Below are 72089 nucleotides of genomic sequence, written 5' to 3'. Positions count from 1 at the left end.
AAGCACTACATTCATGTGAATGTCCAAAATGTCTGTAAATCAGCATGGTATTTGAGTGGTTCACAATAATCATGAACTCAAATGCATTTAAATACTGTGTGTGTATGTACTGTACATACTCACAGACTTACCTGTTTTAGCTCTTCATATGTGATCATCTTCACATTGGAATCATCATAGCGCTTTTCCCAAGTAGCAGCATGGTTTAAGTAGGATCCATAAATCACTGTTTAAGAATGGCAAATTATTAAAACAAAAAACACAGCCAAATATGTTATGTGTTGCACATCTTATCATAGCTTACAATGCCTCTACATGGGTCCAATAAAGATTACAAGCCTACATTTAAAACAAATGTGAATGAGAAATGTGCTACAATGTGAAACATTGGCTATATTTAGGAAATGGTGTATGCCTTATTTAACATTGTGAGCCCATAGGCTGAGGACGGTTTCAGGCCTTCACATCTCTTATTGCAAAATCCTTAGAGAAGCTGATTAAAGCTGAGCTCCTAATCAAGGTGGAACCTCTCTTGAATCCTTCCCAGTTTGCCTATAGGGCCAAGAGGGGGGTGCAGGATGCTACCATCACTCTACTAAATCTTCTTTATAAACACCTGGAGGAAAGCGGGAATCATGCAAGGTTGCTCTTTGTAGATTTCTCCTCAGCATCTAACACTATCCAACCCCACCTACTAATTGACAAATTACTGAGCAACTTTAGCCTTGATCCAAGCCTGACTCGTTGGCTACTTGATTTCCTCACGCAGAGAGTTCAGAGAGTGAGGGTAAATAAAGTGCTGTCCAGTGGCCTAACATCATCCACAAGCTCACCTCAGGGGTGTGTCCTCTCCCCCGTGTTGTACATACTGTACACCAATCACTGCCGTCGCCACCATGACAACAGGCACATTCTAAAATTTGCAGATGATTCTGTAATTGTCAGTCTCTTGAATTCCCACGAGAATGAGCATGGCCCTGTTATCAATGAATTTGTGTCTTGGTGTGAAGATGCTTTTTTGCATCTGAACATCAGCAAAACCAAGGACATGTCCATAGATTTCAGACACCTTCCCCCTGCTCCAAAGCACAGTGTCATTAATGTTAACTTAATAAGCAGGTGTTCAACAAACCTATACAAAGGTATCAAGACACAGGCCATCCCCTGTATTCTGAATATGTGCTGCTGCCATCTGGCTTGCGTTTTAAAACTCCCATTGCTTTTAAACAGAGGTACAAACATTCCTTCACCCCCGTATCCACTTCCTCCTCTTATATCTAACTTATTTACTGAAAATGTATCTTCTCATCTTTTTAGGCATTGCCAGACCTATTTATCGCAACTAAATTATTATTATGACCGCCGCGCAGCGAAGCGTTCATGGGGGACCACACAATAAATTAATTTATGTTACTATACACCAACTGGCCTGTAGGTGGCCGGAGACAGTTTTCTGTGAATATCTCGAGAACCGTAGGGCCTAGGAGGTCCACCTTTTTTTTGTATGTTGGTCTTAAGGGGGCATGTCAACCCATCCCATTACCACTTATTTCATGTATAGCGCCACCTAGTTAAAAATTAAAAAGCAAAAAATTAGGTGTTTTCATCTCAATATCTCTGGCTGACAAGGTCAAAACTGCACGAAATTAAAAGTGTAGGATCATTATGACACCCTCTGAATGCATGCCAAGTTTTGTGTACTTTCGTTCATGGGGGGCCTTACAATAAAATAATTTATATGTACATTTAGTGACGTACACCAACAAGGATTCCCGGGACACTGAAAGACCGGGGTACACAAAACTTGGTGGGCATGTACCCCCACATGGATAGCATGGAACCGTCATTCTTCGTTTTGATCTGTAGCCCCCCCCCCCCCCCCCCCCCCCCCCGCTGGACTGGACCCCCCGAAAGGAGGGTAGGGCAGACACAGTTCTCTGTGAATCTTTTATGGTATGTTGGTCTCAAGGGCCCACATCAACCTGGCTCATAATCACTCATTTGTGATTTGCCCCCCCCCCCCCGGTAAAAAATGAAAATCAGTAGGATTAAAAGAAAGCCAAAATAAATATTCATCATCATCATCATGGCTGCATTTTCAGTATTGGCGATAAGTAGTCGTTTGTCCACTAGATGGCGCATCGTTGCAGTGAGACGTAATTTTGTTGGAAGTTAAAAGTGGGTTGGAAAAAACAATGGACGCTTCCTACAAGGACTGTAATTTACCGCAGCGAACATCTAATAAGGATAGGACGATGTTCACATGAAGTGTAATTCCCATTTCTTCTTGAAGCCGAAATAAATCTGAGGATGTTTATCGGACATGCTTGGTTTTTACTGCAGGTACGTTAATCTTGTAATATCAATAAGGACCTAGGTAATGTTACCGTTAGCGTTGGTTGAGTGATGGAGGCATTTGATTGATTGCATTTGTAGAAAACTATAAATGCGGTTATACCAAGCAAATTGATAGCAGCACTGTTTGTATCTTTCGACTGTCATTTATTGCACGTGCTACAAAATCATTCTGTGCAATGGAAGATTTACCAACGTTACACCGGTCTGATACAGTTTTGCCTATACATGCGTGAGACTGAGACGCCTGTTTATTTTGTTGCGTGTGCGTGCAGGGTGTGAGAGGGGAATCGATGTGCTTTGATTACAGCTTGGTAGTTGTAGTCTGTGAAATTAAAAAGTGTGTGTGAAGTATCCAAACAATGACACCTTCATTTCATTACGGCTGCTTTAGCAACACACCTTAAGCTACTGTGTAGTGGGTCCCATTTAGAAGTGGCTACTTCATTCGCGCTTTCCTTGACTCATGGAGCTGCGTGAATGTTATTACAACTTTTCGCCACGATATGACAGTTTAAGTCCGCTTGATACTGTAAGGCGTAAGCCATTGGTTTCCAAAGGAGATTTTATTTGTGTCGCCAGCATAGCCTATTGACAATTTATGTTGTAAATAGGCCTACCTTATAATCCTACCTGTAGCTTAGGGAAGCTAACAGCTTTCTATTAGGATCTAGTTTGTTAGTTACCGTTTTGTCATAACTCCCTGATGCATTTTTGCATTTAGAATAGCCAGAGCGTGTATATCTCAATCGGAAAATGAAACAATATCGGGTGCCTATGGACTAGGCTGGGTGAACCCAGCCTGATCTGCCCGCTATTTATTTTTTGATTTCTTAAAAGATTGAGCTTGGTCTGGTGAAAGCCAGACTAGCCATGGACCTCAGTTACACAATGCAAGGGAACATGAATCAGCCTATATTTGCACGAACAATAACGGACAAAAGCTCTTCAACTTTGGCCCGTTAAAATGTGTATGAACAGTCTAGCGACGCATTTCATCAAGGCCCATTTGGACATGTCAGTTATTTGCACCACTGGTTAGATGTAAAACAGCATTTCGTTCCAGACTACTGTTACTTAATTTGTGCATTAACAATAACGTTTCAGACTACTGTTACTTAATTTGTGCATTGACAATAAAGTATTACATGAACTAAAGATGACTAAAATCTTATGTAGAAGAAGAAACATTCACAAAAAATCCATCCATCCAAAAATGACCTTTGTTTTTGATAGCTGTTGAAAACGGCATGGAACTGACAGAGATGTTTTTGTTTATAAATACATAATAAATAAATAAATAAATAACGTTATGCTGATACCTTTTGCTTTTCCCAAATACAATGTAGCCTACAGGTGTAAGTGACCTTTCATCAATCCAGTTGCAATGGATGAACTGTGATGAACTGCCCTACTTGTGATTGTTTAGAGATGTTAAAGGTTTTATAACAATGCTACATCTTCTTTGGCTATTCTACAATCTATTCACCTTTTCAGCACCAGTAGGCTACTTTCTGTGCAGCCGCACACACACACTCAGGCATGCCAAACAAGCATACACAAAAGTTTCAAGAGTGGGGGATGGGGTAAAATATGGAGACAAATTGAAGTGTGATTTATTTTCGCGTAACGGATGTACAGGACTGAGCGGCGGTCATATTTTGTACCGCTATGCGGTACATCTAGTTTATAAAAAGCTAGGAATACAATCAACGTCACTCAAAACTCAATGTGTTCTAAACATTTGAAAGTGGATTACATACTTAGAACAAGCCTGTGGAGAATAAACACATACACACACACAAACTCATACCCGAACACACACACTTACAGAGGAGGATAAGGAAAGGTGGGGTGGGGAACCTGAAGGTTGAACACAGAAGAGCTATGACTCATTACTAAACGCATCCCCTTGAATGCCAAATCTGACAGCAATTTGTTTATCAATAAAACAAATTCGCCTACCGTTACACTCCAGGGCCATGCAAGCTACTTTAGTTTTATTATGGACGTTTTTTTATAACAAGCTCCTGCTGTACAGGAATATGTACTTGATGGAAAGATGATGAGTAGCCTAGTAGTTGGAGCAGCTGAAGGTGATGTTGAAATTTCAATGGAAATGCCTGCCAGCTGTTGTGATAGATTTCCTCCGAAGTCTTTCTGGCTGTAGCTAACAACCCTAGGTTCAACACCAGATTCTGCATTGCATTGTCAAACTTGAAATAACAAGAAGCTACTGAAAACGGCAATGCCAATTGAGAAAAAGTGCGTTCTGGTATTCTGTGTTTTTTGGAGTACACAATATGTATTTATCATTTGGTCAACGTCCCCTGATCCCTGCCAAGACTTGGTTCACCAGTAGCAATGGATATTAGGGAGGGAAGTGAACCCCATGTAAATGATCAATCCCAGAAACCTGTGAAACTCTTCTGGGGTCTTTGTCCCATGCCCCTGCACTATTTGCATATGACGACCTAAGCACAAGCTCCCATTCCTTCCGGTTGGTAAAACCACATATGCCTGGTACAACAATGTGAGTAAAGAAGAACATAACAAGTCTATTTCACACAGTGTTTTAGTGGAAGTCTGCACCATCCTACGCATGGCACATAAATCTATACTTTCTTCCAACATCCCCTCATGGTCTTTAGCATTGTGAAAGCAAGCTTATGAGCAGTCAGCTACCTCTTCAGGCTTGCGAGAATGTCTGTGTAGGTCTTGTCATCCTCCATCTGAAACAACAGCGAAATCATACAAATACCTTTATTAATGTAAAAAATTAAATCACAAAACTACAGATTTGTGCATGTATTCACACAAAAGAAGAGGTAGCCTAAACTATTGAAGCATCCTCAGAATATAGCCTAGGCCTACTCAAAATATGTCTAGCTACCCTAAATCTGATTGCCTGGCATCAAGATAAAGACAGATTACATTTCACCTAGTAAAAAACTGCTAAAATGCAATAATGACATTTCTGACAGAATATGTGATTTCACATCATGTTTTCTATATTGAGAGGAGTTGTGCTTCATCTATTTCAAGTCAAGCCATCTTAGAAAATGTTGAGACAAGCACACCTGATGTTTGTCATTTAGAAGTTAGCAATCTAAAATAGTTCACTACAGACTGCACTACAGGTAACAACCTGATGAAAGGCAATACGCTAATTACATTTCTGACAGAATATGGGATTTCACATCTTATTTTCTACAACTACATATTGAGAGGAGTAAAAAATATCGCTCAACTTATTTCATGTCATAATGTAGCAGCTAACGCAACTTGAAACGGGGCGCCCATTTATTTATTCAGCTTTGGTTTGCTATAGCCTACTGTCTTGCCAATATAATGCTTACCTAACAAGCAAATTGGTACTAGAAAACAAACTTACCTACAGGTCATGTACTAAACTCAACCCCTTAACCAATCATATCAAATTGAAGCTTATGTTGTCAGAATTACGGGGAAGATTTCAAAAATAAAATCAGTCATTGGACAGCTGAGATATTAGACGATTTGTCATAGTTACTTTTGTAACGAAATTAGAACGGTCGGGCTCCTAAGGGTTGACATAAAGAATAGGAAAAACAGAGCAGTAAGAACAGTATGAGAGTAGGATATGGCTATGTATAAGTATTGTTACAGTATGTACATTTGTAATTTGCTTGTGTAAATTGTGAGGCAAAACCCACTCTGAGAATGATTACATCTAGATGAATGGACAATGACATTATTTGCCCGGGTGGCCAAAAAGGCAAGTCACACCACAGCTTCCCAACTTGAGCTGTTTGCATCCATGTACTGATTATATCAGGCACCCAAGGCCTGATCGCAATTCTGCTAATTGCATCTTCTGTGTCCTTTGATCATTTGATATTGATCCAGCCCTTCAGCAGTGTCAGAGAGACTCAAGATGAGTGGTATTTCAAGTTTGTGTAAATTTAATGTGTATTAATGTAAAATATTGAATTGATCATTGTTATATGGGTAGCAGTCTGATCATAGTTTCATTATAATCTGAAACATGTGCCATAGTTTTATAGCTCAACTATACGTATATAAGTATACTCTTTTGATCCCGTGAGGGAAATTGTGATCTCTGCTGGGCCTTTATTAATATGGGTATAGTGTTATCTTAGGGCCTCAAAGGGATTGGTCACTGGCAAATGCATAGGAATAAGTTTTAGTGTATAAAACCCATGAGAGTGTTCAGGAGCTTGGCTTCTCTTCTCTGCCCTGCTCATCTACTCTTTCACACTCTTTGTCTCTGTCTTTGTCTCTGAGTTTCAATTGAGAATCTAAAATCAAAAAATAAAAAAAGACTTGTTATTTCATTATGCTTATAAATGCAATACAAACAAACAAATTACACTTTGTTTTTCAAAAATATAAAAAAAAATATACGATTGATCCACACTAACAAAGCATTAGCTGTTTCCTTGTAGAATCCCCTTCTACATTCCACAGTGGGGAGAAGTTGACCTTGTCTAAATAAGAATTCTACTTCCTCATTATAGTCAGGGGGCCTATATGGTTTCTGTGGGTTTGAAATGTTAATTTTTGGAGAGTGGTTGGACTGTCTTTAGAGGTCATTGAACATGGAGAAAAGTGATGTCTCCATTTTTTTTACCTGTTTCAACCCTATTTTTTTTTTAATTGTATTTCACTGTAATTAACACCATAAATTTCGCCTAAATCACTGGCTATGTTGAATAAAGTTCACAAAACAGTTATTTTCAACAGTATGATTGTATGTCAGTATTATGATTGTATGTCAAACAATTAGAGATAAGATCAATTGGTTATTGATCTTATCTCTAATTGTGTCTGAATGTGTATTCAGTTTCACCAAATACACATACTCCATTGCTGAAAAATAGCAAAAACATAACAATCACAGATGAGACCTCAAAAAAAACATTTAATTCATTTACATATACACAACATATTAGATCTCACCTCCACAATTTCCTCATCAAAATCTACTAGTCTACTAGACCCTATTCCTACACACCTTCTTAAGACTGCTCTCCCCTTCCTGGATAATGTTTTGCTCTTTATTATAAATAATTCAATGCTATCAGGGCATGTACCGCAGAAGACATCTGTTATTAAGCCCTCCCTCAAAAAACCTAGCCTTGTATCAATACTGGTCCTCCTGGACCTCAGCGCTGCCTTTGACACCATAGACCATGACATACTACTTAGGCTTGAAAATTTGATAGGCATCAGACTCAGCACTCACTTGGTTTAGATCATACGCGTAGATTACGGGGGGGGGGGGGGGGGGGGGGGATATGTCCCCACCACTATTTATCATTTGAATTTTGTCCCCACCACTTCTAAAAATGTGCAAACCAATTGCGACCGAAAAAATCCCCACATACTGAAATCATCGAGTCTAAACCATGCGATAGGCGCGCACAATGACATCCTCACAGCATGCACACCTGCCTAGATATGTGTGGATCGAGTGTTGCGCGGTTAAGGTTTTTTAACATCCGCACCCACCCGACCCTCCAGTCATGTAATGCCTGCTAGAGTTGACTGTAGCTCGGAATGCAATCGGTTGCCATAGTAGGCTATCCCAAAATTCAGCGATAAAACAAAGCATGAACTCATGAGCGTCGGTCTGCCCTATATGTATATCCTCTGATTGTAATGTTTACAGATAGGCTATCTAGGCGATATTTGTAACATTTATTTTGTATTTGGCCTGTTATAAAATCATGTAGGCCTATTGAACAATTTAAACACATTGTGAACCCCAAAGTTGGAGACATGCATATAGACATTGCTGCAAATTTAAAACCGGATTACTCTGGAATGGCTAACTGTACAGGGGAGTGCTTTAAACTTTAATTAAGTGTGCTTGCAAAGCAGCACACTTATTGTTCTTCTTAAGTTTTATTATTATTAAGTGTGCTTGCAAAGCAGCACACTTATTGTTCTTCTTAAGTTTTATTATTATTATTTTTCCCGTCTCCCTAATTTTTTGTCAGCCCTAGCGCCTAGGCCCTTTGAGACAGAGACACCGTTCCAACTTTAAAACGTCCGGTCAGTACAGGTGTAAGTTGGTCGCGAAGATGACGTCAGGTGGGCGTGCCGTTCGTCCGCCATATTGGATTGAACAGAAAGCGAAACTAAATTTTCACAGGTCACAAATTTGGTCCGAACGCCACGAAACTTGACGTACATTATCCTTGGACCAAGCCTCACAAATGTTAGCGGAAGGATTTTTGATTTTCGAAAGCGTTTGCCCGTCACAGCCAAACAAAATCGGCGGCGAAGCTCCGAAACAGGAAGTCGTCCATATCTCAGGAACACTGTCACATATCGATACCAAATTTTGTATATGAACTGGGGACTCCAGTGTGAGGGTGCATAGGCAAAAAAAAAAAAAGAAATATTCCAAAAGTTTCCATAATTTGGCAAACCACCCACGGGTATTTGGTAACTCACACCATTTACCCTTTCACCATTTACCTTCTATCACAATGCCTTCCATGTATGCACAATGTCTCAGAGCAGACACAATGTTTCCAGGCAACCTTGCCCAATCATGAAATCCTTGCTCTGCCATGGGATAGTATGGACTTACGAACTGAAATAGCAAGGAGAACAGTAGCTATATATAGCTTACATAATAGAGTTGTTTTCACATTGACGGTATTCAAATGAAATTTTTCATTATTGTTACATATCATGATGGGAGAGTATTATTAAAAATGTTACAAGTATGCAAATGCATATGTTTACGGGCATTTAGGTTTTACTGTGTTGTTTTGTTGTAAAGACATGCAAGGCATTCTGGGCCATGTAATGAACAGTGGTCGGCAGCACTCCATAGGCTACGTATTAATATGAATAGGTGTTTCTGTAAACCTAGGGACAATAAACAGCTATCTCTGTTACAAAAACGAGCTGGTAATCGCTCATTGAAGAGGGAACTATGATAAAAAGATTGTTTTCCTAAAAGCATGGAGTTGACGAAAGAATAAACGAGCAATGTCACGTTAATGTTAAATAGCCTACCTATCTGAACGCTAGGTGGCAACGTTGTATTACATTTCACTAGTGTAGCCTACTTGAAATACGGTGTGAGATTCACAAGTAATGAAGGTGCAAATATTATGTAATTTATCATGGGAAATTATTGGAAATGTTATTTCTTGTTTATTCTAATTGCAAACCACACACATCCATTCGGAAGCACACGTACACATTTAATACTGAAAGACTATCATTTCATTCAGAGCCATATAAAGGTAACCTTTATATGGCTCTGATTTCGTTTATTTGATGTTGCCTAGCAACACAGCATTCAGAGCAAAGATTCTAGAACAGGGCTTCAGAGAGACACGTTTTGAGTTTGTGGCCAAGAACCTAAAATATCGGTTTCCATGTGTATGTGCTGTATGGTGTGCGTCCTTTATGAAAGTAAGTGTTTTATACTGTTAACGTTACAGACATAATGAGTCGTTGTAGTGGTCAACATAAATGTGCCCCTTCTGTTATTAGAATGCTAAGCGGAGAAGCATGCTAAGCAGAGATTTAGTATCATTCATTTCTTGTGTGGCTAGCTATAGGGAGGAGATGTATGTTGCTAATTGGGATTTATGTTGTTTAGCGTAATGCCATGGTCATTTGATATGAGATGCTTGCACTCGTAACTTCGTCACGTGTAACTTTAGGACTGCTATTTTTCTTACTAACAGTAATTCACGAAGCACTTTAGCCCTAAAAGTACAGTAGCACCTACGTCTGTGACAGCTTAAGGGAACTTGCTTTGTAGGCATACCTAAGGGATGCAATAACACCACCAACAACCAAAACTAGCCTACTCATTGTCAACATGTACATGAAATGTAACGTTTCATGTGAATCAAATTAAAATGTTTTCTTTGCAAACGTAGGCATAGGCGTATGGTGACAGATTAATTTAATAATGCTGCTGTGTGAATCACGGTAAGCGTGCAGGAAGTGACCACTTCTTAATGGGACCCACTGTATGGAAGTGGGCTAAGTAAAATAGAGATGTTTTAAATAAGATAAGGTTAATCAGAATTCTACGATATGCCCGCTTGACAACGGCAGAGATAGAACTGGCCTTTGGCCATAGCAACCATCCATTTAGAACGACTGGCCTTCATAGCAACCAAAGATCTGAGCTGTGTTGCAATGTGAGGCAAAGTATAGAACGGTGATGAAACATACAGAGACAGGTCAAGAAATATAGTGTAGACAGTAGTATACAGTTGATTTACAGACGGTGGTTTAGAGTAATATGAAGTATTCCTTTATTCTGAGATAGGCTACATCAATAGGCTCTCAAAACAACCCCAGGCTCACAAAACAATCCCAAACAGACATAAGGTCTTTATAGAGCAAATCCATATAGATTATTTGTCAAATAAACCAGTAAAACATAATTTGTGGGATGGAATATATAACATTCAAACTCATAGCTCATATTTTTTTTTTAAATAAATCAGTGAAAAAGTATCCTGACAAACAAGCAGCTTTTTAATGCCTTGGTCATATTTCATAATTTCAATTCCTCTGTAGGTTACCTGATAGCCCAGTTTGAGAGGCGCAAGACGCTTGACATTATTTATTTTTTGCAGCCAATCACTGCTGTCATTTTATTTTATTGATTTGATCTCAGTCATAGAAGCTAAATTCGAAGACAGGCCAAAGGTAAAATCCAACGAATCGCATTCAACCCGCAAGGCAATAGTTTAATAGAGCTTTTGAGGTATTGCCACTGCTCCAACACTGAAAGGCACTGTTAGAATGCTTGGATCAAGCCAGGTTCAGCATAGCGTATGTCACTGTCTGCTCACGTTGGTGACCGGACCAGGGCAAGCACACTTTCGCAGTTCCTGCCGGAAATGCAGTCTAGTTAAAATTACACCTTTGTGTTCGGTAAGGTCTGCTGTTTATTCTGATATATGGTTTGTCATGTGTTGAGGGAAAGTTTGCGAAGCCAAGATGAATGGGTAGGGAGACGGGTGCAGAAAATAGGCTATGATTAAATTAAAGTTAGGCTACTTTTCTCGCGAACCGTTTACCACAACAACTAACCACCAACATTGTTTAAAAGCTGAGAAAAAGCTTGTTCGTGTGATACATGTGATGTCTCTGATGAATAGGCTACTCCGCAAGTAGTCAGCAAATTTGGGTGGGACAGAAATACCTTACAGAGCAGCAGATCTGGCCATATCGGCTCTGATGTACATTGATTTAAATGCATCGCTTCACTACCCAACACGCGAACAAGATAGAAAAGAAAAAAAGAAACCAATGAGCTTGTCGCGATTTCCGATAGGCCTATGCCTAGAGAAAAGACAGCTATTGGTAACCTAACAAGTAGGATTTGCTTTGCCTACTCTGCTGTTTGATTGTCCCAAACTTTGAGACGACCCATACTCGCATTAACTGAATCTTATCAACCGATATTCCAACCGATGTTCCAAACAGAGTGACAGGATGCAATGCCTAATAATCTCACTGCCTACGGCATAACTGATACAGTGCGCCTAGGCCTACTGTTAAACACCTGAAAAATATTAAGCTGCTGTTTTCTTTTCATGACGAGCACTAGGCCTACATTTGAATGATTTATGACTGAATGGAGCGTTGCGTTTTTAAGCGCCAGAACTGCTTATCACGTCGTGTGACAAAGTTTACACCAACCATCATCTTCTAATGTAGGCCTATCCTTATGTTGAGATGTCAATTCTCTTTGCCCTAGGATATCATTTGTGCGTGAAGCATGTTTTAAGACAGTACACAAGCTATTTTTATTGTTGAATGATTTCATGAATGAATTGTACGCACAGTGCGTAGGCTACAGGATTAGGGCTGGCGGCGCCACTGACCAAGTCCACAGTAGCCTGTGAACCTCTGATTTTCAAAGGGGAATCACGGCCAACGCAGGGGGCAACTCTTCTCTTCAATTTCCCTTCCAAATTACTTTTTATTGTCTGAAGACATCTATCGCAAGAATCTAACATTCTAAGCAACAGCAAAGCAAATGCAAGCTAACCAAAGTGCAGTCGGTTCTCCCGCCATGGTTTTGGAAATCACACACCTGCTGCATCTGAAGGCCCACGCATAATAAGGCCTACGCCTAGGCACGTCCCTGTTGCACGTCACATTAATAGCTGATGCTGCCTCCCCAAAATTCCGCATCATGTGAACAGATCAGCAGGCCTGCAAATTTTCACCTCGTTTTCAGACACACGTTGCAGCAAAAAGACGTCTCATTGTTTTTTTTTTGTCGGGTCGGGTCAGGTTCGGGTAGTTAATCAGTGCATATTGAGGGTCGAGTGGGTGCAGATTGACTCTCCTGATGGGTCGGGTGGGTGCAGATGGTAAAAAATCTTACCCGGCGCAACACTACTGTTGAGCATATTGTAATGCAGCGTTGAATGGATGAATAGCTTACATAAGGGTAGCCTACCCTGCACTTTTCAAAACACACTCAAGCTTATGGTTATTGTCCCCACCACTTCTAAAAACAAACTGACGCCCTTGGTTTAGATCATACCTTCCTAACCGTCAACAATTTATACAGGTCCATAATAAACCATCTACCCAGATTATGGTAAAATATGGAGTGCCTCAAGGCTCAGTACTGGGGCCCCTGTTGTTTAGCAGATGATGCACAACTATACCTCTCCATAAAACCTGATGAATTAACCCCATTAGCCAAACTTGACACATGTATAAGAGATATAAAGACATGGATGATGAATAATGTCCTGCTTTTGAACTCAGATAAAACAGAAGTCAAGGTTTTAGGTTCTAAAAATATGAGGGATATCCTATCCACATCACAGGCTACATATAGTGATCTTCCACTGACCTCATCCACAAGTGTTAAAAACCTAGGAGTTAAATTGACCAGGACCTAGCACTAAATAATCACATAAAACAGATCACCAGAACTTCATTTTACCATTTAAGGAACATTTCAAAGATAAGGAAGTCCTTATCTTTACCAGATGCCGAGAAAATAATCCATGCTTTTTTCACCTCAAGGATAGACTATTGCAATGCTGTTATGCTGGCTGTAATAATACCTGTCTAAAGAGCTTACAGCTTATACAAAATGCAGCTGCTCACACACACAAAAAATAGCATCTCTACACTGGCTACCTGTTAAAAGTCATTGACTTCAAAATATTACTTATATCTCTTGGTTGGTTGCCTGCATTGAAAGAGGACACCTCATGAAGATCAATTGTGTCTTATCTATGCTGGCAGCAGCTGCTGTTGAACAAGTGTACAAAGTCCCTCTAGATGGACTTGATGCAGTTTGAGGTGTTTCTGCAGGTTCAAAAGATGATCCTTTTACCCTTTCTTTTCTTCACACTTACAGTACATAGGCTACGGAAGGCCTTACAGACTTCAGCTGATACTAGCTATGTAAAAAACTTGATTTAACAGAGATCTCTGCACTTTGTGCTCTGAATGGGTGTAGACAAGAACTGGCAGAGCAGGTTAGGCCTACATACAAGCACACTAATAGGCATGAATTGATATTGAAGTATTATTTTTTTAAGCAGACACTTTTGAGAATTTTAGGCACAATTTCTTGTTAAAGAGATCAATCATCAGCCTAAAAATATTTTATATTGTTTATGTGGTCCACTTTTGCACACTACCTTGTAGAATATCTTTGCTTTTTGACACCAAACCCTATGTTATAATACCAGCAATGTGAGGTTTATGGACAAAACACCAAATTTGACCTTCACTGAATTTGACCTTTGATTTGGGTCCTTCAAAACCTTAAAAAAAATGTTTTGAAAATGAGACATGTTTTTTTTTTTACTCTTAAGAACCCCTAGAACAAAGATATAATACTCTCCAAAAATTAACATGCGAATCCCACAAGCCCCCAAATTACAGTAGACACATAGGCCCCCCTACTATTTGCAGCATACTTGAGGTAGAAGATATTTAGGCATGCCTTTGAGACATGAGAGTGTAGTTGTAAGATGAGATGAGAATGGAGGTCATGAGATAATTAGAGGGAGGTAGAGGGAGATCATATTTCATACGGATCATATTTTCTTGGAAAAACAAGGAGGAATGTGAAAGGTGTGAACTACTGTAGATGATGGTTTGTCATTTAAATAAGCTTTTTTCTGTTCAAATAGCTTCAGGCAATCTGAGTGAAAATGTCAGGAAACTTCATGAATGGCCTATTGCTCATGGTGTGGTTCACTGAAAGCTCTGTCATTTGACCTTAGAATCTACTTAAAATTTAAATTTCATATTGGTACCGAATATGCCTTTGCTATATTTAGTTCCACCCTCAACTCAGACTAATCTGGCCCCTGCACTTTGAGCCTTTTCCTGGCGCCTATGGTACTGCACTTCCGCAACTTTTCCCGGTTGATGGCACTTCATTTTCTTCATTTGCCCCACTCTGAGAATAAGATATATAGATTTCTGACATGTAGCCATTCTACTATAAACAAACAAACCTTCTATTAGCCCTACAATCACACCAGCTATCAGGCATGTAATAAATGCTTTGCTGACCTCCAGCACGTTTCCCACAGCATTCAAAGCGGCTTGTGTAACACAACTACTTAACATACCCTCTACCCACCCTTCTCAGGTTGAGAACTATCGCCCTGTCTTGCTTCTCCCCTTCCTATCCAAAGCTATCAAATGGGAGGTCGCCAACAGTCTCAGAATTCCTTACACAGAATAATCTTTTTGATCCAAATAAATCTGGTTTCAAAAGTGGCCACTCAACCAAAACAGCTTTGCTCTAGCCTTAAAAGAACCCAGAGTGACAGCTTGGTCCTCATCCTGCTTAACTTATCAGCTGCCTTCGAGGTGGTTAACCACTGCATACTTCTCTCATGCTACCTCACAGGACACTCATTCAACGATATCCAATTAGTAGACTTGCCCTATAAAAGGACTCTGTATCTGTTGCCTCAACGTGAGGTATTGTTTGTATTAACTCTACTAAGCTGTGTCTGTTTGTGGATAATGGATATTCATTGAGATAACCTGTTTAGCCTATTTCCAGTTTTGACCTTGCCTGTTTTTTGGCTTGTTTGGATTACGTTTTTGTATTGTTCACCCTGTCTTTGGATTCCCTGTGTACTGACCTTGGCTTGTTTGTTGGATACTCTTTGGATTGTGGACTTGTTACCTTCGCTGAGTAAACAAAACCAAACTGCACTTGAGTCTGAGACTTTAATTATTATCACACATTACCCTAATGCTCATTGAGCTCCACTGGCTTCCTGTAGCTGTCTACATTAATTTCAAGTTGCTATAATGCCTACAAAACAGTCTCTGGTTCTGCACCCACTTATTTGAATGCCCACAAACTGATCAACATCTTGGACAATGAGTGTCATCCACTCCACAGCACTATTGTTAAGCAGAAGAGCCTGATCAGCTGGAGACTTTGCTCACTGCCTTGCACAACAGACAGACTGAGGAAGTCATTCATCCCCAGGTCCATGCATCACTTAAAGGAAGAGGAGAAATAGACTTCTTCGCATAGTCTGTCTGCCTCTTCACCACCTTCATGTCTTGAACTGTCTGTCCACTAGCCACTTTACCATTGTCTTCTGCCTCACTGTTTGCGTGCTTTATTAGCACATGTGCACAACCCCTTCCTCCATGCCACAGCCGAACTGTGACCACACTTATACCCTTCTTAATATAGTTATTTATACATAGATATATAGACTTTATTCTTGCACTGTTGCACTGTTTGACTTACTCGTTTGACTTACTCTTTTGCACCATCACCATGACACTCATTCACAAAGAGCACCTTACCTTATGCACAGAGGACCACAGGCTCAGTCCCTGCTTCAGTCATTGCAAGTGCACCTGATTGATTAATCACCCACTATGTGGATACTGTTTTTTAGAATTGATTTAGATTAAGTTTTATTTAGTATAATTTGTATTTTATATTAGTATATTCTTTATCTTCTACAGTCCTTATTGCCTAGTTGTGTTTTTTATATTATATACTTTTAATTACTTTTTCTGCTGTTAGTGAATGTGTGTGTGTATGTTGTCTGTATGCTACTGTGACCTTGAATTTCCCCTAGCGATCAATAAAGTATCTATCTATCTATCTATCTATCTGCTATACCTCCGGATCGTTGCACTCCTCCAATGAACAAAGCCTGGCTCTGGCACCCGTATACGCTCAAGACAATCCAAACTTTTGTCTTCTGTAGTTCCCCGTTGGTGGAATGTACTACCAGTTCCAACCAGAGCAGTGGTATCCCTCTCTATCTTCAAAAACCTCCTGAAGTCCCAACTCTTCCAAGAGCACTACAATCAACAGGCTATGCTTAATCTAGTATTTTCCCCTTGACTTAACTTTGCTTGAACTGCCGTTCTATTCTGTGAGAGTAGTACTTATTGCCACACTAACATGTCCTCCTTTCACTGTATCTTGATTGTTTCCCTTTTTATGTAAGTTGCCTTGGATACAAGCATCAGCTAAATGACTAAATTCTTGAATGATTGTTATTGTCTGACTAAACACATTCTGATTACACTACAATAACTTGCTTAAGGTACTATTTGGTAACACAGGGGCATATTTATATATACTTATATATTTAAATATGTGGTAAAATATTAATCAAATCTATTAATCAAGTGAAGTTTATTTATATAGCACATTCCATACACAGAGGTCATTCAATGTGCTTTAGTAAGTAAAGTAAAGATCATAATAAGGAAAAAAAACATAAAACACACAAGGTAAAATCATTTTAAAAATAAAGAATAATTAAAAGTGATAGAATAATTATTATTACTAACCCTAGGAATAATCATTATTAGTTGTTTCTGCTGTCAATCCCAATTCACCTAACAAAACCCATATTTGTTGGGCATTTTTAAAAATGGCTGCCATGGCCCCCAGTGACCAAATTCAAGACCCCCTTTGTGAGTTTTTCTACCAAATTTGATCCTTTTATCACAAAGTGATACATTTTTTTGTGATTGACTGCCCCACTGTGTTAGCCTAGCCATGCCCACCTAGGTCTACTTCCGAGGAGCTGGAACATTACTCACTAGCATTTCCATCAGACCCCAAAAAGGTCAGGCCAATCAGCGACTAGAGGGGATGACGCTTTAGTTTCAAAATCGAAAGTGGCTGTGATGAACAGTATTATCAACACTTCTATTTACAGCAAAGGTAGGCCATTGTACATAAATTGTTTCCTGACTGCCAATGCTGCTGATTATCAGTTTCTAAGGTTTAGGCGAAGTAGGAAGTAACGTTAGGAATCCCTGATCAATTTGATTGGTTAGGCTGGACCAATGATTTCAAAGTTAATGCAGTCAGTGTGTGTGTGTGTGTGTGTGTGTGCGTGTGCATCTTTCTGTGTGTGGAGCATGACCTTTGTACACCCAGCCTTCAGTAATTTAATCAACAGTTAGAATTAATATAATTAGACTATTGCTAACTAATATGTAATACATTTGTTAGTAATAGGTTTTTGTCGGAAAACCATTGTAGATTTGAATTAAACATAATAATTATTTGTGAAAAAAGATTAGGGATGATGGTAACACTTTACTTGACAGTATCGACATAAGAGTGACATGACACTGTCATGAACACATGACACTGTCATGACACATGAACCCTAACCCTAACCCGTGCGTGTGTTTGTTCTCAATGTTTGGCCTTGCGTCTCTCTGCTGCTTTTCGGATCTCTTTCAGGATGCCGTCTCTGTTCACATTTTCTGCAGCCAGATCTGCCAGGTGGTCGATCTTCTTTTTGCCCCTGTAGGTCATCTGAAAGGTGGCGTATTCCCTCCATTCCTGTTTGATGGTGGCCTCATCTGGAGAGGTAACGTGGCAAAAGAAGAGTGGCAACAGAGTATTAGAAGAAAAGATAATGGCGAAATAGTAGGTTGTTGTCATGAGAAAAGATAAAAAAAATAATCAATAGATCAAATGTGGGGAAGGTGAAAAGAGGAGAGATAGAGAGATGTTTGTGCTTGACTCACCTTTGCCATTCTTAATGTTGAAGAGGGGGATGTGGATCACCGTTGGCTTCCCTTCTTCCTCAAAAACATAGAAGGACTTTGGACAGTCAGACTCAGGGTTCAGAGCCTTAAAGTCTATGTCGGGAAAGGCTCTTTGGTTGGCGGCTGCATAATGCCAGGCTCCCTCTAATGACTGCACACACACATTACATTATATTACATTTGACACTTTTTATCCAAAGCGACTTCAAACAATGGAAGCAATTAAGGTAGAGTGTGATAAGGACAAGTTAGTGCTGCAGTAAGTGAAACTTCAAGCGTCAGTTCTAGTCAGGTGGTATACATGCTAGAATTAGCAAGTCTAGTTATGGGTAGTGCTACAAGAGGAGAGACTCTCTGAAGAGCTGGGTCTTCACATACAACCTTCCCAGCACACATTAAGTGCAATACATTATAACAGTGTAGTGGGGAGGTTTGCACAATGAGATGACTTGGCTGAAAATTTGAACGAGTACAACTCAGTCCACCGCCCCTTCCTGTGCTACAGAGGAGCCGATCAGCTGCGTGAGCAGTGATTGGGCAGTGAGCAGTGATTGACAGTCCGTTGGGGCATCGTTGGTGTTAAATATTCTATATTCTAATTTCATTAAGACATTTTATATTGTGGAGAAGTTTCCAACTACAGCTTTGAGCATATCAATATGCCAAAATGGTTATGTGTGTCCACTGTATTTAGATGCTTGTTTGGAGTTGCATGTAGGGAGCATGTTTTACCTTAAAAGGAGCATCCTCACTGAAGTCAAAGGACATTATGATGTCCACATCCCTCGCCTCTCTCAGCACGGATGGATACGGAGAGTTCAGGAAGAGCCCTGCATCTATCAGGTGCATTGTGTCCTCCTTGCACATTTCCTCAGGAACCTTGGGCTCTACACATAAACAAAATACATTGCAGTAAGGACACCAATGTTGATACAGAAAGATGTTTACATGACCTCTTTCGAAAACCTTTCACTGATATGATTCAGTGCAGAGGACTATTACCGTTGATTTGGTAGAGGAAATTGGCCACGTTTCCAGATTGCCATTCATTGAATAATGGCAAGATGTGTTTAATGACCCACCACACTGAAAAGGAAATATTTAATCAGGGTCAGTGTTGGCAGTATCCTTATATCTCTCTACCTTTCAAAAGAGATTTTTTTTTCTTTCAAAATTAACACACAACTTTCACAGCCAAAGAAATCCTTGTATCTCAAAGAGGTTGCCTACTAGTGCTAATGGTTGATACTGAACTGAGTTCTTACCATCAGTTAGTTTGTTATTAAGATTGTTCAACTCCTGGCCCCACTCCTCTGCTGATCCTATGAGTTCTTCAAAGATATTCTTCATGTGCTGTTTCCTCTTCTGGTCATCCATGTCTGTCCACATCTCATGATCCAGTTCAAGGAGTGTGGTGCTGAATTTTCCATAGTCCTCTAGATGGCAGAAGTTACCCGTCTCATTTCAGAGCATATATTATGCAATGCAAAGACGTCAATGCTCTTTCACAAATTATTTTTTTCTGTTTGCTGTGCAGGGTTTTTGTGTAGGGTTCATTATTAGTGGCTCATAATGAATAAATAAAATTGATTTGAAATAGAAATTGAAGTGTCACCTTGTAACACTAAAAACATTGAGACCCCATGCAGTGAAGAACTTTTCCTTATTGGTGTTTTGAAATGTTAGCATATGAGGAATATATAAAATCCACTGGTCTTACCTCCGAGAACAGATTTCAACTTGGCCAACACTGTGTGGCAATGATCCATGTTATGGTGACATTCCACCAATTCAACCAGTGCCATCACAATCTTAAGCACACCTATGAATAAAAACATTACAAAACAAAAACCTTACATCCAGCCATCTTATGAATATGTTAACATAGACCAGTGGTTCTTAAACTTTTTGTCTGACAACCCCACAAAAAACATGGGCCAAGTCTTGCGACCTCCTTCTCTCTAACCGGCGGAATTTGGTTTCGAAATGTTGTGAGATGGGCATTGGAAGCAGAGGCAGAAAATGTCTTCTCTCATAGATAGGCTATGTCAACACCAAAGCCATTATGTCAATGGCAGCCTTTGACTAAAAAAATCTTTAATCCAGACCATGCAATTCATGACCCCCCTTCAATATGTTTGGCGACCCCCCCCCCCCAGTTTAAGAACCACCGACTGATTCTATGCTTCCTATGGGATGTGCATTTTTAGGCTTTTCCCCTGAAATTGCACTGTGACTACTTCAGAGGTCTATTTTGGCCTACCACCAAATGCTTGACCTCTTTATAAAGCTGTAGTTTCTTAGGGAACAATCAGAATAATCATGTGAAGTACTGGCACAGAGTTATAGAGGCTAGAATATTGTTTTTTTTCTTCCAGATAACAAGCATCTCTGAACTGACCACAATTCAGCCCTTTAAGTCACTTGATATGACTTAGAAACACAACTGAGCTCTAGCACCATGTCTTGTGAAGCTGTGTGCAAAAGTAGATCAATATAGAATAAAAAAATGAGTGCTTTAGACCACCATTTGCCAATGTATGCTCATGCATTTTGTAAAATGGCCTATAGAAACTCCCCATAGGACTTTTGGTTACCCAAAATGCATACTGGCCATAAAAGCCTTACTGTGTGGCAACCTCTTGGTGTAGAAGCATAATCCTGGTCTCAAATGAAAGGTAACATTCTGAAGTTCCCTGTACACTATTTGGATTGTATGTCAGGGGTTCTGATATAGACTACGACTACACAAAATATGGAATAATTACATTAAAGTATCTATTTTTGCATTTTCTCTGTTGGTTCAGGGAGTGTGTATAAGATGGACTATACATCTGCACAACTAATATTGGATGAAATAACATGCATATTCAATTTCTATGGATTCCTGTGAATATTTCAAGACCCAATATGCTGCATCTACTTATTGCTAAGGATACGCCCTGCAACTAGAAGGTGGGGAAGCACCAAAAGGCAGAGGAGGGGGAAGAGGGCATTTTTGATTCAATTTAATTGAGACATAGACAGATTAATCTGACAATGTAAAGCACTATACAGATACTATACAAGGGGGTAGGTGTGCCGTGGAAGGCACACTGTCTTATAACAGGACTTTGTCAAATCCAGTGTGCTGGCATCAGAAAGCATTTGAACAATCTTCATACCTGACAGTGGGGCTGCTTCACCTTGCGACCCTGTCCAAACATAAGCAGATAGTAAGATCATGGGCCCTAGTTTGTTTGGAGGGCAAAGTGCAAAGTCTGTGGAGCCTGGGTGTCATTGCAAGATATTTTTTGTCGAGAGAATGTGTGCTCATTTTACTAAATTGTGATCTGAATTTACTAGCGCGCACAATTTAGTATATTGTGTGCTCCTTTTACACCATAGTTTGCTCATGTGGTCTCTTTTCACTAGATTGTGCGCTCAATTATGTAAATCTTACGTTTAACTAAATCATGTACACGTTTTATTAAAGGCACACTATGCAGGTTTTTTAGCTTAATATGCAAGTTTTTTAGCTTAATTTACCTTCATTTACCAGCTTCAGAGTCATTGGAATAGTTATATGACTTTTTTCGGGTTGAATGGTGGCCATCTCGCCTCCCCTATAGCGCCTGTGAGTGGAAAAAACACCCTTGCAACTGTGGGCCGGCGGGCCGACGGCCTCAGTGTCAGGAAGTATAACGAGTGTAACGAATTGCTTTACTGCATTCAAATCAAGGCCGTAGTCATGATGTCAACATTGGGGGGGACCAAATCTGTGGTGGAGTCTGAGGGACCCCCAAAAAGAATTTCAATACATCTCCTACCATGGAAAAAATATTATTAAAATTCACAAACAAGTCGTTAGTTAAGTAAGTCAATTATTCCAAACTTTTGACGGACATAGGCATGGCATGGATGGATTATGAACCCCTGGGCAAAGATGCCCCCCCCCCCCCCCCCCCCCCCCCTCCTCCAGAGGGGTCCTGAGGCATTCTCCCACGGAAGATTTTTTATTTGTAAAAAAATAACCCTTTAAATGATGACTTCTGGTGAGTTTTGTGAAAAGAGAAGGTTGGAGAAGAAGCAACTTGACACAGAGGCTTGGGCATCAGGGCCCCCTGAGCTCTTGGGCCCAGTAAACCAATTCAGTAATCCATCCCTGGACCTGTGGTATGACTCCATTTGTCTTCAAAATGTATACTTTAAAAGAAATTACAAACTAGAGTTTCTTTGTTAACCTCTATATTACACAGAATGTGGTTCTTTTACTTATTACTTACACCTGGAGATTTTTTTTAACTAAGGCTTAGACTCATAGGTTTGGACCTATAACCTAATAAGATTTTGTCTTTTAATTTAGATTTTATTATGCTGGCGGCTAATCACACAATTTTAATGTAGTTTTAAAGAGACAGGATTCAGGAATAGGCGACAGGCCCCTCTTCTGTTTGACTCACGTTACCCCCTGCATTAGGCTATAGACTGGCTTCTGACTGAAATGACGTTTTGTGCCAACATAGAAACACTAGGCCTACTACAGCCTTTAATTGGTGAATGGAGGTGCAAATTCCTTTCTTTGGTTATTGTCCGCGATTCACATTAACTGTAGGCTATCACCGCCAGTGCATTACATTTGATTCCTACGTTTTGCCTGCATGGATGCGCGATTGAGTGCGCATCTAAATAATATGCAAGATGCAACAACCATTTCTAAGAGGCCTATAAACGGTAATGTCTGGCATTAATACTAGCATATGAATGCATTATTTATGTTGAAAGACGTGAAAGAAATTAATGACACAGGCTTGCACAAATTCATCATTTAAAATAAAACCTTTCACTTTCGCTATCATTGCGAGAATAGGCTAGCCTGGCGAGCCAGACCCACATTAAAATGTAATTTGCTGCCGCTAGGGGCGTGTCTAGATTTCTAGGCTAAGAATAGGCTACAATATGAAAAATGTTTCAAAGTTCCCTTTGAGTCTGATCGGCTCCAAAAATGTATGGGATTTCCTTAGCCTGTGCTACACCTTTCCAACAAGTTTGTGAAAATTGTACCGGTAGCTTTTGCAATATTGTTGACAGCCCTACCTCACCGCAGTAGGGTGCAGTAAATGGAAGCTTTTGATAGCGCACGCCACTAACGAAAAACGGAAAACCACCAGGACAAACCACTCAGGGGTGTAGGCTACTCTGGAACCATCACTAGGTCACTAATCTGTGCGTTATTTATGTTTGATTACATTTCAGATGCGTGTAGGTTTCCTGTAGGCCTAGTCTAGCGCTTTTTTCTTTCTTTCTTTTTCCGTATATTGTGGGGGACATTTTGGTCATATTTGAATATTGGGGGGGACATGTCCCCCTCAATGTCTATGGTGACTACGGCCCTGATTCAAATACACATACACGCCAGGCACCGGCTAGAAAAAGGTAGCGATGGAGTTTCTCAGACATTCGTCATGACAGAGCAAGCGAAAATAAGCAAAAACCGAAAAAAAGGGTAAGGAAATTGCCAATACTGCATAGTTTACCTTTAAATGATGCGCTCAGTTTACAAAATCAAAATTATTGCACAATTTAGTAAAATGAGAGCACGATAGCAAAAATGACAGCACATTTTCTGGATATACACGACAAAAACATCTTGCCTTGACACCTCCGGGGTCCTGTGTGTCAGCAAGCAAATTTCTCGTGAATAGCAGAGTGAAGATCACCATACGCACTTGGCAAAAGTGATTTTTTGATCCAATCCAGGATGTGTTTCTGGTTTTGCTTCTCATCTCCAAAAACATTTCCACAAATCCCTGCAAAAACACACCCTCTGGACTTTAAAATGTTTTTGTGTGTGTGTCTGTGTTTGTTTGCGTGCGTGCGCATGTTTTGTGTGTGTGTGTGTGTGTGTGTGTGTGTGTGTGTGTGTGTGTGTTTGTCTGACATGATATAATGAAGTATGTGGAAAAATACCTTGCAGTTGAACCATGTCCATTGGCTTCCTCTTAGGAGAGTATTTTACACATCCTCCCTCAAAGTCCTGTTTCAGCAGGGATGTCTTAACAAAAGCCCCAGGTTCCGTGAACCCAGCCTCATGGGGACTCAACTCAAACCACAACTCTGCAGAGGAAGTGTTTTTCACTCTCAAGTCACAAGCATCCGCAATCAATGTCTAGTTTCCTTTGCCCATGCCCAGGGTCACAAAAGACATGCAGTTTCAGTTCATTATTTAAACACGGACACGGAATTTCCCAAACTTAAGACATATGCTTCCATACCTTTACTGTGTCAAAGATATGTTACTATTAACATATACTAATATGATGCCGTTTTTGTCTAGTGATAACAACTAACGGAAATGCTCCCTTTAAGGAGGAATAATACTGTATAGTATACTGTAGCAGACCTTATAGCATATGATATGTGATTTGACTGTTACTAACTATAGGTTCCACTTGATAATGTCCTCAACATAGTTTTAAATATCAGTTGATTCAGTAAATTCCACATGGTATATGAATTATATGCATAGAATGATTCTGGAATTACTGGGAAAAAAAACTGAGAGAAAAAGCACTCCTTCAAGGTGTAGAATTCTGGGGTATTCTCACTGTATTCTGATGTGTTAATATGTTGGACATTGCACAACAAAACCTGTCGGCCTATTATTCTTTGATACCTTTCCTTTTCGCTTTGTCCTTGTCAAAGAATGCCCGGTCTATAGCACTGTAGAGTGGGTATGGATTGGCACCATCTCGGTCTCTGGATCCCTCATCAGACAGGGTCCTTGTCTCCAGCTGATGTGTCACAAACAAACACAGTTATATTGCCTATTTAAATGGATAGATGCATTGCATTCATTCATTCATCCAACCATTCAGTTATTCACTCACTCACCGGTACACCTTTGATAACACAAGTCATCACTCCCCAGGAATCAGAGAGGGATAGATCCCCTTCCTCGTATCTCTTCCTGAGCCACTGCACACCTTCGGAAAAATCCATGTCTTCCCCCTCAGATATGCTCTTCAGGACACTGCTGGTGGTGACCTTCGCGTTTTTCGACCAATGGGCATCAGCATACAGTGAAGACATGGCCCTGTGTGACATCAGAACTACGCCCGTCAGACCTGCAGATCTTACAGGGGTGTGTGTGTGTGTGTGTGTGTGTGTGTTTGTATGTGTGTGTGTTGGGGGGGGGGGGGGGGGGGGGGGTTACAGTGACTAAGATGTACTGACCATGTGGATCCAGACACTCCAGCCATGTAGAGGAAGCAGTCCAGCAGATTGTCCTGCCCCAGTTGACGTAGGACACCCAGAAAGGAGATATGGGCCCTCTCTCCTCCACCAGAGCCGAGTAGTGCAACACGAGGTACTTCATCCTGGACAAAATACCATTTCATTTCAGATGTGTCTGTGGACTCATTCAGGAACTGACTCATTCATTCTTTCATTCAAGCAGTCACGCAAATTTGCAAATTGGTAATGTCAGTATCATAATCATTTTTTACTTCCTTTTTCATCACATTCTTTCAATGGCCTGTTTATGACCTGCTGTCACAAATAATGTGCCAGAGTAGTAAATGAATGAATGAATGAATAAATGAATGGATCAATGAATGAATCAATCAATCAATGAATCAATCAATCAATGACAAACAAATAAATACAGGATGTTATTGGACAGGATGTATGGATGGGATGGAGAAGTTATTACTACCACTCACAGGCTTACAGACAATGCCGTGACTGCGCAGACAGTCACCTACTACTTGAAGCCTCTTCTGAATGTAACCCTTCTCTTCATCACAGAGGTCCTGTCTGGAATGAGGGTTGCATGTGACACATTTAGAAATCAACATCTTCAAATCAGCAGCCCTCCACAGCACAGAATGGCGGACAGTCAGGCTGATTTTGAGGGATAAATAACTCTGAAAATCTCACCATAATGATTTCTAACTGTCATAGTTTAGCCCTAAGGCTACTGTAACAAAACATTGATTGGTACATACATATAGAGATTTCAGTGTTATACAGTAAGTGTCTATCATATAGTTTGTTAAAAGCATGCAACCCACCACGTTATTACAGATAGCAGCTGGAAATCTCACCTGATCAGCACATCCATGTTTGAGTAGAATTATGTGTTCTGTGATGGTCACGTATAACTACTGTCATACATGGACATAAAAAAGATACATAATTAACTATTCTATGACAGCAGCTGAAAATGTGCATAATTCATTTTAACTTGGATGAGAAAATACCTTCATTTGAATATGCAAGGCAACCAGAAGAAGTGGACATGAATGATAAATCAGAATGAACAGCCCATGATTTCTTACATTTCCAATGCAGCCATTTATCATTTTGTGAACATTTTACAATATTCTGCATCTTTTTCTAATTAGCAACATTTTGTTTAGCCATTTTGTTTCTTCTTCTGTGCCAGTCATAAAACCTTTATTAGGCACAATTACCTCAACCTGTATTAACACAGCCAACCAAAATCATGCACAAAAATCAATTGATTATCGATCATTGCAAAAGCATACATGCCAGTTATATAACCCTAATAAAACAGTTAGTAGTGGTAGTAGCATCATACTGTTCAGAGATTATCATACAGTTCAAAGTTTATCATACAGTTCAGAGATGAGAAATCAGACATCAGGCACTTACATATGTTAGCTGAAAAATGAGCTCATGCAGCATGGCTACTGTGTTATTACGTCTAGACTGGTGTTTCAGTTCTGTTTAGGAGAGTTTCCAATTGAAAGAAGTTCCCTTTGTGGCCAAAACAATGTGACCTAAACATATGGCCTATACAAAGCCCATTTTATACAAAACCATAGACAAAAATCTATAACCATCATACAACAGTCTGCAAATTCAGATCCCCAATATTTCTTTCATACTTTAATCAAAGTAGTCTCAGAGCCAATCAAAAGCTGAAGAACATGACTGGCTTTATTAGACAGGGCAAAACCTACAACAACCTGATAAAGGTCACTACCAAATTTCACATACAATCCATTTATGCTTGGGGCATTTTTGTATCCCACATCGTTAATAAGATATTTTGCATATTTGAATAAATGAAAACACACACACACACACATATATATATATATATATATATATATATATATATATATATATATATATATATATATATATATATATAATATTCCATTTACATAAGTTTTCACATCCTTTGTTATGACGCTTGTAGTTGAGCTCTGGTGAATCCTACTTCTATCAATGGTCTTTGAGATGCTTCTACAACTTGAATGGAATCCACCTGTGCCTAAATTACATTCTCAAATGGAAAGGTTTGGAACAACCAACAGTCTTCTTAGATCTGGCCGCTCAGTCAAACTGAGTAATCCGGGATGAAGGGCCTTGGTCAGACAGGTAACCAAGGACCCAATGGTTACTATGAAAGAACTATGAACTTTTTCAAGCACTTCGCTTGAGAAATGTAGGTGTGATATTACATTACATTTAGCAGACACTTCTTGACCAAAGTGACTTACATAATGTCAGCTATATTACAAGGGATCACATTGTCCCCGGAGCAACTCAAGGGCACAACGGTAGAAGCTGGGAATTGAACCCACAACTTTCAGGCTACTGCACGCTAGCCCAGCTCCTTAACCGCTACACTACCACCGCCCTACAGGCTACTGCACGCTAGCCCAGCTCCTTAACCGCTACACTACCACCACCCTACAGGCTACTGCACGCTAGCCCAGCTCCTTAACCACTACACTACCACCGCCCGGTGATTTTTTTTTGTTTTCCAGCAGAGAGCCTCTAACCTCGTGGTAGACGGCCAGACACACATCATGCAGCCTGGGCAGCAGCACCTCAGCGTGGTGCTGAGACAGAGACCTGAGGGAGGTCAGGGCCTCGATCTTCTGCTCCCTGCAGAAACAACAACATACTTTCTAACATGCCTATCTTAGCGGAAAGCCTACAAGTGTTATAGCGTTAATGTGTTAGCCTAGTCTATTTTAGCTATACTCCCACCAGTCGTCGTCTCTGAGCAGCCTGAAGGCCTGCAGGATGGCCTGCTCAGGGCAGGACACAGGGGGCAGTTTGGCCAGCTCTGGGAGCTCCCTGGTCTGCTGGGTGCTGCTTGTTTGCTTCTCCACTATCACTCTCTTCTTCTTCACCTGCTCCCTCACTTCCTCCTTCCCTGCCAGACACTCCACGGACTTTTGCTCTGGGAGGTCAAAGGTCAAATTATGCTGCTATTGCTGTAATATGTGCACTGCTGTTTAAGTAACGTTAAGCTGTCAAGACGATATGAGATGGTCTGAAACTCTGAACTTTGTATGTTTGTGAATATATCATCTCGTGGGCTGCCCATGTGTACCTAAGTTTGATTTAGATCCTATTCTTTTGTTGCAATGAAAGCTATCTGAAACAATACAATCAGTGTGTGATAGGGATACATATTTACTGCGTATTTTACAGCACTAGGAGGAGAGATGCTGGACAACTGGACAGGCTGGTTAGAAAAGCTGGCTCTGTGGTGATGAAGCTGGAGTCACTGACATCAGTTGCAGATAAGAGGACCCTAAGCAGACTGCTATCTATGAAGGACAATGGCCGCAACCCCCTGCACTCCACTTTCTCCAAGCAGAAGAGCTTGTTCAGTAGTAGGCTCCTCTCTCTGTCTTGCAAAGCAGACAGGCTGCGTAGGTCCTCTGTCCCTTCAGCTCTTCAACGCTACACAGAAGGGGAGGAGTGTGATTGACTTCAGTGTTTAAGTCTGCTCTGCACACTGCCCTTTGCACCATGCCTTCATCTGTGTGCCTTTATACACACAAACTACCCTGGACTGCACTGATTGGCACTATTTGACTCCCTTACTGGCTATATTAGTCACCTGCCCATTTTGCTAGCTTCAGTAGCTTGACTGCATGGTCAATACGCCATGCTGTCTTTTTGTCTGTGTGGACACTTTTCAACTTTAACTTAAACTTTTCTTCAAGTCTTTTACTTTTGTCCATGTATAGATATAACGATTATTCTATTGTTTATTGTGTAGCCTGTTGTACTTGAATAGATATAGAATTTGCACTGGCAATGTACTTGCACTATGACACTGCTCCTTTAACATGTTACAATCTAATTTTACTGTAAGGGCACACTATTTATATATTCCTTTGTATTTTTGTTGTATGTGTGTGTATGTGGATGCCATATGTCTGTGTATGGTGTGCATAAGCTATTGGACACCTTAATTTCCTTCTGGATAAATAAAGTATCTCTATCAATCTATCTATCCATCTATCTGTCTATCTATCTATCTATCTACTTTACTGACCTCACTGCTCACCTGTCACAGCAGTGGCCACTGTCTTCTTGAGGCAGGGCAGTCTACTGACGAACCGGCTCTGATTGGTTGCCTGGGGTTTGGCTGGGGTTTGTTGGAGGTGGGCAGTAGAGGTGGGCAGTGTGGGATTTGCCAGTCACTCCCTGAGCAAGGCCTACGGCACGCTGGGCATAACAGGTGAAGAAGACAGAAGAAGAGCCATAGGCAACAACGTTGAGGCAGCAGAAAAAGCATCCAGATGGCTTTGTTGAAGAGGGGAGAGCAGTGGGGGCAGTAGAATGCCACTTGGACACAGGCCGGGGTCTGATCAGTCTGACTCCTGGAAACAACCCTGATAAGATGCTTCTGTAAACTCTGATGCAAGGCCCCCTTTTCAACGGGTTTAGGATGTACGAGAAGGCTAGCTCGACTGGGAGGCTCTCCTATCAGAATCAGATTCCCTAATCTGGGGCTTGGCCTTGAGGCTCTCTCTACCTCTGAGTCCCTTTTCCCTCTGCTCGTACATTATAATGTGGTTAACTCAATACAGACCTCAGAGCTATAGAGCTTTGCAGAAGTTGGTCTGTCAATCTGGTCAGAGACAGGTCAAAAGGTCCTGGCTACAGACTTTTGTCTGCCCTCTAGGACCAAGAGGAAGTCAACTATCCCGTCACAGGGAGAATTTAGCCAAATTTACTTCTACATCTCTGCATTAAAGGGACACCAGGCAATCCTGATGCTTTTTCTCTACGAAACTCCCCCTCGCTCGGTCTGAAGCTCTTTTTCTTTTCTTTGCGTCTTCCGTCAAGGGTTTTCGCTGCTTCTTCGCCGGCTCTGCCATTATACACACGTTTGCAACAATCTCTAGCGTTTCGTTAGCCTGCCTCTGTGCTGTAAACTGATCCTGCTTCGGTTGGCGGGTAGGATACACCGAACATGCAAGTGGGATATTCTTCCTACAGGCAGTAGGGGCGGGCTAGAGAGCCTTCATTCGCCCCGTAATGAGTCATTTAACCATATACCGACTCACGAAGATGATTAATTAACACAAAAACGTTGCCTGGTGTCCCATTAAGTAAGACAGCTCTTATAATTTACATAAAATATAACTGATCTTATGAGGTCTATAACAATTTAGGTTCTCTCTCTAAATACACTTATTTATCAGACATATTTCTGTATCCTTGCTTGTATGAAGTGCATTTAGACCACAAAGGCCCCCCCCCAACTTTGTCTCACAGACAATACACATGCTAACAGAGCCCGGTTGGTTTTTTTGTCTACTCTGGTGCATCGGACTTTGCTTCCTAAATGCACAGCTGAGTTTGCTACTCCTGTGGGTATCAATGCATTGTGCAGTATGTTTTTTGCCCACAATTAGTGTCTTAGAAAGTAAGCCCTCAAGCCGGTACCTGCAAGCGGATGGTCCGTACTCCTCGTCCAATGGTGTACCTGGCTTCATTTTTTCAAGGCCAACCACGTTGTGGGTTTAGAAATTGCATCCCCAATCAAATGTCCAGGCCTATGTTTCGTCATCCAATTACTGTACACGATCAGTCTTTCTCTGAAACGTCCAATCACCGCAGGTGGCCAATCTTTTGAAAATCCTCGTGCTACCTTTACGTCATTTGTTGACAACGTTGAATGTAGGCTACACTACATTCCATCAGTTTCATACGCCAGCTCAGCGATCAAGAATATAAAACAGGTATGTTGTTTATATGTTGTTGATAAAATGGCTATTTTGTTGTGTTTCAATTATGGAAAGATTTATGGAAAGTTATGCAGAATTCAGATAATTATACATCACTTGCTAGCTGACTACAGATAGCGATTAGCATTAGCGATTAGCGATTTATAATGCTAAAAACATTTAGTTAATGTACATGTTCCGTTAATGTGTAACGTTAAATACTGAAAGTATGCAATTACTGTAGCTATATATTTGTAATGTAAATAGTATCCGACGTCGTCTGACTATGTGTAGCCTTTTAGGTCAGCATATCGTTTCTTTGGTCAAATTAAGCATAGTTAGTTGAGGCTAGCATCAAGCCAGTGGCAGTGTTATTCTTGTCATTAACGTGAACGTTATTTATTTCAGACAGGCAGGAATGCTTGGAATTAGTTAACGTTACTCAAGTTAGTTGTAGCCTAGGACAGCACATCTGACACATAGACATGGTCTGCAAGCAGTTACTTCATGCTGCTACTTATTTGTTTATTATAGTTAATGGGGTCAGGTCATCATAAAGAGGCGAAATTGTTCTGAAAGTAACGTTATAGCCTATTAAACATCATGTTATACGCATGCAGGCATTGTGTACCTTTCAGAGAACCCCTTTTTAATTTCCCTTTATTATGACCGCCGCTAGCGAAGCTAGTGAAGCGGTCATATAGGGATTGTCAAAGTTTTTTTTTTTTTTTTCCCCCGTCATCTACTTCCTGAATTTTTGGTCAACGATACCCGGGACACCGAACCACCGGGGCACATGAAATTTGGTGGGTATGTAGCCCCACTAGACTTTTACAGAAAAACTTCGTTTGGTCCCCAGGGGCCACTCCCCCACCACGCTGGGCCCCCCGAAACCCAAAAAATGCAGTTTTTCCTAAATAACTACCTGAACCGTGGCACCGAGGATGAAGAAATGTTTATGGTATGTTGGTCTCAAGGGCCCACATCAACCTAGCCCATAATCACTCATTTGTGATTTGCACCCCCTTGGTAAAAAAGGAAAATGCAATATCATTCTGCTTTAATCGCCCCTCTCTTCAGTTAAGATGTTCAGAACTGCACCAAATTTTATGTGTATGATTAACCTGACATTATCTGGGGGTATGCCAAGTTTCGTAGATTTTCATCCATGGGGGGGTCTAAAAAAATTAAGTTATGTGTACATTTAGTGACTGTATACTCATTGGCCTGTAGATGGTGGTGCACACATATACAAACGCACACACACACAATAGGTACGTACATACCATCAGTATCGGCAATTACAACGGCCGATACATAATTACAAATTCAGTAGAATTAAAGGAAAACCAAATATTCATCATAACTAGATGTACCGCAGAGCGGTACAAAATATGACCGCCGCCCAGTCCAGCACATTTTTTCCACAAAAAGAAATCACGCTGAAAGGCCTATATGATTCTGTCTCACTAAATTGCATTATCCACACTCAATTCTCACTGGTATCTGCTAGACAACAAGTACCAAAACATGATTAGTTCATAGATTTCACATGTAAAATTCATTTTATACAACCCCACCTCCATCTTGCCTGTTCATAATTCTGAGAAATTCTTGATTGTTTGTGTTATGTTTATGTTATGTGTGTGGGTGTGTGTGTGTGTGTGTGTGTGTGTGCCTGCGTATGTGCCTGTGCATGCAAGCGTACATGTCTACTGTGTGAGTATGTGTCATACGTATGATTACTGTGAATGTATGTGTGTGTGTGTGTGTATCTGTTTGTGCACATGTGTGCACATGAAATGGGTTAACATGACCCCTGGAGGCAAACATACGGAAAAAAATGGTCATCCTAGGCCCTACAGTTCTCAACATATTCACAGAGAACTGTGTCTGCCCTACCCTCCTTTCAGGGGGTCCAGTCCAGCGGGGGGGCTACAGATCAAAACGAAAAATGACGGTTCCATGCTATCCATGTGGGGGTACATGCCCACCAAGTTTTCACTCACCTGCCCCCTCACCTGCTGTCGCCCCATTGGCCCACCCACCTGCATACACAGAGCAAACACCCACCAAGCACCTGCAGACACAAAGCGCATGTACGCACTGTGACCTCAAATGCATGTTGTAAATGTGCCCAGTTTCGCACTGTTGAAACTGGCCACAGTCAGTATAAAGGCAAAATATTTTACCCAAACACTGAGGCAGTTACAAAAGATAGATAGATACAGTAGATAGATAGATAGATAGATAGATACTTTATTATACTGAAGTAGTTAAACTTAATACTTTACTATTAATAAATGTATAAATGTTTTTATTAAATGTTTTTATTGCCGTCTAGTGTTAATAATTGTTCTATCAATAAATCACAGTTTTTCTTGATTGGTTACATGGGCTGAGATCCTCTCGACTGTTTGTACAGTATAGGCCTATTTATATGTGGTTATTGTTGGTCTTGTACATCAATATCTTTATAATATTTGTATACATCTTTATATCTTTATAAATCTAAAATATATGTTTTATTATTCTAGTTCCTTTTCAGTCAGAAAGTAATCACTGACCTGACTGAAATAACTGACTGACCTGACCTAATTGCCATTTTGCCTAGAATATGTGTACTGTTGAGCATGTTGTGTTAATAAATATATATTTTCTTGTGGAATTGAATATTTTGTGTTGTATTCCTTTACAATACGTTCATTCTAGAAGCACTTATAATATCAAGAAGCTGCTTGCAGTTTGAATGAGATATAACAATTACAATATAATATGAATAATATCCCCCAAATTAACATACAGGCCACAATTGCATAAGTAAAAGTGAGTTTTTAATAATTTACTTAAAAAATGACAAAACTTTATGAAAAGATAAGGAACTGATTGTAAAACAAGCCAATTTAAAAATGTAATCTGTTCATTTGCTCTTGCTCTGGTCTGGATTCGAACCTGCGACTTGCTGCAATTTCTTCCCCTTGTCTCCCCTTCTTCCCCTTCTTATACGGACGAATGTTCCCCAGCTTTTACTCACTAGCATTTCCATCAGACCCCAAAAAGGTCAGGCCAATCAGCGACTAGAGGGGATGACGCTTTAGTTTCAAAATCGAAAGTGGCTGTGATGAACAGTATTATCAACACTTCTATTTACAGCAAAGGTAGGCCATTGTACATAAATTGTTTCCTGACTGCCAATGCTGCTGATTATCAGTTTCTAAGGTTTAGGCGAAGTAGGAAGTAACGTTAGGAATCCCTGATCAATTTGATTGGTTAGGCTGGACCAATGATTTCAAAGTTAATGCAGTCAGTGTGTGTGTGTGTGTGTGTGCGTGTGCATCTTTCTGTGTGTGGAGCATGACCTTTGTACACCCAGCCTTCAGTAATTTAATCAACAGTTAGAATTAATATAATTAGACTATTGCTAACTAATATGTAATACATTTGTTAGTAATAGGTTTTTGTCGGAAAACCATTGTAGATTTGAATTAAACATATAATAATTATTTGTGAAAAAAGATTAGGGATGATGGTAATACTTTACTTGACAGTATCGACATAAGAGTGACATGACACTGTCATGAACACATGACACTGTCATGACACATGAACCCTAACCCTAACCCGTGCGTGTGTGTGTTCTCAATGTTTGGCCTTGCGTCTCTCTGCTGCTTTTCGGATCTCTTTCAGGATGCCGTCTCTGTTCACATTTTCTGCAGCCAGATCTGCCAGGTGGTCGATCTTCTTTTTGCCCCTGTAGGTCATCTGAAAGGTGGCGTATTCCCTCCATTCCTGTTTGATGGTGGCCTCATCTGGAGAGGTAACGTGGCAAAAGAAGAGTGGCAACAGAGTATTAGAAGAAAAGATAATGGCGAAATAGTAGGTTGTTGTCATGAGAAAAGATAAAAAAAATAATCAATAGATCAAATGTGGGGAAGGTGAAAAGAGGAGAGATAGAGAGATGTTTGTGCTTGACTCACCTTTGCCATTCTTAATGTTGAAGAGGGGGATGTGGATCACCGTTGGCTTCCCTTCTTCCTCAAAAACATAGAAGGACTTTGGACAGTCAGACTCAGGGTTCAGAGCCTTAAAGTCTATGTCGGGAAAGGCTCTTTGGTTGGCGGCTGCATAATGCCAGGCTCCCTCTAATGACTGCACACACACATTACATTATATTACATTTGACACTTTTTAACCAAAGCGACTTCAAACAATGGAAGCAATTAAGGTAGAGTGTGATGAGGACAAGTTAGTGCTGCAGTAAGTGAAACTTCAAGCGTCAGTTCTAGTCAGGTGGTATACATGCTAGAATTAGCAAGTCTAGTTATGGGTAGTGCTACAAGAGGAGAGACTCTCTGAAGAGCTGGGTCTTCACATACAACCTTCCCAGCACACATTAAGTGCAATACATTATAACAGTGTAGTGGGGAGGTTTGCACAATGAGATGACTTGGCTGAAAATTTGAACGAGTACAACTCAGTCCACCACCCCTTCCTGTGCTACAGAGGAGCCGATCAGCTGCGTGTGCGCGAGCAGTGATTGACAGTCCGTTGGGGCATCGTTGGTGTTAAATATTCTATATTCTAATTTCATTAAGACATTTTATATTGTGGAGAAGTTTCCAACTACAGCTTTGAGCATATCAATATGCCAAAATGGTTATGTGTGTCCACTGTATTTAGATGCTTGTTTGGAGTTGCATGTAGGGAGCATGTTTTACCTTAAAAGGAGCATCCTCACTGAAGTCAAAGGACATTATGATGTCCACATCCCTCGCCTCTCTCAGCACGGATGGATACGGAGAGTTCAGGAAGAGCCCTGCATCTATCAGGTGCATTGTGTCCTCCTTGCACATTTCCTCAGGAACCTTGGGCTCTACACATAAACAAAATACATTGCAGTAAGGACACCAATGTTGATACAGAAAGATGTTTACATGACCTCTTTCGAAAACCTTTCACTGATATGATTCAGTGCAGAGGACTATTACCGTTGATTTGGTAGAGGAAATTGGCCACGTTTCCAGATTGCCATTCATTGAATAATGGCAAGATGTGTTTAATGACCCACCACACTGAAAAGGAAATATTTAAATCAGGGTCAGTGTTGGCAGTATCCTTATATCTCTCTACCTTTCAAAAGAGATTTTTTTTTCTTTCAAAATTAACACACAACTTTCACAGCCAAAGAAATCCTTGTATCTCAAAGAGGTTGCCTACTAGTGCTAATGGTTGATACTGAACTGAGTTCTTACCATCAGTTAGTTTGTTATTAAGATTGTTCAACTCCTGGCCCCACTCCTCTGCTGATCCTATGAGTTCTTCAAAGATATTCTCCATGTGCTGTTTCCTCTTCTGGTCATCCATGTCTGTCCACATCTCATGATCCAGTTCAAGGAGTGTGGTGCTGAATTTTCCATAGTCCTCTAGATGGCAGAAGTTACCCGTCTCATTTCAGAGCATATATTATGCAATGCAAAGACGTCAATGCTCTTTCACAAATTATTTTTTTCTGTTTGCTGTGCAGGGTTTTTGTGTAGGGTTCATTATTAGTGGCTCATAATGAATAAATAAAATTGATTTGAAATAGAAATTGAAGTGTCACCTTGTAACACTAAAAACATTGAGACCCCATGCAGTGAAGAACTTTTCCTTATTGGTGTTTTGAAATGTTAGCATATGAGGAATATATAAAATCCACTGGTCTTACCTCCGAGAACAGATTTCAACTTGGCCAACACTGTGTGGCAATGATCCATGTTATGGTGACATTCCACCAATTCAACCAGTGCCATCACAATCTTAAGCACACCTATGAATAAAAACATTACAAAACAAAAACCTTACATCCAGCCATCTTATGAATATGTTAACATAGACCAGTGGTTCTTAAACTTTTTGTCTGACAACCCCACAAAAAACATGGGCCAAGTCTTGCGACCTCCTTCTCTCTAACCGGCGGAATTTGGTTTCGAAATGTTGTGAGATGGGCATTGGAAGCAGAGGCAGAAAATGTCTTCTCTCATAGATAGGCTATGTCAACACCAAAGCCATTATGTCAATGGCAGCCTTTGACTAAAAAAATCTTTAATCCAGACCATGCAATTCATGACCCCCCCCCAGTTTAAGAACCACCGACTGATTCTATGCTTCCTATGGGATGTGCATTTTTAGGCTTTTCCCCTGAAATTGCACTGTGACTACTTCAGAGGTCTATTTTGGCCTACCACCAAATGCTTGACCTCTTTATAAAGCTGTAGTTTCTTAGGGAACAATCAGAATAATCATGTGAAGTACTGGCACAGAGTTATAGAGGCTAGAATATTGTTTTTTTTCTTCCAGATAACAAGCATCTCTGAACTGACCACAATTCAGCCCTTTAAGTCACTTGATATGACTTAGAAACACAACTGAGCTCTAGCACAATGTATTGTGAAGCTGTGTGCAAAAGTAGATCAATATAGAATAAAAAAATGAGTGCTTTAGACCACCATTTGCCAATGTATGCTCATGCATTTTGTAAAATGGCCTATAGAAACTCCCCATAGGACTTTTGGTTACCCAAAATGCATACTGGCCATAAAAGCCTTACTGTGTGGCAACCTCTTGGTGTAGAAGCATAATCCTGGTCTCAAATGAAAGGTAACATTCTGAAGTTCCCTGTAGACTATTTGGATTGTATGTCAGGGGTTCTGATATAGACTACGACTACACAAAATATGGAATAATTACATTAAAGTATCTATTTTTGCATTTTCTCTTTAGGTTCAGTGAGTGTGTATAAGATGGACTATACATCTGCACAACTAATATTGGATGAAATAACATGCATATTCAATTTCTATGGATTCCTGTGAATATTTCAAGACCCAATATGCTGCATCTACTTATTGCTAAGGATACGCCCTGCAACTAGAAGGTGGGGAAGCACCAAAAGGCAGAGGAGGGGGAAGAGGGCATTTTTGATTCAATTTAATTGAGACATAGCCAGATTAATCTGACAATGTAAAGCACTATACAGATTGTACAGGATAAACGTTGTCATATATGGATTCCCAAGAACCTAAGCTTTCAAATGGTGTATAACATTACTATGCTACATAGCAATATGGTGCATACAATTGATTTAGAATGTTAGGGGGAAGTGGGAGAAGGGGGTAGGTGTGCCGTGGAAGGCACACTGTCTTATAACAGGACTTTGTCAAATCCAGTGTGCTGGCATCAGAAAGCATTTGAACAATCTTCATACCTGACAGTGGGGCTGCTTCACCTTGCGACCCTGTCCAAACATAAGCAGATAGTAAGATCATGGGCCCTAGTTTGTTTGGAGGGCAAAGTGCAAAGTCTGTGGAGCCTGGGTGTCATTGCAAGATATTTTTTGTCGAGAGAATGTGTGCTCATTTTACTAAATTGTGATCTGAATTTACTAGCGCGCACAATTTAGTATATTGTGTGCTCCTTTTACACCATAGTTTGCTCATGTGGTCTCTTTTCACTAGATTGTGCGCTCAATTATGTAAATCTTACGTTTAACTAAATCATGTACACGTTTTATTAAAGGCACACTATGCAGGTTTTTTAGCTTAATATGCAAGTTTTTTAGCTTAATTTACCTTCATTTACCAGCTTCAGAGTCATTGGAATAGTTATATGACTTTTTTCGGGTTGAATGGTGGCCGTCTCGCCTCCCCTATAGCGCCTGTGAGTGGAAAAAACACCCTTGCAACTGTGGGCCGGCGGGCCGACGGCCTCAGTGTCAGGAAGTATAACGAGTGTAACGAATTGCTTTACTGCATTCAAATCAAGGCCGTAGTCATGATGTCAACATTGGGGGGGACCAAATCTGTGGTGGAGTCTGAGGGACCCCCAAACAGAATTTCAATACATCTCCTACCATGGAAAAAATATTATTAAAATTCACAAACAAGTCGTTAGTTAAGTAAGTCAATTATTCCAAACTTTTGACGGACATAGGCATGGCATGGATGGATTATGAACCCCTGGGCAAAGATGCCCCCCCCCCCCCCTCCTCCAGTGGGGTCCTGAGGCATTCTCCCACGGAAGATTTTTTATTTGTAAAAAAATAACCCTTTAAATGATGACTTCTGGTGAGTTTTGTGAAAAGAGAAGGTTGGAGAAGAAGCAACTTGACACAGAGGCTTGGGCATCAGGGCCCCCTGAGCTCTTGGGCCCAGTAAGCCAATTCAGTAATCCATCCCTGGACCTGTGGTATGACTCCATTTGTCTTCAAAATGTATACTTTAAAAGAAATTACAAACTAGAGTTTCTTTGTTAACCTCTATATTACACAGAATGTGGTTCTTTTACTTATTACTTACACCTGGAGATTTTTTTTAACTAAGGCTTAGACTCATAGGTTTGGACCTATAACCTAATAAGATTTTGTCTTTTAATTTAGATTTTATTATGCTGGCGGCTAATCACACAATTTTAATGTAGTTTGAAAGAGACAGGATTCAGGAATAGGCTACTAAGACAGGCCCCTCTTCTGTTTGACTCACGTTACCCCCTGCATTAGGCTATAGACTGGCTTCTGACTGAAATGACGTTTTGTGCCAACATAGAAACACTAGGCCTACTACAGCCTTTAATTGGTGAATGGAGGTGCAAATTCCTTTCTTTGGTTATTGTCCGCGATTCACATTAACTGTAGGCTATCACCGCCAGTGCATTACATTTGATTCCTACGTTTTGCCTGCATGGATGCGCGATTGAGTGCGCATCTAAATAATATGCAAGATGCAACAACCATTTCTAAGAGGCCTATAAACGGTAATGTCTGGCATTAATACTAGCATATGAATGCATTATTTATGTTGAAAGACGTGAAAGAAATTAATGACACAGGCTTGCACAAATTCATCATTTAAAATAAAACCTTTCACTTTCGCTATCATTGCGAGAATAGGCTAGCCTGGCGAGCCAGACCCACATTAAAATGTAATTTGCTGCCGCTAGGGGCGTGTCTAGATTTCTAGGCTAAGAATAGGCTACAATATGAAAAATGTTTCAAAGTTCCCTTTGAGTCTGATCGGCTCCAAAAATGTATGGGATTTCCTTAGCCTGTGCTACACCTTTCCAACAAGTTTGTGAAAATTGTACCGGTAGCTTTTGCGATATTGTTGACAGCCCTACCTCACCGCAGTAGGGTGCAGTAAATGGAAGCTTTTGATAGCGCACGCCACTAACGAAAAACGGAAAACCACCAGGACAAACCACTCAGGGGTGTAGGCTACTCTGGAACCATCACTAGGTCACTAATCTGTGCGTTATTTATGTTTGATTACATTTCAGATGCGTGTAGGTTTCCTGTAGGCCTAGTCTAGCGCTTTTTTCTTTCTTTCTTTTTCCGTATATTGTGGGGGACATTTTGGTCATATTTGAATATTGGGGGGGACATGTCCCCCTCAATGTCTATGGTGACTACGGCCCTGATTCAAATACACATACACGCCAGGCACCGGCTAGAAAAAGGTAGCGATGGAGTTTCTCAGACATTCGTCATGACAGAGCAAGCGAAAATAAGCAAAAACCGAAAAAAAGGGTAAGGAAATTGCCAATACTGCATAGTTTACCTTTAAATGATGCGCTCAGTTTACAAAATCAAAATTATTGCACAATTTAGTAAAATGAGAGCACGATAGCAAAAATGACAGCACATTTTCTGGATATACACGACAAAAACATCTTGCCTTGACACCTCCGGGGTCCTGTGTGTCAGCAAGCAAATTTCTCGTGAATAGCAGAGTGAAGATCACCATACGCACTTGGCAAAAGTGATTTTTTGATCCAATCCAGGATGTGTTTCTGGTTTTGCTTCTCATCTCCAAAAACATTTCCACAAATCCCTGCAAAAACACACCCTCTGGACTTTAAAATGTTTTTGTGTGTGTGTCTGTGTTTGTTTGCGTGCGTGCGCATGTTTGTGTGTGTGTGTGTGTGTGTGTGTGTGTGTGTGTGTGTGTGTGTGTGTGTGTGTGTTTGTCTGACATGATATAATGAAGTATGTGGAAAAATACCTTGCAGTTGAACCATGTCCATTGGCTTCCTCTTAGGAGAGTATTTTACACATCCTCCCTCAAAGTCCTGTTTCAGCAGGGATGTCTTAACAAAAGCCCCAGGTTCCGTGAACCCAGCCTCATGGGGACTCAACTCAAACCACAACTCTGCAGAGGAAGTGTTTTTCACTCTCAAGTCACAAGCATCCGCAATCAATGTCTAGTTTCCTTTGCCCATGCCCAGGGTCACAAAAGACATGCAGTTTCAGTTCATTATTTAAACACGGACACGGAATTTCCCAAACTTAAGACATATGCTTCCATACCTTTACTGTGTCAAAGATATGTTACTATTAACATATACTAATATGATGCCGTTTTTGTCTAGTGATAACAACTAACGGAAATGCTCCCTTTAAGGAGGAATAATACTGTATAGTATACTGTAGCAGACCTTATAGCATATGATATGTGATTTGACTGTTACTAACTATAGGTTCCACTTGATAATGTCCTCAACATAGTTTTAAATATCAGTTGATTCAGTAAATTCCACATGGTATATGAATTATATGCATAGAATGATTCTGGAATTACTGGGAAAAAAAACTGAGAGAAAAAGCACTCCTTCAAGGTGTAGAATTCTGGGGTATTCTCACTGTATTCTGATGTGTTAATATGTTGGACATTGCACAACAAAACCTGTCGGCCTATTATTCTTTGATACCTTTCCTTTTCGCTTTGTCCTTGTCAAAGAATGCCCGGTCTATAGCACTGTAGAGTGGGTATGGATTGGCACCATCTCGGTCTCTGGATCCCTCATCAGACAGGGTCCTTGTCTCCAGCTGATGTGTCACAAACAAACACAGTTATATTGCCTATTTAAATGGATAGATGCATTGCATTCATTCATTCATCCAACCATTCAGTTATTCACTCACTCACCGGTACACCTTTGATAACACAAGTCATCACTCCCCAGGAATCAGAGAGGGATAGATCCCCTTCCTCGTATCTCTTCCTGAGCCACTGCACACCTTCGGAAAAATCCATGTCTTCCCCCTCAGATATGCTCTTCAGGACACTGCTGGTGGTGACCTTCGCGTTTTTCGACCAATGGGCATCAGCATACAGTGAAGACATGGCCCTGTGTGACATCAGAACTACGCCCGTCAGACCTGCAGATCTTACAGGGGTGTGTGTGTGTGTGTGTGTGTGTGTGTTTGTATGTGTGTGTGTTGGGGGGGGGGGGGGGGGGGGGGGTTACAGTGACTAAGATGTACTGACCATGTGGATCCAGACACTCCAGCCATGTAGAGGAAGCAGTCCAGCAGATTGTCCTGCCCCAGTTGACGTAGGACACCCAGAAAGGAGATATGGGCCCTCTCTCCTCCACCAGAGCCGAGTAGTGCAACACGAGGTACTTCATCCTGGACAAAATACCATTTCATTTCAGATGTGTCTGTGGACTCATTCAGGAACTGACTCATTCATTCTTTCATTCAAGCAGTCACGCAAATTTGCAAATTGGTAATGTCAGTATCATAATCATTTTTTACTTCCTTTTTCATCACATTCTTTCAATGGCCTGTTTATGACCTGCTGTCACAAATAATGTGCCAGAGTAGTAAATGAATGAATGAATGAATAAATGAATGGATCAATGAATGAATCAATCAATCAATGAATCAATCAATCAATGACAAACAAATAAATACAGGATGTTATTGGACAGGATGTATGGATGGGATGGAGAAGTTATTACTACCACTCACAGGCTTACAGACAATGCCGTGACTGCGCAGACAGTCACCTACTACTTGAAGCCTCTTCTGAATGTAACCCTTCTCTTCATCACAGAGGTCCTGTCTGGAATGAGGGTTGCATGTGACACATTTAGAAATCAACATCTTCAAATCAGCAGCCCTCCACAGCACAGAATGGCGGACAGTCAGGCTGATTTTGAGGGATAAATAACTCTGAAAATCTCACCATAATGATTTCTAACTGTCATAGTTTAGCCCTAAGGCTACTGTAACAAAACATTGATTGGTACATACATATAGAGATTTCAGTGTTATACAGTAAGTGTCTATCATATAGTTTGTTAAAAGCATGCAACCCACCACGTTATTACAGATAGCAGCTGGAAATCTCACCTGATCAGCACATCCATGTTTGAGTAGAATTATGTGTTCTGTGATGGTCACGTATAACTACTGTCATACATGGACATAAAAAAGATACATAATTAACTATTCTATGACAGCAGCTGAAAATGTGCATAATTCATTTTAACTTGGATGAGAAAATACCTTCATTTGAATATGCAAGGCAACCAGAAGAAGTGGACATGAATGATAAATCAGAATGAACAGCCCATGATTTCTTACATTTCCAATGCAGCCATTTATCATTTTGTGAACATTTTACAATATTCTGCATCTTTTTCTAATTAGCAACATTTTGTTTAGCCATTTTGTTTCTTCTTCTGTGCCAGTCATAAAACCTTTATTAGGCACAATTACCTCAACCTGTATTAACACAGCCAACCAAAATCATGCACAAAAATCAATTGATTATCGATCATTGCAAAAGCATACATGCCAGTTATATAACCCTAATAAAACAGTTAGTAGTGGTAGTAGCATCATACTGTTCAGAGATTATCATACAGTTCAAAGTTTATCATACAGTTCAGAGATGAGAAATCAGACATCAGGCACTTACATATGTTAGCTGAAAAATGAGCTCATGCAGCATGGCTACTGTGTTATTACGTCTAGACTGGTGTTTCAGTTCTGTTTAGGAGAGTTTCCAATTGAAAGAAGTTCCCTTTGTGGCCAAAACAATGTGACCTAAACATATGGCCTATACAAAGCCCATTTTATACAAAACCATAGACAAAAATCTATAACCATCATACAACAGTCTGCAAATTCAGATCCCCAATATTTCTTTCATACTTTAATCAAAGTAGTCTCAGAGCCAATCAAAAGCTGAAGAACATGACTGGCTTTATTAGACAGGGCAAAACCTACAACAACCTGATAAAGGTCACTACCAAATTTCACATACAATCCATTTATGCTTGGGGCATTTTTGTATCCCACATCGTTAATAAGATATTTTGCATATTTGAATAAATGAAAACACACACACACACACACACACACATATATATATATATATATATATATATATATATAATATTCCATTTACATAAGTTTTCACATCCTTTGTTATGACGCTTGTAGTTGAGCTCTGGTGAATCCTACTTCTATCAATGGTCTTTGAGATGCTTCTACAACTTGAATGGAATCCACCTGTGCCTAAATTACATTCTCAAATGGAAAGGTTTGGAACAACCAACAGTCTTCTTAGATCTGGCCGCTCAGTCAAACTGAGTAATCCGGGATGAAGGGCCTTGGTCAGACAGGTAACCAAGGACCCAATGGTTACTATGAAAGAACTATGAACTTTTTCAAGCACTTCGCTTGAGAAATGTAGGTGTGATATTACATTACATTTAGCAGACACTTCTTGACCAAAGTGACTTACATAATGTCAGCTATATTACAAGGGATCACATTGTCCCCGGAGCAACTCAAGGGCACAACGGTAGAAGCTGGGAATTGAACCCACAACTTTCAGGCTACTGCACGCTAGCCCAGCTCCTTAACCGCTACACTACCACCGCCCTACAGGCTACTGCACGCTAGCCCAGCTCCTTAACCGCTACACTACCACCACCCTACAGGCTACTGCACGCTAGCCCAGCTCCTTAACCACTACACTACCACCGCCCGGTGATTTTTTTTTGTTTTCCAGCAGAGAGCCTCTAACCTCGTGGTAGACGGCCAGACACACATCATGCAGCCTGGGCAGCAGCACCTCAGCGTGGTGCTGAGACAGAGACCTGAGGGAGGTCAGGGCCTCGATCTTCTGCTCCCTGCAGAAACAACAACATACTTTCTAACATGCCTATCTTAGCGGAAAGCCTACAAGTGTTATAGCGTTAATGTGTTAGCCTAGTCTATTTTAGCTATACTCCCACCAGTCGTCGTCTCTGAGCAGCCTGAAGGCCTGCAGGATGGCCTGCTCAGGGCAGGACACAGGGGGCAGTTTGGCCAGCTCTGGGAGCTCCCTGGTCTGCTGGGTGCTGCTTGTTTGCTTCTCCACTATCACTCTCTTCTTCTTCACCTGCTCCCTCACTTCCTCCTTCCCTGCCAGACACTCCACGGACTTTTGCTCTGGGAGGTCAAAGGTCAAATTATGCTGCTATTGCTGTAATATGTGCACTGCTGTTTAAGTAACGTTAAGCTGTCAAGACGATATGAGATGGTCTGAAACTCTGAACTTTGTATGTTTGTGAATATATCATCTCGTGGGCTGCCCATGTGTACCTAAGTTTGATTTAGATCCTATTCTTTTGTTGCAATGAAAGCTATCTGAAACAATACAATCAGTGTGTGATAGGGATACATATTTACTGCGTATTTTACAGCACTAGGAGGAGAGATGCTGGACAACTGGACAGGCTGGTTAGAAAAGCTGGCTCTGTGGTGATGAAGCTGGAGTCACTGACATCAGTTGCAGATAAGAGGACCCTAAGCAGACTGCTATCTATGAAGGACAATGGCCGCAACCCCCTGCACTCCACTTTCTCCAAGCAGAAGAGCTTGTTCAGTAGTAGGCTCCTCTCTCTGTCTTGCAAAGCAGACAGGCTGCGTAGGTCCTCTGTCCCTTCAGCTCTTCAACGCTACACAGAAGGGGAGGAGTGTGATTGACTTCAGTGTTTAAGTCTGCTCTGCACACTGCCCTTTGCACCATGCCTTCATCTGTGTGCCTTTATACACACAAACTACCCTGGACTGCACTGATTGGCACTATTTGACTCCCTTACTGGCTATATTAGTCACCTGCCCATTTTGCTAGCTTCAGTAGCTTGACTGCATGGTCAATACGCCATGCTGTCTTTTTGTCTGTGTGGACACTTTTCAACTTTAACTTAAACTTTTCTTCAAGTCTTTTACTTTTGTCCATGTATAGATATAACGATTATTCTATTGTTTATTGTGTAGCCTGTTGTACTTGAATAGATATAGAATTTGCACTGGCAATGTACTTGCACTATGACACTGCTCCTTTAACATGTTACAATCTAATTTTACTGTAAGGGCACACTATTTATATATTCCTTTGTATTTTTGTTGTATGTGTGTGTATGTGGATGCCATATGTCTGTGTATGGTGTGCATAAGCTATTGGACACCTTAATTTCCTTCTGGATAAATAAAGTATCTCTATCAATCTATCTATCCATCTATCTGTCTATCTATCTATCTATCTACTTTACTGACCTCACTGCTCACCTGTCACAGCAGTGGCCACTGTCTTCTTGAGGCAGGGCAGTCTACTGACGAACCGGCTCTGATTGGTTGCCTGGGGTTTGGCTGGGGTTTGTTGGAGGTGGGCAGTGTGGGATTTGCCAGTCACTCCCTGAGCAAGGCCTACGGCACGCTGGGCATAACAGGTGAAGAAGACAGAAGAAGAGCCATAGGCAACAACGTTGAGGCAGCAGAAAAAGCATCCAGATGGCTTTGTTGAAGAGGGGAGAGCAGTGGGGGCAGTAGAATGCCACTTGGACACAGGCCGGGGTCTGATCAGTCTGACTCCTGGAAACAACCCTGATAAGATGCTTCTGTAAACTCTGATGCAAGGCCCCCTTTTCAACGGGTTTAGGATGTACGAGAAGGCTAGCTCGACTGGGAGGCTCTCCTATCAGAATCAGATTCCCTAATCTGGGGCTTGGCCTTGAGGCTCTCTCTACCTCTGAGTCCCTTTTCCCTCTGCTCGTACATTATAATGTGGTTAACTCAATACAGACCTCAGAGCTATAGAGCTTTGCAGAAGTTGGTCTGTCAATCTGGTCAGAGACAGGTCAAAAGGTCCTGGCTACAGACTTTTGTCTGCCCTCTAGGACCAAGAGGAAGTCAACTATCCCGTCACAGGGAGAATTTAGCCAAATTTACTTCTACATCTCTGCATTAAAGGGACACCAGGCAATCCTGATGCTTTTTCTCTACGAAACTCCCCCTCGCTCGGTCTGAAGCTCTTTTTCTTTTCTTTGCGTCTTCCGTCAAGGGTTTTCGCTGCTTCTTCGCCGGCTCTGCCATTATACACACGTTTGCAACAATCTCTAGCGTTTCGTTAGCCTGCCTCTGTGCTGTAAACTGATCCTGCTTCGGTTGGCGGGTAGGATACACCGAACATGCAAGTGGGATATTCTTCCTACAGGCAGTAGGGGCGGGCTAGAGAGCCTTCATTCGCCCCGTAATGAGTCATTTAACCATATACCGACTCACGAAGATGATTAATTAACACAAAAACGTTGCCTGGTGTCCCATTAAGTAAGACAGCTCTTATAATTTACATAAAATATAACTGATCTTATGAGGTCTATAACAATTTAGGTTCTCTCTCTAAATACACTCATTTATCAGACATATTTCTGTATCCTTGCTTGTATGAAGTGCATTTAGACCACAAAGGCCCCCCCCCAACTTTGTCTCACAGACAATACACATGCTAACAGAGCCCGGTTGGTTTTTTTGTCTACTCTGGTGCATCGGACTTTGCTTCCTAAATGCACAGCTGAGTTTGCTACTCCTGTGGGTATCAATGCATTGTGCAGTATGTTTTTTGCCCACAATTAGTGTCTTAGAAAGTAAGCCCTCAAGCCGGTACCTGCAAGCGGATGGTCCGTACTCCTCGTCCAATGGTGTACCTGGCTTCATTTTTTCAAGGCCAACCACGTTGTGGGTTTAGAAATTGCATCCCCAATCAAATGTCCAGGCCTATGTTTCGTCATCCAATTACTGTACACGATCAGTCTTTCTCTGAAACGTCCAATCACCGCAGGTGGCCAATCTTTTGAAAATCCTCGTGCTACCTTTACGTCATTTGTTGACAACGTTGAATGTAGGCTACACTACATTCCATCAGTTTCATACGCCAGCTCAGCGATCAAGAATATAAAACAGGTATGTTGTTTATATGTTGTTGATAAAATGGCTATTTTGTTGTGTTTCAATTATGGAAAGATTTATGGAAAGTTATGCAGAATTCAGATAATTATACATCACTTGCTAGCTGACTACAGATAGCGATTAGCATTAGCGATTAGCGATTTATAATGCTAAAAACATTTAGTTAATGTACATGTTCCGTTAATGTGTAACGTTAAATACTGAAAGTATGCAATTACTGTAGCTATATATTTGTAATGTAAATAGTATCCGACGTCGTCTGACTATGTGTAGCCTTTTAGGTCAGCATATCGTTTCTTTGGTCAAATTAAGCATAGTTAGTTGAGGCTAGCATCAAGCCAGTGGCAGTGTTATTCTTGTCATTAACGTGAACGTTATTTATTTCAGACAGGCAGGAATGCTTGGAATTAGTTAACGTTACTCAAGTTAGTTGTAGCCTAGGACAGCACATCTGACACATAGACATGGTCTGCAAGCAGTTACTTCATGCTGCTACTTATTTGTTTATTATAGTTAATGGGGTCAGGTCATCATAAAGAGGCGAAATTGTTCTGAAAGTAACGTTATAGCCTATTAAACATCATGTTATACGCATGCAGGCATTGTGTACCTTTCAGAGAACCCCTTTTTAATTTCCCTTTATTATGACCGCCGCTAGCGAAGCTAGTGAAGCGGTCATATAGGGATTGTCAAAGTTTTTTTTTTTTTTTTTCCCCGTCATCTACTTCCTGAATTTTTGGTCAACGATACCCGGGACACCGAACCACCGGGGCACATGAAATTTGGTGGGTATGTAGCCCCACTAGACTTTTACAGAAAAACTTCGTTTGGTCCCCAGGGGCCACTCCCCCACCACGCTGGGCCCCCCGAAACCCAAAAAATGCAGTTTTTCCTAAATAACTACCTGAACCGTGGCACCGAGGATGAAGAAATTTTTATGGTATGTTGGTCTCAAGGGCCCACATCAACCTAGCCCATAATCACTCATTTGTGATTTGCACCCCCTTGGTAAAAAAGGAAAATGCAATATCATTCTGCTTTAATCGCCCCTCTCTTCAGTTAAGATGTTCAGAACTGCACCAAATTTTATGTGTATGATTAACCTGACATTATCTGGGGGTATGCCAAGTTTCGTAGATTTTCATCCATGGGGGGGTCTAAAAAAATTAAGTTATGTGTACATTTAGTGACTGTATACTCATTGGCCTGTAGATGGTGGTGCACACATATACAAACGCACACACACACAATAGGTACGTACATACCATCAGTATCGGCAATTACAACGGCCGATACATAATTACAAATTCAGTAGAATTAAAGGAAAACCAAATATTCATCATAACTAGATGTACCGCAGAGCGGTACAAAATATGACCGCCGCCCAGTCCAGCACATTTTTTCCACAAAAAGAAATCACGCTGAAAGGCCTATATGATTCTGTCTCACTAAATTGCATTATCCACACTCAATTCTCACTGGTATCTGCTAGACAACAAGTACCAAAACATGATTAGTTCATAGATTTCACATGTAAAATTAATTTTATACAACCCCACCTCCATCTTGCCTGTTCATAATTCTGAGAAATTCTTGATTGTTTGTGTTATGTTTATGTTATGTGTGTGGGTGTGTGTGAGTGTGTGTGTATGTGTGTGTGTGTGTGTGTGTGTGTGTGTGTGCGTGCTTGTGTGTGTGCCTGCGTATGTGCCTGTGCATGCAAGCGTACATGTCTACTGTGTGAGTATGTGTCATACGTATGATTACTGTGAATGTATGTGTGTGTGTGTGTGTGTATCTGTTTGTGCACATGTGTGCACATGAAATGGGTTAACATGACCCCTGGAGGCAAACATACGGAAAAAAATGGTCATCCTAGGCCCTACAGTTCTCAACATATTCACAGAGAACTGTGTCTGCCCTACCCTCCTTTCGGGGGGTCCAGTCCAGCGGGGGGGCTACAGATCAAAACGAAAAATGACGGTTCCATGCTATCCATGTGGGGGTACATGCCCACCAAGTTTTCACTCACCTGCCCCCTCACCTGCTGTCGCCCCATTGGCCCACCCACCTGCATGCACAGAGCAAACACCCACCAAGCACCTGCAGACACAAAGCGCATGTACGCACTGTGACCTCAAATGCATGTTGTAAATGTGCCCAGTTTCGCACTGTTGAAACTGGCCACAGTCAGTATAAAGGCAAAATATTTTACCCAAACACTGAGGCAGTTACAAAAGATAGATAGATACAGTAGATAGATAGATAGATAGATAGATAGATACTTTATTATACTGAAGTAGTTAAACTTAATACTTTACTATTAATAAATGTATAAATGTTTTTATTAAATGTTTTTATTGCCGTCTAGTGTTAATAATTGTTCTATCAATAAATCACAGTTTTTCTTGATTGGTTACATGGGCTGAGATCCTCTCGACTGTTTGTACAGTATAGGCCTATTTATATGTGGTTATTGTTGGTCTTGTACATCAATATCTTTATAATATTTGTATACATCTTTATATCTTTATAAATCTAAAATATATGTTTTATTATTCTAGTTCCTTTTCAGTCAGAAAGTAATCACTGACCTGACTGAAATAACTGACTGACCTGACCTAATTGCCATTTTGCCTAGAATATGTGTACTGTTGAGCATGTTGTGTTAATAAATATATTTTCTTGTGGAATTGAATATTTTGTGTTGTATTCCTTTACAATACGTTCATTCTAGAAGCACTTATAATATCAAGAAGCTGCTTGCAGTTTGAATGAGATATAACAATTACAATATAATATGAATAATATCCCCCAAATTAACATACAGGCCACAATTGCATAAGTAAAAGTGAGTTTTTAATAATTTACTTAAAAAATGACAAAACTTTATGAAAAGATAAGGAACTGATTGTAAAACAAGCCAATTTAAAAATGTAATCTGTTCATTTGCTCTTGCTCTGGTCTGGATTCGAACCTGCGACTTGCTGCAATTTCTTCCCCTTGTCTCCCCTTCTTCCCCTTCTTATACGGACGAATGTTCCCCAGCTTTTACTCACTAGCATTTCCATCAGACCCCAAAAAGGTCAGGCCAATCAGCGACTAGAGGGGATGACGCTTTAGTTTCAAAATCGAAAGTGGCTGTGATGAACAGTATTATCAACACTTCTATTTACAGCAAAGGTAGGCCATTGTACATAAATTGTTTCCTGACTGCCAATGCTGCTGATTATCAGTTTCTAAGGTTTAGGCGAAGTAGGAAGTAACGTTAGGAATCCCTGATCAATTTGATTGGTTAGGCTGGACCAATGATTTCAAAGTTAATGCAGTCAGTGTGTGTGTGTGTGTGTGTGCGTGTGCATCTTTCTGTGTGTGGAGCATGACCTTTGTACACCCAGCCTTCAGTAATTTAATCAACAGTTAGAATTAATATAATTAGACTATTGCTAACTAATATGTAATACATTTGTTAGTAATAGGTTTTTGTCGGAAAACCATTGTAGATTTGAATTAAACATATAATAATTATTTGTGAAAAAAGATTAGGGATGATGGTAATACTTTACTTGACAGTATCGACATAAGAGTGACATGACACTGTCATGAACACATGACACTGTCATGACACATGAACCCTAACCCTAACCCGTGCGTGTGTGTGTTCTCAATGTTTGGCCTTGCGTCTCTCTGCTGCTTTTCGGATCTCTTTCAGGATGCCGTCTCTGTTCACATTTTCTGCAGCCAGATCTGCCAGGTGGTCGATCTTCTTTTTGCCCCTGTAGGTCATCTGAAAGGTGGCGTATTCCCTCCATTCCTGTTTGATGGTGGCCTCATCTGGAGAGGTAACGTGGCAAAAGAAGAGTGGCAACAGAGTATTAGAAGAAAAGATAATGGCGAAATAGTAGGTTGTTGTCATGAGAAAAGATAAAAAAAATAATCAATAGATCAAATGTGGGGAAGGTGAAAAGAGGAGAGATAGAGAGATGTTTGTGCTTGACTCACCTTTGCCATTCTTAATGTTGAAGAGGGGGATGTGGATCACCGTTGGCTTCCCTTCTTCCTCAAAAACATAGAAGGACTTTGGACAGTCAGACTCAGGGTTCAGAGCCTTAAAGTCTATGTCGGGAAAGGCTCTTTGGTTGGCGGCTGCATAATGCCAGGCTCCCTCTAATGACTGCACACACACATTACATTATATTACATTTGACACTTTTTAACCAAAGCGACTTCAAACAATGGAAGCAATTAAGGTAGAGTGTGATGAGGACAAGTTAGTGCTGCAGTAAGTGAAACTTCAAGCGTCAGTTCTAGTCAGGTGGTATACATGCTAGAATTAGCAAGTCTAGTTATGGGTAGTGCTACAAGAGGAGAGACTCTCTGAAGAGCTGGGTCTTCACATACAACCTTCCCAGCACACATTAAGTGCAATACATTATAACAGTGTAGTGGGGAGGTTTGCACAATGAGATGACTTGGCTGAAAATTTGAACGAGTACAACTCAGTCCACCACCCCTTCCTGTGCTACAGAGGAGCCGATCAGCTGCGTGTGCGCGAGCAGTGATTGACAGTCCGTTGGGGCATCGTTGGTGTTAAATATTCTATATTCTAATTTCATTAAGACATTTTATATTGTGGAGAAGTTTCCAACTACAGCTTTGAGCATATCAATATGCCAAAATGGTTATGTGTGTCCACTGTATTTAGATGCTTGTTTGGAGTTGCATGTAGGGAGCATGTTTTACCTTAAAAGGAGCATCCTCACTGAAGTCAAAGGACATTATGATGTCCACATCCCTCGCCTCTCTCAGCACGGATGGATACGGAGAGTTCAGGAAGAGCCCTGCATCTATCAGGTGCATTGTGTCCTCCTTGCACATTTCCTCAGGAACCTTGGGCTCTACACATAAACAAAATACATTGCAGTAAGGACACCAATGTTGATACAGAAAGATGTTTACATGACCTCTTTCGAAAACCTTTCACTGATATGATTCAGTGCAGAGGACTATTACCGTTGATTTGGTAGAGGAAATTGGCCACGTTTCCAGATTGCCATTCATTGAATAATGGCAAGATGTGTTTAATGACCCACCACACTGAAAAGGAAATATTTAAATCAGGGTCAGTGTTGGCAGTATCCTTATATCTCTCTACCTTTCAAAAGAGATTTTTTTTTCTTTCAAAATTAACACACAACTTTCACAGCCAAAGAAATCCTTGTATCTCAAAGAGGTTGCCTACTAGTGCTAATGGTTGATACTGAACTGAGTTCTTACCATCAGTTAGTTTGTTATTAAGATTGTTCAACTCCTGGCCCCACTCCTCTGCTGATCCTATGAGTTCTTCAAAGATATTCTCCATGTGCTGTTTCCTCTTCTGGTCATCCATGTCTGTCCACATCTCATGATCCAGTTCAAGGAGTGTGGTGCTGAATTTTCCATAGTCCTCTAGATGGCAGAAGTTACCCGTCTCATTTCAGAGCATATATTATGCAATGCAAAGACGTCAATGCTCTTTCACAAATTATTTTTTTCTGTTTGCTGTGCAGGGTTTTTGTGTAGGGTTCATTATTAGTGGCTCATAATGAATAAATAAAATTGATTTGAAATAGAAATTGAAGTGTCACCTTGTAACACTAAAAACATTGAGACCCCATGCAGTGAAGAACTTTTCCTTATTGGTGTTTTGAAATGTTAGCATATGAGGAATATATAAAATCCACTGGTCTTACCTCCGAGAACAGATTTCAACTTGGCCAACACTGTGTGGCAATGATCCATGTTATGGTGACATTCCACCAATTCAACCAGTGCCATCACAATCTTAAGCACACCTATGAATAAAAACATTACAAAACAAAAACCTTACATCCAGCCATCTTATGAATATGTTAACATAGACCAGTGGTTCTTAAACTTTTTGTCTGACAACCCCACAAAAAACATGGGCCAAGTCTTGCGACCTCCTTCTCTCTAACCGGCGGAATTTGGTTTCGAAATGTTGTGAGATGGGCATTGGAAGCAGAGGCAGAAAATGTCTTCTCTCATAGATAGGCTATGTCAACACCAAAGCCATTATGTCAATGGCAGCCTTTGACTAAAAAAATCTTTAATCCAGACCATGCAATTCATGACCCCCCCCCCCCCCCCCCCCCCCAGTTTAAGAACCACCGACTGATTCTATGCTTCCTATGGGATGTGCATTTTTAGGCTTTTCCCCTGAAATTGCACTGTGACTACTTCAGAGGTCTATTTTGGCCTACCACCAAAAGCTTGACCTCTTTATAAAGCTGTAGTTTCTTAGGGAACAATCAGAATAATCATGTGAAGTACTGGCACAGAGTTATAGAGGCTAGAATATTGTTTTTTTTCTTCCAGATAACAAGCATCTCTGAACTGACCACAATTCAGCCCTTTAAGTCACTTGATATGACTTAGAAACACAACTGAGCTCTAGCACAATGTATTGTGAAGCTGTGTGCAAAAGTAGATCAATATAGAATAAAAAAATGAGTGCTTTAGACCACCATTTGCCAATGTATGCTCATGCATTTTGTAAAATGGCCTATAGAAACTCCCCATAGGACTTTTGGTTACCCAAAATGCATACTGGCCATAAAAGCCTTACTGTGTGGCAACCTCTTGGTGTAGAAGCATAATCCTGGTCTCAAATGAAAGGTAACATTCTGAAGTTCCCTGTAGACTATTTGGATTGTATGTCAGGGGTTCTGATATAGACTACGACTACACAAAATATGGAATAATTACATTAAAGTATCTATTTTTGCATTTTCTCTTTAGGTTCAGTGAGTGTGTATAAGATGGACTATACATCTGCACAACTAATATTGGATGAAATAACATGCATATTCAATTTCTATGGATTCCTGTGAATATTTCAAGACCCAATATGCTGCATCTACTTATTGCTAAGGATACGCCCTGCAACTAGAAGGTGGGGAAGCACCAAAAGGCAGAGGAGGGGGAAGAGGGCATTTTTGATTCAATTTAATTGAGACATAGCCAGATTAATCTGACAATGTAAAGCACTATACAGATTGTACAGGATAAACGTTGTCATATATGGATTCCCAAGAACCTAAGCTTTCAAATGGTGTATAACATTACTATGCTACATAGCAATATGGTGCATACAATTGATTTAGAATGTTAGGGGGAAGTGGGAGAAGGGGGTAGGTGTGCCGTGGAAGGCACACTGTCTTATAACAGGACTTTGTCAAATCCAGTGTGCTGGCATCAGAAAGCATTTGAACAATCTTCATACCTGACAGTGGGGCTGCTTCACCTTGCGACCCTGTCCAAACATAAGCAGATAGTAAGATCATGGGCCCTAGTTTGTTTGGAGGGCAAAGTGCAAAGTCTGTGGAGCCTGGGTGTCATTGCAAGATATTTTTTGTCGAGAGAATGTGTGCTCATTTTACTAAATTGTGATCTGAATTTACTAGCGCGCACAATTTAGTATATTGTGTGCTCCTTTTACACCATAGTTTGCTCATGTGGTCTCTTTTCACTAGATTGTGCGCTCAATTATGTAAATCTTACGTTTAACTAAATCATGTACACGTTTTATTAAAGGCACACTATGCAGGTTTTTTAGCTTAATATGCAAGTTTTTTAGCTTAATTTACCTTCATTTACCAGCTTCAGAGTCATTGGAATAGTTATATGACTTTTTTCGGGTTGAATGGTGGCCATCTCGCCTCCCCTATAGCGCCTGTGAGTGGAAAAAACACCCTTGCAACTGTGGGCCGGCGGGCCGACGGCCTCAGTGTCAGGAAGTATAACGAGTGTAACGAATTGCTTTACTGCATTCAAATCAAGGCCGTAGTCATGATGTCAACATTGGGGGGGACCAAATCTGTGGTGGAGTCTGAGGGACCCCCAAAAAGAATTTCAATACATCTCCTACCATGGAAAAAATATTATTAAAATTCACAAACAAGTCGTTAGTTAAGTAAGTCAATTATTCCAAACTTTTGACGGACATAGGCATGGCATGGATGGATTATGAACCCCTGGGCAAAGATGCCCCCCCCCCCCCCCCCCCTCCTCCAGAGGGGTCCTGAGGCATTCTCCCACGGAAGATTTTTTATTTGTAAAAAAATAACCCTTTAAATGATGACTTCTGGTGAGTTTTGTGAAAAGAGAAGGTTGGAGAAGAAGCAACTTGACACAGAGGCTTGGGCATCAGGGCCCCCTGAGCTCTTGGGCCCAGTAAGCCAATTCAGTAATCCATCCCTGGACCTGTGGTATGACTCCATTTGTCTTCAAAATGTATACTTTAAAAGAAATTACAAACTAGAGTTTCTTTGTTAACCTCTATATTACACAGAATGTGGTTCTTTTACTTATTACTTACACCTGGAGATTTTTTTTAACTAAGGCTTAGACTCATAGGTTTGGACCTATAACCTAATAAGATTTTGTCTTTTAATTTAGATTTTATTATGCTGGCGGCTAATCACACAATTTTAATGTAGTTTTAAAGAGACAGGATTCAGGAATAGGCGACAGGCCCCTCTTCTGTTTGACTCACGTTACCCCCTGCATTAGGCTATAGACTGGCTTCTGACTGAAATGACGTTTTGTGCCAACATAGAAACACTAGGCCTACTACAGCCTTTAATTGGTGAATGGAGGTGCAAATTCCTTTCTTTGGTTATTGTCCGCGATTCACATTAACTGTAGGCTATCACCGCCAGTGCATTACATTTGATTCCTACGTTTTGCCTGCATGGATGCGCGATTGAGTGCGCATCTAAATAATATGCAAGATGCAACAACCATTTCTAAGAGGCCTATAAACGGTAATGTCTGGCATTAATACTAGCATATGAATGCATTATTTATGTTGAAAGACGTGAAAGAAATTAATGACACAGGCTTGCACAAATTCATCATTTAAAATAAAACCTTTCACTTTCGCTATCATTGCGAGAATAGGCTAGCCTGGCGAGCCAGACCCACATTAAAATGTAATTTGCTGCCGCTAGGGGCGTGTCTAGATTTCTAGGCTAAGAATAGGCTACAATATGAAAAATGTTTCAAAGTTCCCTTTGAGTCTGATCGGCTCCAAAAATGTATGGGATTTCCTTAGCCTGTGCTACACCTTTCCAACAAGTTTGTGAAAATTGTACCGGTAGCTTTTGCGATATTGTTGACAGCCCTACCTCACCGCAGTAGGGTGCAGTAAATGGAAGCTTTTGATAGCGCACGCCACTAACGAAAAACGGAAAACCACCAGGACAAACCACTCAGGGGTGTAGGCTACTCTGGAACCATCACTAGGTCACTAATTTGTGCGTTATTTATGTTTGATTACATTTCAGATGCGTGTAGGTTTCCTGTAGGCCTAGTCTAGCGCTTTTTTCTTTCTTTATTTTTCCGTATATTGGGGGGGACATTTTGGTCATATTTGAATATTGGGGGGGACATGTCCCCCTCAATGTCTATGGTGACTACGGCCCTGATTCAAATACACATACACGCCAGGCACCGGCTAGAAAAAGGTAGCGATGGAGTTTCTCAGACATTCGTCATGACAGAGCAAGCGAAAATAAGCAAAAACCGAAAAAAAGGGTAAGGAAATTGCCAATACTGCATAGTTTACCTTTAAATGATGCGCTCAGTTTACAAAATCAAAATTATTGCACAATTTAGTAAAATGAGAGCACGATAGCAAAAATGACAGCACATTTTCTGGATATACACGACAAAAACATCTTGCCTTGACACCTCCGGGGTCCTGTGTGTCAGCAAGCAAATTTCTCGTGAATAGCAGAGTGAAGATCATCATACGCACTTGGCAAAAGTGATTTTTTGATCCAATCCAGGATGTGTTTCTGGTTTTGCTTCTCATCTCCAAAAACATTTCCACAAATCCCTGCAAAAACACACCCTCTGGACTTTAAAATGTTTTTGTGTGTGTGTGTGTGTCTGTGTTTGTTTGCGTGCGTGCGCATGTTTTGTGTGTGTGTGTGTGTGTGTGTGTGTGTGTGTGTGTGTGTTTGTCTGACATGATATAATGAAGTATGTGGAAAAATACCTTGCAGTTGAACCATGTCCATTGGCTTCCTCTTAGGAGAGTATTTTACACATCCTCCCTCAAAGTCCTGTTTCAGCAGGGATGTCTTAACAAAAGCCCCAGGTTCCGTGAACCCAGCCTCATGGGGACTCAACTCAAACCACAACTCTGCAGAGGAAGTGTTTTTCACTCTCAAGTCACAAGCATCCGCAATCAATGTCTAGTTTCCTTTGCCCATGCCCAGGGTCACAAAAGACATGCAGTTTCAGTTCATTATTTAAACACGGACAAGGAATTTCCCAAACTTAAGACATATGCTTCCATACCTTTACTGTGTCAAAGATATGTTACTATTAACATATACTAATATGATGCCGTTTTTGTCTAGTGATAACAACTAACGGAAATGCTCCCTTTAAGGAGGAATAATACTGTATAGTATACTGTAGCAGACCTTATAGCATATGATATGTGATTTGACTGTTACTAACTATAGGTTCCACTTGATAATGTCCTCAACATAGTTTTAAATATCAGTTGATTCAGTAAATTCCACATGGTATATGAATTATATGCATAGAATGATTCTGGAATTACTGGGAAAAAAAACTGAGAGAAAAAGCACTCCTTCAAGGTGTAGAATTCTGGGGTATTCTCACTGTATTCTGATGTGTTAATATGTTGGACATTGCACAACAAAACCTGTCGGCCTATTATTCTTTGATACCTTTCCTTTTCACTTTGTCCTTGTCAAAGAATGCCCGGTCTATAGCACTGTAGAGTGGGTATGGATTGGCACCATCTCGGCCTCTGGATCCCTCATCAGACAGGGTCCTTGTCTCCAGCTGATGTGTCACAAACAAACACAGTTACATTGCCTATTTAAATGGATAGATGCATTGCATTCATTCATTCATCCAACCATTTAGTCATTCACTCACTCACCGGTACACCTTTGATAACACAAGTCATCACTCCCCAGGCATCAGAGAGGGACAGATCCCCCTCCTCGTATCTCTTCCTGAGCCACTGCACACCTTCGGAAAAATCCATGTCTTCCCCCTCAGATATGCTCTTCAGGACACTGCTGGTGGTGACCTTCGCGTTTTTCGACCAATGGGCATCAGCATACAGTGAAGACATGGCCCTGTGTGACATCAGAACTACGCCCGTCAGACCTGCAGATCTTACAGGGGTGTGTGTGTGTGTGTGTGTGTGTGTGTGTGTTTGTATGTGTGTGTGTTGGGGTGTGTGTGTGCGTGTGTGTGTGTTGGGGGGGGGTTACAGTGACTAAGATGTACTGACCATGTGGATCCAGACACTCCAGCCATGTAGAGGAAGCAGTCCAGCAGATTGTCCTGCCCCAGTTGACGTAGGACACCCAGAAAGGAGATATGGGCCCTCTCTCCTCCACCAGAGCCGAGTAGTGCAACACGAGGTACTTCATCCTGGACAAAATACCATTTCATTTCAGATGTGTCTGTGGACTCATTCAGGAACTGACTCATTCATTCTTTCATTCAAGCAGTCACGCAAATTTGCAAATTGGTAATGTCAGTATCATAATCATTTTTTACTTCCTTTTTCATCACATTCTTTCAATGGCCTGTTTATGACCTGCTGTCACAAATAATGTGCCAGAGTAGTAAATGAATGAATGAATTAATAAATGAATGGATCAATGAATGAATCAATCAATCAATGAATCAATCAATCAATGACAAAACAAATAAATACAGGATGTTATTGGACAGGATGTATGGATGGGATGGAGAAGTTATTACTACCACTCACAGGCTTACAGACAATGCCGTGACTGCGCAGACAGTCACCTACTACTTGAAGCCTCTTCTGAATGTAACCCTTCTCTTCATCACAGAGGTCCTGTCTGGAATGAGGGTTGCATGTGACACATTTAGAAATCAACATCTTCAAATCAGCAGCCCTCCACAGCACAGAATGGCGGACAGTCAGGCTGATTTTGAGGGATAAATAACTCTGAAAATCTCACCATAATGATTTCTAACTGTCATAGTTTAGCCCTAAGGCTACTGTAACAAAACATTGATTGGTACATACATATAGAGATTTCAGTGTTATACAGTAAGTGTCTATCATATAGTTTGTTAAAAGCATGCAACCCACCACGTTATTACAGATAGCAGCTGGAAATCTCACCTGATCAGCACATCCATGTTTGAGTAGAATTATGTGTTCTGTGATGGTCACGTATAACTACTGTCATACATGGACATAAAAAAGATACATAATTAACTATTCTATGACAGCAGCTGAAAATGTGCATAATTCATTTTAACTTGGATGAGAAAATACCTTCATTTGAATATGCAAGGCAACCAGAAGAAGTGGACATGAATGATAAATCAGAATGAACAGCCCATGATTTCTTACATTTCCAATGCAGCCATTTATCATTTTGTGAACATTTTACAATATTCTGCATCTTTTTCTAATTAGCAACATTTTGTTTAGCCATTTTGTTTCTTCTTCTGTGCCAGTCATAAAACCTTTATTAGGCACAATTACCTCAACCTGTATTAACACAGCCAACCAAAATCATGCACAAAAATCAATTGATTATCGATCATTGCAAAAGCATACATGCCAGTTATATAACCCTAATAAAACAGTTAGTAGTGGTAGTAGCATCATACTGTTCAGAGATTATCATACAGTTCAAAGTTTATCATACAGTTCAGAGATGAGAAATCAGACATCAGGCACTTACATATGTTAGCTGAAAAATGAGCTCATGCAGCATGGCTACTGTGTTATTACGTCTAGACTGGTGTTTCAGTTCTGTTTAGGAGAGTTTCCAATTGAAAGAAGTTCCCTTTGTGGCCAAAACAATGTGACCTAAACATATGGCCTATACAAAGCCCATTTTATACAAAACCATAGACAAAAATCTATAACCATCATACAACAGTCTGCAAATTCAGATCCCCAATATTTCTTTCATACTTTAATCAAAGTAGTCTCAGAGCCAATCAAAAGCTGAAGAACATGACTGGCTTTATTAGACAGGGCAAAACCTACAACAACCTGATAAAGGTCACTACCAAATTTCACATACAATCCATTTATGCTTGGGGCATTTTTGTATCCCACATCGTTAATAAGATATTTTGCATATTTTAATAAATGAAAACACACACACACACACACACACACACACACATATATATATATATATATATATATATAATATTCCATTTACATAAGTTTTCACATCCTTTGTTATGACGCTTGTAGTTGAGCTCTGGTGAATCCTACTTCTATCAATGGTCTTTGAGATGCTTCTACAACTTGAATGGAATCCACCTGTGCCTAAATTACATTCTCAAATGGAAAGGTTTGGAACAACCAACAGTCTTCTTAGATCTGGCCGCTCAGTCAAACTGAGTAATCCGGGATGAAGGGCCTTGGTCAGACAGGTAACCAAGGACCCAATGGTTACTATGAAAGAACTATGAACTTTTTCAAGCACTTCGCTTGAGAAATGTAGGTGTGATATTACATTACATTTAGCAGACACTTCTTGACCAAAGTGACTTACATAATGTCAGCTATATTACAAGGGATCACATTGTCCCCGGAGCAACTCAAGGGCACAACGGTAGAAGCTGGGAATTGAACCCACAACTTTCAGGCTACTGCACGCTAGCCCAGCTCCTTAACCGCTACACTACCACCGCCCTACAGGCTACTGCACGCTAGCCCAGCTCCTTAACCGCTACACTACCACCACCCTACAGGCTACTGCACGCTAGCCCAGCTCCTTAACCACTACACTACCACCGCCCGGTGATTTTTTTTTGTTTTCCAGCAGAGAGCCTCTAACCTCGTGGTAGACGGCCAGACACACATCATGCAGCCTGGGCAGCAGCACCTCAGCGTGGTGCTGAGACAGAGACCTGAGGGAGGTCAGGGCCTCGATCTTCTGCTCCCTGCAGAAACAACAACATACTTTCTAACATGCCTATCTTAGCGGAAAGCCTACAAGTGTTATAGCGTTAATGTGTTAGCCTAGTCTATTTTAGCTATACTCCCACCAGTCGTCGTCTCTGAGCAGCCTGAAGGCCTGCAGGATGGCCTGCTCAGGGCAGGACACAGGGGGCAGTTTGGCCAGCTCTGGGAGCTCCCTGGTCTGCTGGGTGCTGCTTGTTTGCTTCTCCACTATCACTCTCTTCTTCTTCACCTGCTCCCTCACTTCCTCCTTCCCTGCCAGACACTCCACGGACTTTTGCTCTGGGAGGTCAAAGGTCAAATTATGCTGCTATTGCTGTAATATGTGCACTGCTGTTTAAGTAACGTTAAGCTGTCAAGACGATATGAGATGGTCTGAAACTCTGAACTTTGTATGTTTGTGAATATATCATCTCGTGGGCTGCCCATGTGTACCTAAGTTTGATTTAGATCCTATTCTTTTGTTGCAATGAAAGCTATCTGAAACAATACAATCAGTGTGTGATAGGGATACATATTTACTGCGTATTTTACAGCACTAGGAGGAGAGATGCTGGACAACTGGACAGGCTGGTTAGAAAAGCTGGCTCTGTGGTGATGAAGCTGGAGTCACTGACATCAGTTGCAGATAAGAGGACCCTAAGCAGACTGCTATCTATGAAGGACAATGGCCGCAACCCCCTGCACTCCACTTTCTCCAAGCAGAAGAGCTTGTTCAGTAGTAGGCTCCTCTCTCTGTCTTGCAAAGCAGACAGGCTGCGTAGGTCCTCTGTCCCTTCAGCTCTTCAACGCTACACAGAAGGGGAGGAGTGTGATTGACTTCAGTGTTTAAGTCTGCTCTGCACACTGCCCTTTGCACCATGCCTTCATCTGTGTGCCTTTATACACACAAACTACCCTGGACTGCACTGATTGGCACTATTTGACTCCCTTACTGGCTATATTAGTCACCTGCCCATTTTGCTAGCTTCAGTAGCTTGACTGCATGGTCAATACGCCATGCTGTCTTTTTGTCTGTGTGGACACTTTTCAACTTTAACTTAAACTTTTCTTCAAGTCTTTTACTTTTGTCCATGTATAGATATAACGATTATTCTATTGTTTATTGTGTAGCCTGTTGTACTTGAATAGATATAGAATTTGCACTGGCAATGTACTTGCACTATGACACTGCTCCTTTAACATGTTACAATCTAATTTTACTGTAAGGGCACACTATTTATATATTCCTTTGTATTTTTGTTGTATGTGTGTGTATGTGGATGCCATATGTCTGTGTATGGTGTGCATAAGCTATTGGACACCTTAATTTCCTTCTGGATAAATAAAGTATCTCTATCAATCTATCTATCCATCTATCTGTCTATCTATCTATCTATCTACTTTACTGACCTCACTGCTCACCTGTCACAGCAGTGGCCACTGTCTTCTTGAGGCAGGGCAGTCTACTGACGAACCGGCTCTGATTGGTTGCCTGGGGTTTGGCTGGGGTTTGTTGGAGGTGGGCAGTGTGGGATTTGCCAGTCACTCCCTGAGCAAGGCCTACGGCACGCTGGGCATAACAGGTGAAGAAGACAGAAGAAGAGCCATAGGCAACAACGTTGAGGCAGCAGAAAAAGCATCCAGATGGCTTTGTTGAAGAGGGGAGAGCAGTGGGGGCAGTAGAATGCCACTTGGACACAGGCCGGGGTCTGATCAGTCTGACTCCTGGAAACAACCCTGATAAGATGCTTCTGTAAACTCTGATGCAAGGCCCCCTTTTCAACGGGTTTAGGATGTACGAGAAGGCTAGCTCGACTGGGAGGCTCTCCTATCAGAATCAGATTCCCTAATCTGGGGCTTGGCCTTGAGGCTCTCTCTACCTCTGAGTCCCTTTTCCCTCTGCTCGTACATTATAATGTGGTTAACTCAATACAGACCTCAGAGCTATAGAGCTTTGCAGAAGTTGGTCTGTCAATCTGGTCAGAGACAGGTCAAAAGGTCCTGGCTACAGACTTTTGTCTGCCCTCTAGGACCAAGAGGAAGTCAACTATCCCGTCACAGGGAGAATTTAGCCAAATTTACTTCTACATCTCTGCATTAAAGGGACACCAGGCAATCCTGATGCTTTTTCTCTACGAAACTCCCCCTCGCTCGGTCTGAAGCTCTTTTTCTTTTCTTTGCGTCTTCCGTCAAGGGTTTTCGCTGCTTCTTCGCCGGCTCTGCCATTATACACACGTTTGCAACAATCTCTAGCGTTTCGTTAGCCTGCCTCTGTGCTGTAAACTGATCCTGCTTCGGTTGGCGGGTAGGATACACCGAACATGCAAGTGGGATATTCTTCCTACAGGCAGTAGGGGCGGGCTAGAGAGCCTTCATTCGCCCCGTAATGAGTCATTTAACCATATACCGACTCACGAAGATGATTAATTAACACAAAAACGTTGCCTGGTGTCCCATTAAGTAAGACAGCTCTTATAATTTACATAAAATATAACTGATCTTATGAGGTCTATAACAATTTAGGTTCTCTCTCTAAATACACTTATTTATCAGACATATTTCTGTATCCTTGCTTGTATGAAGTGCATTTAGACCACAAAGGCCCCCCCCCAACTTTGTCTCACAGACAATACACATGCTAACAGAGCCCGGTTGGTTTTTTTGTCTACTCTGGTGCATCGGACTTTGCTTCCTAAATGCACAGCTGAGTTTGCTACTCCTGTGGGTATCAATGCATTGTGCAGTATGTTTTTTGCCCACAATTAGTGTCTTAGAAAGTAAGCCCTCAAGCCGGTACCTGCAAGCGGATGGTCCGTACTCCTCGTCCAATGGTGTACCTGGCTTCATTTTTTCAAGGCCAACCACGTTGTGGGTTTAGAAATTGCATCCCCAATCAAATGTCCAGGCCTATGTTTCGTCATCCAATTACTGTACACGATCAGTCTTTCTCTGAAACGTCCAATCACCGCAGGTGGCCAATCTTTTGAAAATCCTCGTGCTACCTTTACGTCATTTGTTGACAACGTTGAATGTAGGCTACACTACATTCCATCAGTTTCATACGCCAGCTCAGCGATCAAGAATATAAAACAGGTATGTTGTTTATATGTTGTTGATAAAATGGCTATTTTGTTGTGTTTCAATTATGGAAAGATTTATGGAAAGTTATGCAGAATTCAGATAATTATACATCACTTGCTAGCTGACTACAGATAGCGATTAGCATTAGCGATTAGCGATTTATAATGCTAAAAACATTTAGTTAATGTACATGTTCCGTTAATGTGTAACGTTAAATACTGAAAGTATGCAATTACTGTAGCTATATATTTGTAATGTAAATAGTATCCGACGTCGTCTGACTATGTGTAGCCTTTTAGGTCAGCATATCGTTTCTTTGGTCAAATTAAGCATAGTTAGTTGAGGCTAGCATCAAGCCAGTGGCAGTGTTATTCTTGTCATTAACGTGAACGTTATTTATTTCAGACAGGCAGGAATGCTTGGAATTAGTTAACGTTACTCAAGTTAGTTGTAGCCTAGGACAGCACATCTGACACATAGACATGGTCTGCAAGCAGTTACTTCATGCTGCTACTTATTTGTTTATTATAGTTAATGGGGTCAGGTCATCATAAAGAGGCGAAATTGTTCTGAAAGTAACGTTATAGCCTATTAAACATCATGTTATACGCATGCAGGCATTGTGTACCTTTCAGAGAACCCCTTTTTAATTTCCCTTTATTATGACCGCCGCTAGCGAAGCTAGTGAAGCGGTCATATAGGGATTGTCAAAGTTTTTTTTTTTTTTTTCCCCCGTCATCTACTTCCTGAATTTTTGGTCAACGATACCCGGGACACCGAACCACCGGGGCACATGAAATTTGGTGGGTATGTAGCCCCACTAGACTTTTACAGAAAAACTTCGTTTGGTCCCCAGGGGCCACTCCCCCACCACGCTGGGCCCCCCGAAACCCAAAAAATGCAGTTTTTCCTAAATAACTACCTGAACCGTGGCACCGAGGATGAAGACATTTTTATGGTATGTTGGTCTCAAGGGCCCACATCAACCTAGCCCATAATCACTCATTTGTGATTTGCACCCCCTTGGTAAAAAAGGAAAATGCAATATCATTCTGCTTTAATCGCCCCTCTCTTCAGTTAAGATGTTCAGAACTGCACCAAATTTTATGTGTATGATTAACCTGACATTATCTGGGGGTATGCCAAGTTTCGTAGATTTTCATCCATGGGGGGGTCTAAAAAAATTAAGTTATGTGTACATTTAGTGACTGTATACTCATTGGCCTGTAGATGGTGGTGCACACATATACAAACGCACACACACACAATAGGTACGTACATACCATCAGTATCGGCAATTACAACGGCCGATACATAATTACAAATTCAGTAGAATTAAAGGAAAACCAAATATTCATCATAACTAGATGTACCGCAGAGCGGTACAAAATATGACCGCCGCCCAGTCCAGCACATTTTTTCCACAAAAAGAAATCACGCTGAAAGGCCTATATGATTCTGTCTCACTAAATTGCATTATCCACACTCAATTCTCACTGGTATCTGCTAGACAACAAGTACCAAAACATGATTAGTTCATAGATTTCACATGTAAAATTAATTTTATACAACCCCACCTCCATCTTGCCTGTTCATAATTCTGAGAAATTCTTGATTGTTTGTGTTATGTTTATGTTATGTGTGTGGGTGTGTGTGAGTGTGTGTGTATGTGTGTGTGTGTGTGTGTGTGTGTGTGTGTGTGTGTGTGTGTGTGTGCGTGCTTGTGTGTGTGCCTGCGTATGTGCCTGTGCATGCAAGCGTACATGTCTACTGTGTGAGTATGTGTCATACGTATGATTACTGTGAATGTATGTGTGTGTGTGTGTGTGTATCTGTTTGTGCACATGTGTGCACATGAAATGGGTTAACATGACCCCTGGAGGCAAACATACGGAAAAAAATGGTCATCCTAGGCCCTACAGTTCTCAACATATTCACAGAGAACTGTGTCTGCCCTACCCTCCTTTCGGGGGGTCCAGTCCAGCGGGGGGGCTACAGATCAAAACGAAAAATGACGGTTCCATGCTATCCATGTGGGGGTACATGCCCACCAAGTTTTCACTCACCTGCCCCCTCACCTGCTGTCGCCCCATTGGCCCACCCACCTGCATGCACAGAGCAAACACCCACCAAGCACCTGCAGACACAAAGCGCATGTACGCACTGTGACCTCAAATGCATGTTGTAAATGTGCCCAGTTTCGCACTGTTGAAACTGGCCACAGTCAGTATAAAGGCAAAATATTTTACCCAAACACTGAGGCAGTTACAAAAGATAGATAGATACAGTAGATAGATAGATAGATAGATAGATACTTTATTATACTGAAGTAGTTAAACTTAATACTTTACTATTAATAAATGTATAAATGTTTTTATTAAATGTTTTTATTGCCGTCTAGTGTTAATAATTGTTCTATCAATAAATCACAGTTTTTCTTGATTGGTTACATGGGCTGAGATCCTCTCGACTGTTTGTACAGTATAGGCCTATTTATATGTGGTTATTGTTAGTCTTGTACATCAATATCTTTATAATATTTGTATACATCTTTATATCTTTATAAATCTAAAATATATGTTTTATTATTCTAGTTCCTTTTCAGTCAGAAAGTAATCACTGACCTGACTGAAATAACTGACTGACCTGACCTAATTGCCATTTTGCCTAGAATATGTGTACTGTTGAGCATGTTGTGTTAATAAATATATATTTTCTTGTGGAATTGAATATTTTGTGTTGTATTCCTTTACAATACGTTCATTCTAGAAGCACTTATAATATCAAGAAGCTGCTTGCAGTTTGAATGAGATATAACAATTACAATATAATATGAATAATATCCCCCAAATTAACATACAGGCCACAATTGCATAAGTAAAAGTGAGTTTTTAATAATTTACTTAAAAAATGACAAAACTTTATGAAAAGATAAGGAACTGATTGTAAAACAAGCCAATTTAAAAATGTAATCTGTTCATTTGCTCTTGCTCTGGTCTGGATTCGAACCTGCGACTTGCTGCAATTTCTTCCCCTTGTCTCCCCTTCTTCCCCTTCTTATACGGACGAATGTTCCCCAGCTTCAGACAGAAGGCTACAATAGCTTTTGGCCACGTTATATTCAAATTTGACTATACAATACTCCGTGCTATACAGTGTATTATACAGTCTCTGCTCTGTTTCTATGGAAGTTCCAAAAATCAACGTTGTTTCGTTAAACAATTAAATAGCATTCAACAGGTTGAAGCGGAGCTTTGATACCAACGTTATCGATTAGTTTCAGTTTCTCTCGCGCAGATGCCTGCATTGAATGAACGCTCATACCACCACTTTATTGTATGGCTCCATGTTTAATGACATCGATAGCAGAAACGTTTGTTTTCTTTTTTTGTCGGTCCGCAGTACCTTGATCAACTGCGCAGCAAATTATCAGACGAAGCACCGGGCCTAATTTCACTCCACGACTCCGCGGACGAGCAGTCTCCACGTTGCGGACCCACATCAAAACAAAACTATTTCCTGATTGGTTGAGAAATGCTATTTTCTGATTGGCCGATAGGTTAGTAACTGAACAGCAGCTCTCTGAGCTGAATGAGCGCACAGACAGCAACGTTGTGTGACACGTTTGTAAAATATAGCCCTTAGAAATTTCTGTGCGGGCAAGTTAATAATTTCTCGGAGTGAGAAATGCCATGTGTGGCGTGTGAGCGTGTGAAGTCATTGAAATGCGTGTGTGGTGTGTGCGTGGAGAGGTCTGCCTTCAAGCGATAAAATAATTTCTACCAGAAAGACTCATGTAGACAGAATAGAATCAGTTAACAATTTAATTAGTAAAGGAACGGCTTGGATACAAGCATGATAAAGAGTCCTGAATAGGTAACGGTCTTTGACGTAGGCCCCGTCTCGGATCCGTCCAGCGATGAGCGGATCTCGTCTCCTGCCGATGGATGAAGGCAGGGGCGGGGAGCCTACCCCCAAAAGGATGAGTGATGACCGCCAGGGCGGTGACTCAGTAACCTGGTTCTGAGAGGAGCAGAGACATTAGTAAACATGCAAGATGAACTAAACGGCAGACTAGAACAGACTAGGGAAACCGGGGTCGTGGAGCCTAGCGTGGAATTGTAAACCGGCGACTGTTTTGAAAATTGACACAAGTTTGAGGCCGCGGTGATCAACGCAGTAAACCAAGAAAGCGCAGACGGTAGAAATGAGAACTGGGAGGATGGGCGTGTGGTGGTGCTGACAAAAAATAGAGAACCAGGACCAGGCTGAATTATACTGTAGGCTTTGATTGTGGACTTAGCAACGCCTTTTAACATATACGTTTTGGCTTTCTCTAATAGTGAACTGAGGCAAAGAGGATTTAATCCAGGATCAGCTTGGCAAAACGAGGGCACGGTGTAGCCACTTTGTTGGCTGAAGGGCAGAGCCGGTGGAATTCCTGTAAACGGAGACGAGAGAGGGCGTCAGCTTGAACGTTAATATATCCAGGGACATGAATGGCATTTGCGATGAAATTGTGAATAACAGACTGCCATGTGAGCCTCCTTAAAAGGGACATTATTTTAAGGCAGCGAGAGCGACCTTTGTTTACGATGGCCACTACTGCCTCGTTGTCACAGAAGAAAGTGATGCGCTTTCTTGACCAATGGCATCGGAGGCAAATGCCATAAATTCGTCAGACCATCTCTCTTCGAACCACACGTCTTTATACAACCCCCCAAAACCGAGAGACGGAGCGGCATCCGTGAACAGCTCGAGAGAGACAGACGAATCAGAGTGATCATTATAGAAAAATGAGATGCCGTTCCATTCGGTAAGTAATTTAGACCAGAAACCAAGATCCGACAACCCAGGTCGAGCGCGACGGGATCGGATAAATTAACAACGGAGTGGGCCAGAATTAACAGCCGAGAAATAAAGGAGCGACCCTGTGGAATGATGCGCATGGAAAAATTTAGATGACCCAAGAGATAGAGAAGGTCTCGCTTGGTCACCGTGCCCACGGAGAGAAATGAGGCGGACACTTCACAAATCCTAGCTAATTTTTCCCCCGGGAGAGAGGCCCGCATCGCAACCGAGTCGAGGACAATGCCCAGAAATTTGAGAGAGTAAACAGGGCCCAGGGTCTTCTCCGCCGACAGAGGGACACCGAGCTCCAAGAACACAGCGCGAAGGACGTCCAGACCTGAACTAGACCCCCGCGGGGAAATCAATTAGCAGGAAATCGTCCAGGAGGTGCAGGACGAACGGGAGACGGCAGACGTTGAGCAAAATCCAGCACAGCGCTTCCGACAGACAATTGAAAATGTGGGGACTACTCCTGCAGCCGAATGTGAGCCTCACGGCGAAATAAAAGTTGGACTGCCACTTAACGCAGAACAACGGCCAATCAGCAGGATGAATCGGCATAACCTTGAACGCGTCTGTGATGTCGGCCTTAGCCAGGAGAGCGCCCCTGCCAGCGATTTTAATAAGGCAAATGGCATTGTCGACGGAAGCGTAGTGGAGCGAAAATGGTTCGAGGGGAATCATTTCATTAACGCTGGACCAGACGTCGGAGCGAGGCGAGGACATGTCAAAAATCAGCCTTTTCTTACCGGAGCATTGCCATGCCGAGGGAATTAATATGGCGAGCCAAACAAATCAAAAGCCTGGCCAACACAGACACCACCCATTCAGTTGCACTTCGCGCTATTGAGTCAAGCTGCGCTAACCTAAGACCATTGTGCGCTGTCCAATGTTACAACTGCGCTATCGAGTTGGCCGACACCACCTATTCAATCTGCGCTAACATAACCAGAGACCATTGCGTGCTGTCCAACAACTGCGCTATCGAGTTGGCCAACACAGACACCGCCTAGTCAAGTTGCGCTAACCAGAGACCATCGCGCGCTGTCCAACAACTGCGCTATCGAGTTGGCCAACACAGACACCGCCTAGTCAAGTTGCGCTAACCAGAGACCATCGCGCGCTGTCCAACAACTGCGCTATCGAGTTGGCCAACACAGACACCGCCTAGTCAAGTTGCGCTAACCAGAGACCATCGCGCGCTGTCCAACAACTGCGCTATCGAGTTGGCCAACACAGACACCGCCTAGTCAAGTTGCGCTAACCAGAGACCATCGCGCGCTGTCCAACAACTGCGCTATTGAGTTGGCCAACACAGACACCGCCTAGTCAAGTTGCGCTATAACTATCTCGCGCTGCCTAAAATATCAATAACAGGATTGCAATGTTTTCAATGTGTGTAGAAAGTCACATGCTATTCCCATCAAACTGATCACGACTCAGATACTTATTTGAACATGGGATTATTGGGAGATTACTGAAATGATACGGTATTATTATCAATGAAAACAACTCATAATGAATTTACACAGTTTTTAAGTAATAACATACATATGAATTTCATATTACCCTTCCACTTCTCAGTCCTGTTTACCAAATTAATTTAGCCTAAAACTGATTAGTTCCAGTCTTTGAAGTTATGAATGAGTCTAGGCGT

General features: G+C 41.1%; 4 protein-coding genes across 6 annotated transcripts; all 4 read right to left on the bottom strand.

Annotated features, from left to right (window-relative positions):
- Window positions 1-17164: 17164 nt before the first annotated feature.
- On the bottom strand, window positions 17165-27036 carry LOC121717953 (cytosolic phospholipase A2 zeta-like). Its single transcript, XM_042102678.1, has 15 exons — window positions 26661-27036; window positions 26505-26564; window positions 26121-26214; window positions 25633-25775; window positions 25291-25492; window positions 25073-25190; window positions 24367-24513; window positions 24126-24206; window positions 21582-21611; window positions 20138-20239; window positions 19683-19853; window positions 19420-19503; window positions 19150-19304; window positions 18397-18568; window positions 17165-18228 (listed from the first exon to the last, which is right to left on the bottom strand). Exons 2-15 carry the CDS (start codon window positions 26519-26521, stop codon window positions 18059-18061), a joined length of 1686 nt encoding a protein of 561 aa, XP_041958612.1. The 5' UTR covers window positions 26522-26564; window positions 26661-27036; the 3' UTR covers window positions 17165-18058.
- A 104-nt stretch (window positions 27037-27140) lies between these two features.
- Window positions 27141-30248, bottom strand: LOC121717952 (TOG array regulator of axonemal microtubules protein 1-like). The gene is made up of 5 exons (XM_042102676.1): window positions 30218-30248; window positions 29747-29827; window positions 28429-28624; window positions 28218-28323; window positions 27141-27146 (listed from the first exon to the last, which is right to left on the bottom strand). Exons 1-5 carry the CDS (start codon window positions 30246-30248, stop codon window positions 27141-27143), a joined length of 420 nt encoding a protein of 139 aa, XP_041958610.1.
- Window positions 30249-34195: 3947 nt separating this feature from the next.
- Window positions 34196-61231, bottom strand: LOC121719158 (cytosolic phospholipase A2 zeta-like). 2 transcript variants are annotated; one of them, XM_042104589.1, is made up of 15 exons: window positions 60863-61231; window positions 60707-60766; window positions 60323-60416; window positions 59834-59976; window positions 59474-59675; window positions 42159-42276; window positions 41453-41599; window positions 41201-41281; window positions 38662-38691; window positions 37123-37224; window positions 36668-36838; window positions 36404-36487; window positions 36134-36288; window positions 35393-35564; window positions 34196-35224 (listed from the first exon to the last, which is right to left on the bottom strand). In XM_042104589.1, the coding sequence occupies exons 2-15, from the start codon at window positions 60721-60723 to the stop codon at window positions 35055-35057; spliced, it is 1686 nt and encodes a 561-aa protein (XP_041960523.1). In that variant the 5' UTR covers window positions 60724-60766; window positions 60863-61231; the 3' UTR covers window positions 34196-35054. The 2 variants fall into 2 exon arrangements, with proteins under 2 accessions (XP_041960523.1, XP_041960522.1); XM_042104588.1 differs by lacking the exons at window positions 59474-59675; window positions 59834-59976; window positions 60323-60416; window positions 60707-60766; window positions 60863-61231 and adding exons at window positions 42377-42578; window positions 42719-42861; window positions 43207-43300; window positions 43591-43650; window positions 43747-44113 and having other exon boundaries at window positions 34203-35224.
- Window positions 51296-59020, bottom strand: LOC121719168 (cytosolic phospholipase A2 gamma-like). Of its 2 annotated transcripts, XM_042104602.1 has the most exons (9): window positions 58550-59020; window positions 58307-58387; window positions 55769-55798; window positions 54216-54317; window positions 53761-53931; window positions 53497-53580; window positions 53227-53381; window positions 52486-52657; window positions 51298-52317 (listed from the first exon to the last, which is right to left on the bottom strand). In XM_042104602.1, exons 1-9 carry the CDS (start codon window positions 58569-58571, stop codon window positions 52148-52150), a joined length of 987 nt encoding a protein of 328 aa, XP_041960536.1. In that variant the 5' UTR covers window positions 58572-59020; the 3' UTR covers window positions 51298-52147. The 2 variants fall into 2 exon arrangements, with proteins under 2 accessions (XP_041960535.1, XP_041960536.1); XM_042104601.1 differs by lacking the exon at window positions 58550-59020 and having other exon boundaries at window positions 51296-52317; window positions 58307-58476.
- Window positions 61232-72089: the final 10858 nt, after the last annotated feature.

This window comes from Alosa sapidissima, chromosome 9 (assembly GCF_018492685.1).
Source record: "Alosa sapidissima isolate fAloSap1 chromosome 9, fAloSap1.pri, whole genome shotgun sequence".
Classification (NCBI taxonomy): domain Eukaryota; kingdom Metazoa; phylum Chordata; class Actinopteri; order Clupeiformes; family Clupeidae; genus Alosa; species Alosa sapidissima.
Note: the sequence above shows the minus strand (reverse complement) of the source record. Positions and strands in the feature narration are given on the sequence as shown.

Coding starts and splice junctions, on each gene's coding strand:
- LOC121717953 (XM_042102678.1), bottom strand. Junction 24,207..24,366: donor GGACATGGTTCAACTGCAAG/GTATTTTTCCAC, acceptor GTGTTTTTGCAG/GGATTTGTGGAAATGTTTTT. Junction 19,305..19,419: donor TTTCCTCTACCAAATCAACG/GTAATAGTCCTC, acceptor GTTTATGTGTAG/AGCCCAAGGTTCCTGAGGAA.
- LOC121717952 (XM_042102676.1), bottom strand. CDS start 30,248: ATGTACGAGCAGAGGGAAAAGGGACTCAGAG. Junction 28,625..29,746: donor AGTGGCCACTGCTGTGACAG/GTGAGCAGTGAG, acceptor TTGACCTCCCAG/AGCAAAAGTCCGTGGAGTGT. Junction 28,324..28,428: donor CTGCTCAGAGACGACGACTG/GTGGGAGTATAG, acceptor TTGTTTCTGCAG/GGAGCAGAAGATCGAGGCCC.
- LOC121719168 (XM_042104601.1), bottom strand. CDS start 58,466: ATGCGCACGCACGCAAACAAACACAGACACACACACACACACAAAAAC. Junction 53,581..53,760: donor TAATAACAAACTAACTGATG/GTAAGAACTCAG, acceptor TTTCCTTTTCAG/TGTGGTGGGTCATTAAACAC. Junction 52,658..53,226: donor GTGAGGATGCTCCTTTTAAG/GTAAAACATGCT, acceptor GTGTGTGTGCAG/TCATTAGAGGGAGCCTGGCA.
- LOC121719158 (XM_042104589.1), bottom strand. Junction 59,676..59,833: donor GGAGTGTCTGGATCCACATG/GTCAGTACATCT, acceptor GATGTCACACAG/GGCCATGTCTTCACTGTATG. Junction 38,692..41,200: donor CAAAAAATCACTTTTGCCAA/GTGCGTATGGTG, acceptor ATGTTTGGACAG/GGTCGCAAGGTGAAGCAGCC.